Source organism: Furipterus horrens, unplaced genomic scaffold, assembly GCF_987537825.1.
Source record: "Furipterus horrens unplaced genomic scaffold, mFurHor1.1.pri manual_scaffold_3, whole genome shotgun sequence".
In the NCBI taxonomy this organism is placed as follows: domain Eukaryota; kingdom Metazoa; phylum Chordata; class Mammalia; order Chiroptera; family Furipteridae; genus Furipterus; species Furipterus horrens.
Genome location: NW_028327173.1, coordinates 31640701 through 31707952, shown reverse-complemented (window position 1 = coordinate 31707952; position 67252 = coordinate 31640701). Strand labels below are relative to the sequence as shown.

Below are 67252 nucleotides of genomic sequence, written 5' to 3'. Positions count from 1 at the left end.
TGACAGAGAAGAAGGGTAAGGAGGAAGGAGGCAGTGGATGGGGTTGGGGATGAGTTCAGTTTGGGACACATGATTTGAGGAAATGATGAAATACATCCGGCTTCCAGTTGGAAAACTTTTTTAGAAATTTTGGCACGAGGTTACCAGAATTCAGATTTAAACTACATTTTCAGAGCTTTTCCATTGATAAAAGGGGAAGTACACATTCATGTTTTAGAGGAATTCAGAAATCCACTTTGACACATGGTAACTAGAGCCAGGAGATTAAAAATAGCAGTGGACAGACAATGAACTCATAAGATAGAAAACTACCAATAATGATGCATTTGGCATAAAATGTCATTCCTGTTCATGCCATCTGCTACTCTCAGCATCTACTCTACCTTTCTGGCTCTGTGTCTCTTGTCTGTGAGTCTTGGACAACAGAGAAGTATCAGCTTTTACCTTTTACATGAGACTCCTCAGTAAACAAAGGTGCCCAGATTTGTCATCCAGGTCCAGTTATATCTTTTTGGATCTAGAATTCCACAGTGGAAATAGAATATGAAAGCTTTTATTTGGACATTTATTAAATCATCAAATGCTTAATTTGAACATTTTCAAATGTTCAAATGTCTGATTGTAAGGACTGAGGAAATCTGTGATTGCCTTGTGTGTATCTCCTTACTGGTGTAGCAGGTAGGTTTGGGAACACTTAGGTTGATCTTTATCTTCTCTGGTTCTTTAGAAGAAGTCAGCATTTTCATATCCTATTTCTGCTTTTTGAAGATTTGATGAAGCAGAAGCTGACCTGAAGTAGAGGAGAACTGAAGAATGTCTGCCACATACAGAGACCATTGACATACTTCCTGTGGCTGGAAGACATCAACCCTCTGTCCGAAGCATTATTTTTGGAATTTCAAGTTTACAGAGGATTTTCTTTCCAAGAGTTGGGTAAACCTATAGGTAAAACTGGATATACATTTTACTTAGACTTTTAGATTGCTTCAGGTTGAAATAATCTATTTCCAGAGGAAGGCATCAGTCAGAGATTTCAGTATTCAGTTGGGCAGCCAGGATTAGCTGGGCTGCCTGGCATGCATATGACAGTTACTTAATAGGGAGAAGCACATTTCTACCAGAATAAAATGGCAGAGAGGCTCATAAGGAAAACCATGCAGTAAGTAAAACATGTTTATATATTTCTAATTATAAAACAACTGTATCGTAACAAAACAAAATAAAATAAAACAGAAATGTAAAAAGTGAAATCCTGTACCCACCCAATTTTATTCTCTCAGAGAAACCATTGTTAAAATGGCTTGAGATATATTTTTTCCGGTATTTTTTAAACTTATAATATATGTGACATATATGATGATATTTTGAAGTGTTTTATATAACAGTGTAACCTGAGGTTTTATCATGCCTGGCAGGGTATAAATAATGCCCCATTTGTAGATTGGGTCGGATGAGGTCTAGGTGAGAATGGTCTTAGCCTGATCTGTGAGTTTTCATGTTTTGCTCCTGTGTAACCCTTCATCTGAAGACTCCCAGTGGCACACTGTCTTCCATGGCTCCCCATTCCCAACAAGCTTCCCTTCCTGAATTCTCTCTTTCTTTGATGGTCCTACTGCTCTTACGGTTATGTGACTTTGGTTAATAAACATATACTGAGGTCCTCTTCTGTGCCTGGCTCCATACTAGGCAGTGCAGATAGAAGATTAGACACAGAGGGAAATAGTCTTTGATTCCATCTCCAGTCATTTGGCAAGACCAGTTGTGCTTCTTTCTCTTCTTTTCTCTCCCTGCCTTAGTTATAGGCCTTCTTTGTCTTTCTCCAGGTTGTTGCAGCAGCCTCCCTCCATCCTCCAATCCCCCTCCAGCCTCCAGTGTGTTCTGCACATCATGGCCAGTTTGATGGCCCTAAAGTACAATCCAGTTGTACCCAGTCCCTCCCCATGTGGAGAACAGTGGTTCACAAGCATGCTCTGCAAACCTTGGGGGGCTCTAGAAATCCTTTCAGAGTATCTACAAGGTCAAAACTATTTTCATAATAATATCAAGATGCTGTCTGTTGTTACAAAGCAACAGTGGGCAAAACTGCTGGCACCAAACTACTAGCAATCATTGTATTCTTCACTGCTACACAGGCAGAGGTTTTTTTAAAATGCCATTTCACTTAAAGATGTCCTTGATTAAGCATTAAAAATTATTAATTTTATTGAATCTCAACCCTTGAGTATGCATCTTTTTAATATTTTGTGTGACAGAATGGGAATGCTCATATAGCACCTCTGCTGCCTACCAAAGCAAGTAATCACAAGGAAAACCCCGTGTTGGATGTTTGAACTGCAAGCTGAGCTATTCAGTATTTTCATTTTTTCTTGAAAGAATTATTGGCTGTTAGTTAGTGAAGTTGGAAAGTAGATAGGGACCAGATGTTGGAGGGCCTTATAACCATAAGCTTGGGTGATCAAGACTTCAGCCTGCCTTTTTCAGGTTTTTATACTGTCCTTTACTGCTGCTTCTTTCATTTTTTTTAATTGAGGTAAAATCAACATATATTAATTTCAGGTGTACAACATAATGATTCAACATTTGTATATACTATGTAATGATCACAATAAGTCTAGCTAACATCTGTCACCATACAGAGTTACAGAATTAATTTTTCTTGTGATGAGCACTTTTAAGATACTCTCTCAGCAAGTTTCAAATATGCAGTATAGTATTATTAACTATAGACACTCGGCTATACATTACATCCCATGACTTATTTATTTTACAACTGCAAATGTGTACCTTTTGACTCCCTTCACCTATTTTATCCCCTCCTCGCGACTCCCTACCTCTGGCCACCACCAATCTGTTCTCTGTACCTTTGGGCTTAGTTTTGGTTTTGTTTTCATTTTTGTTTTTGTTCCACATGTAAGTGAGATTATACCATATTTGTCTTTTTCTGACTTATTTTACTTAGCACAATGCCCTCAAGGTCCATCCATGTTGTCACAAATGGCAAGGTTTTATTCTTTTTACAGCTGAATAATATTCTATTGTGTATGTACATATATATATATATATATATATAATATATGCATACATACATACATATATATCACATTTTTAAATTCATTCATTCATTGATGGACGTTTAAGTTGTTTCCATATCTTGGCTATTGTAAATAATGTAAGTATTGCATTGAACATGGGGGTACATATACCTTTTCAAGTTAGTGTTTTCATTTTCTTTAGGTAAATACCCAGAAGTGGGATTGCTAGATCATATGGTAATTCTGTTTTCCTGCTTGCTATTTTTAAAACACACACTTTCTTTACCCCTCTCGCCCTTTCTCTTGTATTCCTTCCACCAGGAGATGCAGTGACAGCTCTGAAGGCTGCTTGTGATCCCAGAATCAGAGCAGGGGCAGAAGATGGGCCTGAATCTAGACCTTTTGCCTATGAGAATCTTACTACCCAAGCTCTGTTTAAGGCCTGTTGTGAATCAGGCCACCCTGTTGGCACCTTAGTGGGCCTCAAATTTCTTTTACTGTGGCTGAGTGAGACACTGCAGTCTGCACAATGCTGCCCATCCTTACTACACAAAGGACTCTTGGGGAAAACCTATGAAATACGTTAGCCTCTGGAATCACACTTGTACTATCCTTTGATGGAGCTGATTTCACAGGTGGCTCCTCTCATTCATCATGGGTTAACTTTGACTAACTTCTGTTAGCATGTGCCCTTTCCTTGACCTTGTCCCCTACCTAGTAATCAGCCAACTAATAGGTCTGGCAGAAAAAGAATGTAACCTTTTACCTGATACAAGAACTGCCATGAAATATGTGGTTGGACTGGTTTGTAGCTCTCCTACATTATATTCCAAAACACAAAATACAAAGCTGTCTTAGAGCAATAAGAAACTTCTGATAAATTAGGTTTCAGATTACTATAATAATAAAGTAGTAGAATGCCTTTGCATTTATGTAAACTAGAGCAGAGTTGACCAACCTTTTTGACATCATAGCACACAGAAAATCCAGCCTGTTGAGAAGATCGATATCTCATTCACAGCACATCAGTAGGAAATCTCTGTGTTAAGGTTTCTAAATAAGAGCATTCTTGTTAGTGTCTGGCTAACTCTGACTGGTTACCCACTTCTGCCTTTCAGCATTAATGTTTAAATATAGTGTAATAGTTTCAAGTTTGAACTCTGAGCCAGACTATCTAGATTTAACTCCTAGCTCTGCCACTTACCAGCTATGTGACCATGGGCAAATTACTTAATCTCCTTGTACCTTTGTTTCTTCATCTGTAAAGTGTGAAAATAATGATCCTTACCTCATAGAGTTGTGAAGATTACATAAGTTAGTATATATAAAGTGTGGTATTTGTGAAGTGCTTAGAACATTGCCTGGCATATGGTAAGTGCCATATGAGCGAGTGTGTACTGCAACTACTTGTAGTAATAGTTTTTGCTTTAACTGCTATTACACTGCCTCAGAGAAGTAACGTTCTGGGCTCTGTCTCCCCAGGCCCCTCCTGATACCTTCTCCTCTGCCTCACAATTCTCAGTCTTGGCGTGTTCCTTAAGAGGGTCCATCCCCCTTCCTTTCATTGCCTCAGTTTCCTTTCATTTTCTCAGCATCCATTTGCTTGGGGGCCTTCAGCCAGGTGATGAATGAGAAAAGAGCTGAACTGGTAATTATACTCATCAGCTTGCTCTTACCCGCTACTCCTTCTCTAGAAAGCTCTTGTGACTGAGGGAAATAAGTCTCAGAGAATGGGAAGAGGAGTAAATCATAGACCTTGAAAAGAACTCTAGAGTGGTTGGAAGAGGGACATGAGCTGAGTTAGCCGAACTGTTAGCCAGCAAAGTCTCCTTCTTAGTGGGACAACGATCATCTGATATCACATACTGATGTAGGAGCTGGTTAGTTCTCTATAGGCTCTACCAAAATATGGAGAGCAGAGCTGGTAGCTATGGGGCACTGTGGCTCATAAGACTTCATGGAGAAATGACACAGTTCTTTCAGAAGGTGGGCTTTGGGGTTAGCTCCAGGGGATATCAGTACTTGCATGTCAGGAATATCTGTTGTCTTCGTAGTCCTGCTGGGTGAGACTCCTCATCTGCTCTGTGAGTTCTCTGGGCCTCCCTGTGCAAGAGCAGGTCTGTTGTTGGGTCTGTATCTTTAACAGCTACTACACTAACAGTGCAATTAATACTTGTTGACTAACAGGTTTTACAAGAAAGGAGAACGCACATTCCTACTCTTACTTTAATGGAGAAAACAGGATAAACTTATGCTTAGGACTAGAAACACTTACTATGATTGATGATGATGATAATAGTGTGATGGTGAGATGGCATATGCTCTGCCTCTGCTTACCCCTTCAGCTGACTTGTCGTCACTCCCCGCATACTCTCTGCTCCAGCTGGCCTGAACAATTTACAGTGGTGCTCACCAGCCATTCTGCCTCCCCTTCAGGCCTTAGCACATGCTCTTCCTCTGTCTCTCTCCCTAGCCTCCACCCTGGCCAATTCCCACTCCTCTTTAAGGTACCAACTTAGTTCTCCCTGTAGTTACCAGACTGAGTTAGATGCCTCTCTTCTGCTCCACAGCACCTGATACTCCCCTCTCACAGCACTTGTCCCACTGTATTGAAATTGTTTTACATGTCAGTGGATTTAAATTTCATAACGGCAGAAACTATATCTTCTCTTGTATTCTCATTGTCTAGTACAGAACACTTAGTAGGTGTTCAGTAAATACAGTATGTGTGTAATGAATAAGTCAAGAGTGCTTTCGCTTCTAGGTTCTCTTTTGATACTCACAACAACCCTGTGATATAAGCAGCCCAGGCATTACCGTGACCTCATTTTGTACAAGACACTGATACTCAGAGAAACTAAGCAACTTGTCAAAGCTCATGCAGAGGGCTATGATTTAAACTGGCGTCTCTCAGACTTGAATTTTCAATGCCTTTTTTTTGTTGTTGTTTTTACATTTTTTCTTCTAAAAAAATAGCATTTTAAAAAGGAAAAACTAAAATAGAATTTGTTTTTCAAGATTATAAAAATATCTTCAAGGCACCAATATTCCTGAAACTATTTTTCACTAAATGTTGAACTTCAATCTAAATATGATTTATAAAATATATAGATTTTAATTTCCAATGTGCATTGGAGAAAAATTATGTATTTTATTGAAAAATAAAAAGTGACAATAGTGTAAAAATAATAAATTTTATTGTATAATTTGGGGAATATGGAATAATATAAAGAAGAAAATAAAAATCACCCCAGCAATGCAGAGAAAACTACTATAGATTAGAAATGGCCTGTACTTGAAAGAGCAGCATTGAGTTTGAATCCCAGGTAAATCACTAATTAGATGTTTGGCATTTGGTAGATAACTTAACCTCTGAGCCTCAGTTTTCTCACTTGAAGTATGGTGAAATATTTACTTTGTAGGATCATGGTAAGAGTTAAAGATAATGTCCATAAATGCCTGGCACATAGTAGGCATGCTTTCAAATTATAGTAGTATTAATATTTTTGTGTATTTTTTAACTAAACATATTTTATTGGTTAATTGATTTTGAGAAAGAAACATTGATCTGTTGTTCTACCTATTTATGCTTTCATTGGTTGATTCTTGTATGTGCCCTGACCAGGAATCAAACCCACAGCATTGGCGTATCACAATGCTCTAACCAACTGAGCTACCCTTCTGTATAGTTTTTCTTATTTGTTGTATGTGCCTACGTATGTTTTTTTTTTTTTTTGAAGCACATTGTTAGAAGGTATATCATTGAGTCCTCACAGGGTTGCTGGAAAAGGCAGGTATTATTTTTAAACCACTCTGTAGATGAGAAAACTGAGATTCTAAGAGGTAGAATAATTTGGTCTTGGTGCCGTGTCTGATACTATCTGAACCAGGACTGTCAGTTTGGTCTCCTGATGCCAAGCCCATGTGTCTTCCCTATCATCAGTGTGCTTCCTTTCCAGCTTCACCTCCACCAGTACACAAACGGTGGGCCACGGAACCCTGCCCAAGATGAAGGCAAGGGGAGGAGGCTGTGGAGGAAGTGCTAGGAGCCTCCACACCAGCTGGGTTCAGTCTGAAAAGATAACAGAAGTGCCCACTTCCTTCTCTGAAATAACAGACACATCGCCCAATCCTATAGCATGGACCATGCTTCTTGCTAGAAAGTCAAAAATCTTTTGGGTCACACTGTTCCTTCTAAGAGGAAATTTATCAGGGAATTCATAAAACTGAATAGCTTTACTCTGTTGTCTACAGGACAAAGATGTACCCAAATTTCTTTCAGTGTGCGTACTCAGTATTTAAAGGGCCTGCATGACATGCACTGTACCTAACACCTAGTGTGTGCATCATTTTATATCATTTTCATTTCAGTGCATGTTTTCTGATGGCTGACACATGTCTGACTTATAGGAGATACCGAGATGAACAGGTAACAAACAATCCTGGTCTTTAGGAACCTTGGGGAGATCTCAAGGCTATTTAAAATCAGTGCTCTAATTCAGTTTCCAGCAGGGTGTTTGGGAGCAGAGGATGGAGCCCTAACTCCTAGTTCTATGCAGTAATACCATCTATTTGAATAGTGCCTACCAGTGTTTGCACAAATCTTAACTCAGTCAGAGGGAAGGAGCCTTTTGAGATGGTTTTAATGGATGAGAAGACTTCTTAGGCCAAGAGAAGGAGTTGAGCCAAAGACCTGCTTGAATGTGGAAACTTGTCCTCTAAACAATCTTTTATCAAATGATTGCATGCATAATAAATTAAAGCCCCACAGTCCCTGCAAGTGGATCATCTGTGATAAATTAGAGTATGGACAGGCTCCAGAAAGGAAACTATCAACCCCTTGGTGAGATTATGACGCCTCTCCCTTCTCCCTCCCTTGGTGTAAACAGGGAAGCTAAGCATGTTTTTTCACTTCACTGTCTTCCTACGTTTTTTTCTTCCTAGTTTCAAAAACAACTCTCCTTCAACAAGTTCCGTTTCCAAGGAAAGTCTTAACCATTTGTCCCTTCTGGCATACCCTCTTCCAATGAAATCCATGCAGAATAGACCAGGTACTCTATCATATTTTTGTGTGTGAAGCCATAAAATCTAATATTGAGTGTACAGCAGTGCTCAGAGGTATGCTTCTTCCACAAGAGGCTCCCTCAACCCTGCTGTGGTAAAAACCAAGTATAAATTGCAGCTAACAGGGTTTTCTAGCTAGAGTTGTATGTCTGAGCATCCCCTGTGAATTATGCTGCGAGCCCTCTTGCTGCTCCTTCATTGCCTGCCTGTTGGCTGTTTTGCTTGTCCTTAGGCCTTCCATCAGAGTGTGGGCGGGGGATGGAGAAAGAGAAGTGAAACCAAAATCTGTCCACGCTGCATTTGGCTTACAGTGCTGGTGAGAAAATAGATGAGAACAAGGGTTGACATTGGACTGCATGCAGAGGCAGAGCCAGAGGGACAATGGTCCCTCCTTCTCAGCCTGCTGTCTGACTGGTCAGTGCCCTCTCCCTGAGCTCCTAAAGATGAATGACCCTGTATTTTGTAGCTGTAAAATTTCTATGTTGAGCAGCTTTTTTCCTTTAATATACCTTGAAGAGGGTAGATATTTGGGTGCTGATATTTAATTTTTTGAATTCATAGCATGTTGCACAAGATACATCTTGTGCTTGAAGCTGTTGTCTTGAGCAATATTTTGAGATTCTCTGTGGATTCCTTTTATCCATGTGCTTATCTGTTCTGTAAAGTATAATTGAAAATCTGCTGTCATTAGATCCTAAAAATGGAAGGAAGAATGCACCTAAATTGAGCTGTCAGACACTGGCTGCCTAACCATGCTTTCTAGATTGTGATGTTGTAAAGGGCCATCATTCTGTTTGCTTTCTCCTGATGGCTGTTGTGTACTTGCTTCTGAGAACAGCACAGAAGACGAGCATTGGCTCTAATCAATCTTCCTGAGCAGACTTGCCATTTCTCTGATCGTGTTCAGCTGGGGTCCTCTGAGAAGAGACTGGGCTTTTTCCCTTAGTGGGCAAAGAGCCAGCTTCCATTTCAAAATCTCTTAGAAAAAAAAACCCAACAACCCAGAGCCTGTGTTTATTGAAGGTTGGTCTAAAAGTCTCTCACACTGCATGCCCCATCAGCACTTCAGTGCCTCTATTTTAGAAGGATGTAAAGATTTAATCACCCTGGTGGGGATTTAGACCTCGAGACTTCAGAGAAATCTTATTATTTCTAACTGCAGGCAAAGAGTATTAAGGCTTCACTCTGGATCAGGGGCATGACATGTTCTATAAGTAATTTATCTTTACCAGGATAAGGCCCTGCTAGAGTGTCTTGGAAACAGTACTGTGATTGGGTACTGGTTCATTATTCCTCCTTTTCTCTTTCCCCTTCTCAGTCTTCTGCTTATTCTTTCTGTCCCTGCTTTTTCCTGCCCAACCTGTCTGGTATTCAAATATCTGCCTCCCAAATCTTCCTTTTAACAAGAGGCACGATGTGCTTGCCAGTGAGAGAAAATAATGCTTTTGCAATGAATAACCTCATCCCAAAGCCTGATGTAGACCTGTCAACTGCAGACTTCTGAATAAACCCTACCTGCATCCTCTCAAATAAGGAACAGAGGAGGGAAAAGTAAGCCCTGGCTCCATAGGCACTGATCTGTGCTCTTAGACAGGACATAATCTAACCCTTAAACCCGTCCCCTGCTCTATTGTTCCTTCACAGAGGCAGTCTCCACTGAAGGCCTGTTGAATCCCTGTGCACATCCCCACAGGGATGCTACTAACCATGATTTCATTTGCATGGACCCCTCCCAACCTCACCCTCCTTCCTTTTCTCATGCTGAGGTGGGAGGATGTCACAGGTGGGATTCTGCTTATGGATTCATTGTTCTGTGTGGGGAATATAATTTTCGACTGGTGGTGGATCTAATTTCATGTGCTAATGAGCATGGTTAAAGCAGACTTCTTCTATCCTCTTTTAATCTAGCCTGAGTTTTTCCCATAGTTAATGATCTCCAATGATGGTTTTGCCTTTTGTTTTGCCCCCTGGGTCAAAACAAATCAATATTTCTCACAGATACTTAAAAACCATCAGTGTAAAGCTCCTGGGTCTCCCCTTACCTCCCTGTTTTCCTTCTGGGTGAACTTATAGCTTGATCCGTACAGTGATATTTCCCTTGTATCTCCTCTTTCCCCCGCCAGAGATGGGCAGCAGTGAACCCCTTCCCATTGCAGAAGGCGACACAAGGAAGAAGAAGAAACGGAAGGCCCGGGCTGCTGACTTTCTGCCCGGAAAGTTTGAAGGTTGGTGATACAACTCTCTTAGATCAGGGTCTGTGGCGCCCCAAGCATGGGAGGAGCATCCTGAAAGCCCATCGGTCTAGATCACAGGATCTGTGTCATCTGAGAGCCAGCTCATGGTTATGTGTGTGATAGGAATGAAAGGTTGGAGTGCCAGAGTCTACACAAAGGAGAGAAAGAGAAAGAGAGAGAGAGCAGAGATGGGAGAAGCCCCTGGACGATGCAGCACAGGCCTCCTCTGAATGGTCAAGGGACAGAAAGACCAATCTGTCAGTTGTACATAAAGTGAGATTGCCTGGTGTGTTTCAGCCCCTTTCAGATGGGATCCTTCTCTCAGCTATTCCTGGAAGGGCTGCTGAAAGGTCGAACAACCATGTAAAAGGAAGAGAGGGCCATAGCTGCCAATGAAACTTCCATCTTCTATACGAAGAGAACTTGATGCCAAGAGATTGCAGCTACTTGTGCTGTATGAGTTTGACACCATTTTAAGAGTGAACATTGTGTGAGGCACCAGGCGCAGTGCTGGTCTCTTGTCACTGGGCAGGTGATGGGATGAAGTGGATCGTTGGACACTTCTGCAAAGGACTAAAAGGATCAGTAGTAGCTACTCCCAGGAGTGGCATAGCCCATCATCTATTTTGTTTCTTTTGTGAAACTTGAAACAGCTTCGCCTCATGGTTCCTCCTTCCAATATTGCAGACACACTAATGAATTGATTGTTTTGTAGAGCAGCTCTAGTAACAAGCCATTTTTATGTGCCAGAAATATTAGACTTCCAACCACCAACCTATTCTGACATGTGTAAAAGGCTAAGGCTAAAGTGCCCATTATGAGTAAAGCATATTATTTAAAATACTTACAAACAAAAAATTGTGTTCTTTTAAAAAAAATTTTATTGAATTTGTTAGGGTGACATTGGTTAATAAAATTGTATAGGTTTCAACTATACAATTCTATAGTACATCATCTGTATGTTGTTTTGTGTGTTCACCATCCAAAGTCAAATTTCTTTCTGTCACCATTTATTCCCCCTTTTACCCTCTTCTACCTCCCCCTACCCACCATTCCCTCTGATAATCACCATACTGTTGTGTCTATGAGGTGTATTTTTTTTTTTCTTAATCCCTCCACCTTTTTCACCCAACACCCTAAGCCCCCTAAGCTCCCTCCCCTTGGACAGCTACCATTCTATTTTCTGTATCTATGAGTCTTTTTGTATGTTGTTTATTTTGTTCATTAGATTCCACATATTAGTGAAATCATATGATATTTGCCGTTCTCTGACTGGCTTATTTCACTTAGCATAGTACTCTCCAGGTCCATCCATGCTGTTGCAAAAGGTAAAGTTTCTTTTCTACAGGTGAGTAGTATTCCGTTGTGTAAATGTCCCACAGCTCTTTTATGCACTCATCTACTGATAGGCACTTGGGCTGCTTCCATATCTTGGCGATTATAAATAATGCCGCAGTGCACATAGGGATACAACAGTGTTTATTCTTAAACAGCTGCAAGACCAAACTGGTGAAACCAAGAATGTACTTAATGTGGGGGTTTTGTCTGTTTATTTTTAACTCAAACAGTAGGTGTGTGTCTATGGGGTGGAAGGGGTAAGGAGAGAAGGGACAGACAAAAGCCCCAACGTTTTTAATATAGTTTCCAAATCAACAGGTCTTGCTCTTTCAATGAACATAAGAATATTTCCTGTTATTCAGGGGTGGCTGGTGCAATTATAGGGCTTCTCATGACTCAGAGTGATAAAATACAATTTCATGGTTAAAAAGTATTCTGCTCAGTCTGTGGGTTTAAGTGCTAGGCTGCCTCAGGAGGAAAAAGTTGAGGAATGGAGGTCAAGGGAGAAGGAGGTCAGCTCAACAGAGGCCATGGTGGAGCTGTGGCTGCCTCTATAAGGGGCTCAGTGAGCATATGCTATTTGTGAGCTTGGGTAGGTCACCTGAAAGTTCTTTCAACCGAGGCCTATTATTCTGTTGGAACCACTCTGACCCAGCACCCTAAACCTCGAGGCATCCATTTAATTTATGTCTGCCTCCTTTTTCCTGTGGGTGACTTCTGAAAACTTCTCAAAAACCTCCAATGAGTTTCTTTGTGTGTGGTATAAAATAAAACAGTGCTTTATCCCCCTTTTTATCACCAAGGCCTAGCACAGAGCTGGGCACCTGGTAGGTGTTCAGCAAATGAGTAAATGAATGCTTGGTGTCCATTCATACTCTACCCCTGCTATACGGATCCCCCAGATTCCCTGAACAGATACAACCTTTCCCTTTCCTGGCTTCTGTTTACTGCATCTTGTCTCTCTATGATAGTGCTTCCCACTGTCTGATTTATTCTGGGGTGAACTGTGTACACGTCTGTCTTCCCCATTGGACTGTGACCCTCAAAGCGCAGGGAGTATATTTTATTCCTCGCTCTGCCTCTCTGATGAGTCTAATATGCTATCTGCCACATCATAGGTGCTCAGGAAGTAGGTGTGCCGGACTGAAACCCTTTCACTGACCTCATTTCTAAAGCAGGACAGGATGCCTTCAATGTGGGCTGGTTGTTGAGAAACTAAATCCTGAGACAGCTGGGAGAGCTAATGGTCGTCCTCGTCACTGTGCTGTGGAGCCATCGTGTGCCTGTGTTGTCATACAAAGGAAACTGAGTGACAGAAGCTCTTCCTTCCATCTTAACTTATAAAGGGTAACTCATCTTGTTATTCCTCTCATCCATTTCATCTCTAGATATGTACAAGCTGACCTCTGAATTGCTTGGAGAGGGAGCCTATGCCAAAGTTCAAGGTGCCGTGAGCCTGCAGAATGGCAAAGAGTATGCTGTCAAAGTGAGTCTAATCTGGATACCAGGCTTTACTTTGCAATAGGCAGTCCTAAACCAAATAAATTTTATATTCCCCAATACAGTGGCTCTATAAGAATTGGGGTTCCGAAGCTGTATCTGCTGCATTCAAATGCTGGTTTCTCTACTTGTTGTGTAACATTAGGCAAGTTATTTAACCTCTCTGTTCTCCAGTTTCCTCATCTGTAACATAGATATAATAAACAGAACCTACACAGTATTTTTGTGAGGATTAAATAAGTTAATGTGTGTAAAGTGCTTTAGAACATTACCTAGCTCAGAGTAAGCTACTTCTTATTAATCTGACAAATGAGGTTAGCTTCAGGGAAGACAAACAGATTTGGAGTTAGATGACCTACCTGAATTTCTGTTTTAACAAACTACTATTTGACTTTGGGAAAGTCATTGAACCTCTTTGAGCCTCAGTTCCCAGGTCTCTAAAAAGAAGATAATAATATCTGTCCTTCCTGTCTCATGGATTCGTTATGAAGATGAAAATAAAAATGAACTGCTATTAGTAGAAACATTTTACAAAGTACAAAGTGCTCTAAAGTGATGTACAGCATCACGATGATGAGGACGAAGCATCAGCTGTGGGGCAGGAGAGGTGGCTTCTAGCTGTGTGACCTTGGAGTGGCTTATTTCACCCCTCTGTGCTTCCATTTACTGACTTCTAGTGGGAGAAGAGATGGATCTAGAGCAGTGCTTCTCCAAGTGTGGTCCCTGCACCAGAGTCTTTGTATTTTTACCAAGTTTCCAAGTGATTCTAATACCCACCAAAGTTTGAGAACCACTGATCTAGAAACAAGGTCTTATTAAATCCAAGGGGGCAATTCAAACTTAATTCAAATCATCTGAGCCACCATGTCTAATCACTGCCTCATATGGGCAAACCCAACCAAATTGACTCCTGAATCAAGTGTTTTTTTAACCAACTGGCCATAGTCCTAGCTATGGATTTATAAAGTAGAACACTTCTGCTAAGCCATGTTTCTTTTTGCCTGGTGTATTGCTATATATGGTAACAAAAGCACTACCTCATTTCCTTTTTGGAAACAGATAAGTACAAATTACAAGTAATTTTTTAAAAATATGCCTTAAATGTGGTAAAAACTACAAATATCAATTGGTTTTCAAAGGTCTGACTATAGTTATGGATGATAGACCTATTTCTTCAAAGTTGGATCACAAGAGGAAAACCAGGCCCTTCCTTCATGTCCCCTGGCATCTTTGGGCAAAGATGGACCCAATTCTTGGATTTCAGAAGTTCTGCCGATGTCTCATGTCTCCCCAGTTATTTGAAAACTCCCCAGAGATGGGCTGCTTCTCCCAGCGTGGCTCCACAATACTTGGTTTTATTAGGGCTTTCCCTACTAGCATCCAACTGATAAATACTAGAGTCTCGAGACTTCCAGCCAAGATGGAGGCCTAGACAGACATACTGGGTCTCCCTCCACAACTAAGAAGGAATGCAACTACCTCAAAACTAAAGACAACCAGAAGTTCCAGAAAATCAAGCTGCATGGAAGTTCAACAAACAAAGATATAAAGAAGAAATACTCATCCAGACAGGTAGGAGGGGTGGAGCCAGGGCTGAGAGGACGCAGTGTAGTGCCGGCGGTGCTGGCGGTGGCAGCAGCAGGTCAGCGGAAAGCGTGGTCACATGTTTTAAAAAGTGGGGAGGGACACCTGGGGAGCGTTTCCAGCTCCTGACCAGACCACGCAGCTCACAATCACAGCGCCAGGGAAAATCAAGCCTCATTGCTTCTGACTGTGCAAACCAGTGGGGGTTGCGGTGGAAGAAGAAACTGCCAATCTCTCAGCAGAGTCCACTTGTTTAAAGGGTCCCCACGGTCCTGGAACATCCACAGACCCACCCACTCTGGGAATGACAGCCAGGACAACAGCTAGAGAGGCACCAGTCCCATATGGAAGTGGGAGAAGTGCCTGGAAAAGGGGAAAATGCTGAGCAAGAGGCATTGTTTCCTCTTTGACCCCTCCCCCACATACAGCGCCACAACGTGGTGAAACGGGTTGCCCTGTTCTGACGAATACCTAAAGCTCTGCCCCTTACAACGTAACAGGAGTGACAGCTCTACCTAAGACACAGAGGCAAACAAACACAGAAGCCTGTCAAGATGAGGAGACAGAAAAGTATGGCCCAAAAAAGGGAACAGACCAAGGTTCCAGTGAGAGAACTAAGTGATGAGGAGATAGCCAACCTAACAGACACAGAGTTCAAAACACTTGTGATAAAGATGCTCACAGGTTTGACTGATATGCTTAAGTATGGCAGACACATAAGGGAAGAAGTGAAGGCTATGCTAAGTGAAACAAAGGAAAATTCACACAAAACCAATAGTGAAGGGAAGGAAACCAGGGTTCAAATCAATTATTTGGAACGTAAAGAAGGAAAAAACAGTCAACTAGTACATAATGAGGAAACAAGAATTGAAAAATACGAGGCGAGGCTTAGGAACCTCTGGGACAACTTTAAGTGTGCCAACATCCGAATCATAAGGGTGCCAGAAGGAGAAGAGGAAGAGCAAGAAATCGAAAGTTTATGTGAGAAAATAATGAGGAAAACTACCCAAATTTGGTGAAGGAAATAGACATACAAGTCCAGGAAGCACAGAGAGTCCCAAACAAGCTAGACCCAAAGAGGACCACACCAAAACACATTATAAATAAAATGCCAAAGGTGAAAGATAAAAAGAGAATCTTAAAAGCAGCAAGAGAAAAACAGTTACCTACAAAGGGGTGCCTATAAATCAGCTGATTTCTCAAAAGAAACTTTGCAGGCAAGAAGGGACTGGCAAGAAGTATTCAATGTGATGAAGAGCAAGGACCTACAACCTAGATCACTCTATCCAGCAAAGCTATCATTAAGAATGGAAGGGCAGATAAAGTGCTCCTCAGACAAGGTAAAGCTAAAGAAGTTCATTATCACCAAGCCATTATTATATGAAATGTTAAAGGGATTTATTTAAGAAAAAGAATATTAAAACTATGAACACTAAAATGACAATTGACAACTATCAACAACTGAATCTAAAAAATAAAAACAAAACCCAACTAAGCAAACCAGAATAGGAACAGCATCATAGGTATGGGGATCATTTGGAGGGTTATCAGCTGGGAGAGGGAAGAGGGAGAAATGGGGAAATGGTGCAGGGATTAAGAACCATAATTGGTTGGTAAAAAAACAGACAGGGGGTAGCTAAGAATAATATAGGAAAGGGTGAAGCCAAAGAACTTATATGCACAAGCCATGGACATGAACTAAGGGGAGTGGGATTGCTGGAGGGAAGGGTAGTACTGGGCAGAGGGGAGCAAAGGGAAAAAAATTGGGACTACTATAACAACATAATCAATGAAATATACTTTTAAAAAATACTAGAGTCTCAGGGTGGGAATAGAATTTCAAGATAATCTAGTTGTGAATTTCCTCTATAACTCCTCAAATAGTTGAACCCTGTTCTGCTCCCCTGTTACCTCCTCGGAGAAAATTATACCGTTGCTGGATAGCTTGCCTGCTAGAAAGTTCTTTCTGACTTTGATCTGAAATGTTTGGTGAATGAACAGGTTGAATAGCTTCTGTGCCCCAGCAGAAAATGGGTCCAGAGGTTTACTAACAGACATGGACTTATTTAGAAAATTAGCATTGATCATCAATGTTTGTGCTGCCACATATTGGAGAGGTTTGTAGTACTCTACCCAGCATTTTTGGAATGAAGGAACAGGATGTCATCGTCTGCTGCCCACTCGTCAAGTGGGGCCGTAAAGCAGAGCTGGCTCTGCAGAACGCTTGCCCACAGGCTCTACTTGACACAATTTAGAGCTCTGGATGGGTCCCTAGACACATTCAGTCATCCAGTCCCTGTGTAAACCACCTGCTTATCTGTTGGCTCACCTGTTCCTTCGGTCATTACTTGCCAAGCATCTCCAAATATAGGTGGGGATGGGGAGAAGTCCACGGTATCGGAGGAGAGACAGGCCTCTAGGTTCTCTGAGAGAAGTGGTATAAACTACACACAGGTGTAGGACAGCAAGGGCTTGAGAGGTAGCTCTGGGCTTGAATTCCCGCACTGCTACCCATCATCGCTGTGGGCAAAATGCTTTACCTCTTCCTATCCTTTGGGATTGTGTTGTAAGGGTTAAGAGATTATGTACCTAAATGACTTAATACAGTGCCTGCCAAAGAGTAAATTCTCAGGAGAACCGCAGAGGTGACATCTGGGCTAGGCCTTGGAGCTAGTTCCTGTCCACAGTGCCCTTTATCCCCCTTGCTCTTCCTGTAGCACTAGGAGATCCTTCAGTAGAGCTTGTAAATTCTTAGCCAAAAGGCAGAAGAGAGGCTCTTAGGGTAAGAGCCAGGTAGAGATAGCTCTTTGTCTTGCTGCTGCCTCAGTTTCCCCTGGGCAGCTGGAAACTGCCCTCAGAGGAATCTGTCCTCCGGTGTTATGCTTGGCCAGAGGTGAACAGGCCCAGTGAGGTTGGAAAGCCCTCGGGCCAGTCTGCTGCTTTGCTGACAGAGCCACTGTGCCTGTGTCATCATGCCTGCTCTAGTCTTGTGCTTGAAACTGATTTGGGCCAAATTTGGAATTGGTTCTGTCACAGGGCTCCTGCTGGGCAGTGTTTTGAGGTCAGGTGGGTATATTTGACAGATGTTATTCTTCCCACAGATCATCGAAAAACAAGCAGGGCATAGTCGGAGTAGGGTATTTCAAGAGGTGGAGACGCTCTATCAGTGTCAAGGAAATAAGTGAGTACAATGTTGGGTTACTTGCTCCTTCTCTGGGGGGATGCTTGGCTGCAGAAAAGGAGGTTATTTCTTACCATCACCTGCCCCCAACTCTCACTCCTTCCCCCTCAACTACGTCTAACTCTTTCCATCTTTCAATGTTTAAAAAAAGAGAGGAGAAATAACAGCAGCAAAAAAAGGTATCTCCTGTTTAAGCTGACATAATATAAATATCAGCAATTCAGGCAAATTAGAGGAGTGAGAAATCTGAATTAGTGCCTGTGACACAAATGGGATTTTATTTCTGTCAAGTGCCTGTTGAAACTAGGCTCAGTTGACTGAGTGTTTCCTTGTGGAAACCTTTAGGAACATGCTTTGATTAATAGATGAGAATGATGAGGATTATTAGGAATACTTGCTGCTATTTTCTGTTTCTAGGATAGTCACGTATGTGCAGCTACTACTGAGGGTCCTGAGACCTGGTCTAACCCTCTGTGCTTGATAACTGGGCCAAGGTGCTCTCTAGCCCCATCTTAGTCTGCTCACCACCAGCTCCAAATGAGTGGTTCTCCCACTGTGGCTTTAAATCAGGGTCACCTCTAAGACTCTGCTTTCCCCTCTCCCTCCATGGCAGGGTCAGCAGGGAGCCAGTGGCCTGGTATTGATGGCTTTGTCATTAAGCTTGGAGGATGGGGGCTGCTGTTGATTTAACTCCAGGCACTGCCTCTACAATCTTCTTTCAAATTAGGCCATTTTGGCCATCTTATTTGGACGCCTTCACACTAGTAAAAGCCTGGTATCTCCCAAAGTGGTCAGCATTTTTTTATGAGGGACAGATTTTTATTTTCAGCCTGCAGCTTCTGAGTTCAGCATTAGAGACTCTACTTGGTTTATTTCGTTCTTTAAAAGAAAAAAAGCCCCCAACACCTCCAATATCCAGGCTGGTGGCTTCCCTACTGAGTTACAAGACGACCTTGTTGGCAGAGCACAGTAATGCTCAGGCAGACAGAGAGTGCTCACCGGGGAAGGCCACAAGTGCTATGGTGGCCGGGAACACGGCCGTTTCATTAAGCAGCGCTTAGCAGTTAGGGTCTAGCAGTGCCCACGTTAGGCCCCAAGTCTATTTGACAGATGTTTCCATTTTCTCCAGGCAATGTAAATACTGCCCCGTGATTTATGGGCAAGAGGGAGGGCAAGTAATTATTTGCTGCTTGCCTCCAGGACACACACCTACTATTCAGCGTTATTAGCCGCAATTGCTTCCAGTCGGCTGCAGATTTTATTCAGTTTAATGTGACCGGGACTTTTTTATAACTCTACCTAGTGGGTTTTAGGGTTGGGGTTTGACAGCACAGACTTGGCGAAAACACCAGAGACTAAACATTATGGAAAGATAAGGTGACCTGAATCTTGCTAACACCATTGGCTACTTCTCAAACATGAGTCTTTAATAAGCATTCTGATTTCAAGTTGATTTCTGTCCTCTTACTGGGTATTGTATATTTTTTCATTGTATATTTGTAAATGGGCTTTAATATATAATACCATTTCTCCTTTTTTTGCTTTTCCTCCTATTTTTCTCTATTTCAGGAACATTTTGGAGCTGATTGAATTCTTTGAAGATGACACAAGGTTTTACTTGGTCTTTGAGAAATTACAAGGAGGTACTTAACTGTTGAGTATGTGTTTGGACTTCTGATTAAGACGCGGGGTGGTGATCATTCATCATGAATCCCAGAGACGTCTAAAACGAGTCAAGCTAATAAAAAGGATGAAGGACTTAAAACTGCCCTTGATTTGGGAGAAGGGAGGCCGGAGGGAAGGATGATAATTAGCATTTTGCAGAGCTTAGAATGTCACCTGTGTGGGCATTCTGTAAATGCCTTCTCATTATAATAGGGCTCATATATAGATACATGTAGTCATCAATTTATCAATCCATGTTTTGACATGTTCACTATTTAAATGAATTAATTGTGGGATGTAAGCTCTTAGATATATTGTGAAGTCCAGAAAGGCTCACTAGGGGAGAGGAAGGTCCCATTGTTTAGGACTCAGAACCAAGGTAGAAAGGATGCCTGAGAATGTGACATGCTTCACATAGAAAGATGCCATTCTTGACTGTCACCACTACTGCCATCACCCATACTCATAATCACTGAGATGTATATTGAAGTTCCTTTTCTGACAAAGAGAGGAGATAGAGAAGCCTTGTCCTCCCCATCACTCACCCAACCCTAGGACACATTTGCAAGGTGAATATTAGGGAGGATGTCTGGAGCTGAGTGGAGGGCTACATGGGGAGACTTGATGTTTTAGATGTTTTAGAAACCAACAAAGCTAAGTTTAAGTCTAGCTCCATCACTTACTAGCTGTGTGACCTTGAGCAGGTCACTTAACCTTTCTAAACAGTATTCTCTCATCTGTAAAATAGGGATAATGACAGCAACCACCTCCTTGGAATGCTGCTAGGTTAAATGATATAATTCATGTGACATGATTAGCACAGTGCACGATAGGCACTAGGGTTCAATAATTGCCAGCAGTTAATTTTTTTTAAGGTTTTAATTTAATTTTATTGTTGTTCTATTACCGTTGTCCCATCTTTCCCCCATTTCTCCCCCCAACCCAGCCCACCCCCTCTCCCACAGTCAGTCCCCACCCCGTTGTCCATGTCCATGAGTTATTTATACCAGTTCCTTTACTAGACCCTTCCCCTATTTACCCTTTCTCTCCCCCCATAACTATTTTTCTGTTCCTTGTTCAATTTTGTTCATTTGTTTGTGTTGTTCATTAGTCTCCTGTATTAGGTGATATCATATGGTATTTTTCTTTCATTGCCTGACTTATTTCGCTAAGCATAATTCTCTCTAGTTCCATCCATGTTGTCGCAAAAGGTAGGAGTTCCTTCTTTCTGCTGCATGGTATTCCATTGTGTAAATGTACCACAATTTTATAATACACTCATCTACAGATGGGCACTTAGGCTGCTTCCAGCACTTGGCTATTGTAAACAGTGCTGCTATGAACATAGGGGTGCATAGGTTCTTTTGAATTGGGGTTTCTGGATTCTTCGGGTATAGTCCTGGCAGTGGAATTGCTGGTTCAAAAGGCAGTTCCATTTTTAGTTTTCTGAGGTAATTCTACACTGTTTTCCATAGTGGCTGCACCCGTCTGCATTCCCACCAACAGTGCACAAGAGTTTCTGTTTCTCCACATCCTCACCAGCACTTGTTGTTTGTTGTTGATGATGGCCATTCTGACTGGGGTAAAGTGGTATCTCATTGTGGTTTTTATTCGCATCTCTCTCTAATGGCTAGTGATGTTGAGCATTCTTTCATATGTCTATGGACCCTCTGTATATCCTCCTTGGAGAAGTGTTTGTTCGGGTCCTTTGCCCATATTTTAATTGGGCTGTTTGTCTTCTTGGTGTTGAGATGTGTAAGTTCTTTATATATTTTAGAGATCAATCCCTTGTCTGAGGTATCATTGGCAAATATATTTTTTCATATGGTTGGTTCCCTTTTCATCTTGCTGATGTTTTCTTTTGCTGAGCAGAAACTCTTTAGGTTGTTGTAGTCCCATTTGTTTATTCTTTCCTTTATTTCCCTTGCCTTAGGAGATGTATCAGTGAAAATATTGCTACGTGGGATATCTGAAATTTTCCTGCCTATGTTTTCCTCTAGGACTTTTATGGTGTCACAGCTTACATTTAAGTCTTACATCCACCTCGAGTTTATTCTGGTGTGTGGTGTAAGTTGGTGGTCTAGTTTCATTTTTTTGCATGTCTCTGTCCAGTTCTCCCAGCACCATTTGTTGAAGAGGCTCTTCTCACTTCATTTTATGTTCCTTCCCCCTCTGTCAAATATTAGTTGACCATATAGAACTGGGTTTATTTCAGGGCTCTCTATTCTGTTCCATTGATCTATATGTCTGTTCTTATGCCAGTACCAGGCTGTCTTGATCAAAGTGGCTTTGTAGTATAGTTTGATGTCAGGTATTATGATTCCTCCTGCTGTGTTCTTCTGTCTCAAGATTGCTGTGGCTATTCGGGGTCTTTTTTGGGTCCATATAAATTTTTGAAGTATTTTTTCTAGGTCTGTGAAATATGTCACTGGTATTTTAATAGGAATTGTGTTGAATCTATAAATTGCTTTGGGTAGTATGGACATTTTAATGATGTTGATTCTTCCCATCCATGAACATGATATTTGCTTCCATTTTTTTCTATCTTCTTTAATTTTTTTCTTCAGAGATTTGTAGTTTTCCGAGTACAAGTCTTTTATCTCTTTGGTTAAGTTTCTTCCTAGGTAATTTATTTTTCTTGTTGCTACAGTAAATGGGATTTTTTAAAAATTTTATCTCTGACATTTTATTGTTGATGTACAGAAATGCCTTCGATTTCTTAATATTGACTTTGTACCCTGCTATTTTGGCAAATTCACTTATTATGTCAAGTAGTTTATTAGTGGAGTCTATAGGGTTTTCTATGTACACTATCATGTCATCTGCAAATTATGACAGTTTTGTTTCCTCTTTTTCAATTTGGATGCCTTGTATTTCTTTTCCTTGTCTGATTGCTGTGGTTAGAACCTCCAACACTATGTTGAATAGGAGTGGAGAGAGTGAACATCCTTGTCTTGTTCCTGATCTCAGGGGGAATGCTCTCAGTTTTTGTCCATTGAGTATGATGTTGGCTTCAGGTTTCTCATATATAGCCTTTATTATGTTGAGGTATCCTTCCTCTATTCCCATTGTGCTGAGGGTTTTCATCATAAATGGGTGTTGTACTTTATTGAATGCTTTTTCAGCATCTATGGATATGATCATGTGTTTTTTTTTGTCTTTCAGTTTGTTTATGTGGTGTGTTACATTTATTGATTTGCAAATATTGAACCATCCTTGCATTCCTGGGATGAATCCCACTTGATTGTGGTTTATGATCTTTTTAATGTGCTGCTGGATCCTGCTTGCCAATATTTTGTTGAGGATTTTAGCATCTATGTTCATCAGTGATATTGGCCTGTAGTTTTCTTTCTTTGTTGTGTCATGACCTGGTTTTGGAATTAGGGTAATAATGGCTTCATAGAAAGAGTTTGGGAGTTTTCCCTCTTCTTGGATTTTTGGAATAGTTTGAGAAGGGTAGGCATTAGTTCTTCCCTAAATGTTTTGTAAAATTCACCTATGAAGCCATCCGGTCCAGGTGTTTTGTGTGCTGGGAGTTTTTTGATTACTGCTTCAATTTCAGTCTTTGTTATTTGTCTGTTCAGGTTTTCTACTTCTTCTTGATTCAGTTTTGGAAGTTTATATGTTTCTAGAAATTTGTCAAGTTTCTTGCCATACAGTTGTTTGTAGTAATTTCTTAGCAATCCTTTGTATTTCTTTGATATCGGTCGTGATTTCTCCTCTTTCATTTCTGATTTTGTTTATTTGGGTCTTCTCTCTTTTTTTCTTGATGAGCCTGGCTAAAGGCTTGTCGATTTTGTTTATCTTTTCAAAGAACCAGCTCCTACTTTTGTTGATCTTTTGAATTGTTTGTTTAGTCTCTATGTCATTTAATTCTGCTCTGATCTTGATGATTTCCTTCCTTCTACTCACTCTGGGCTCTGTTTGTTGTTGTTCTAGTTCTTGTAGTGTAGGGTTAGATTTTTTATTTGAGATTCTTCTGTCCTTTTCAGGTATGCCTGTATTGCTATGAACTTTCCTCTCAGGACTGCTTTGCTGTGTCCCACAGGTTTTGGGTTGTTATGTGTTCATTATCATTAGTTTCCAGAAACTTCTTGATTTCCTCCTTGATATCATTGTTAACCCATTCATTATTTAATAGCATGTTATTCATTCTCCATGAGTTTGAATGTCTTTGAGTTTTTTCCTTGAGATTGATTTCTAGTTTTAAGGCATTGTGGTCTGAGAAGATGCTAGCAGTTAATATTTATCAAAACAATTGGTTATGGTGGGGGCTAGCTGAGAAGTATGTAGAATGTTATACTCCACCTCCCTTTTTTACACATTTGGAAACAAGAGACTCATTACAGTAAAGCAAACCTGAGGCCTAACCAGGAGCTGGTTTCATGTTGGGATCCCTTGATTGTTTAATCCGGCAAGTGAAAGATCTTTCATCTTCTATGCATGCCAAAAACCAGAGATAATAAAGTAAATATGTACCATTTTTAGGACACAGGGATGACCCCTTCAGTCCAGAAACACTGGCTTCCAGTAGTGAGCATAGACCACATGGAGCCTAGCCATATGTTCATTGCCTATGCCTGCCCTGCCCCACCCAACAACACTAGGACTGTGAATTACATGTTTGAAATGCTAGATGCAGCTGAAACCATATCACTCAGAGTGCAGCTCTATTGAGACCAAACCCAATGGGTAAAGAGAGTGGGGTTGGCTCAGGGCAACCGCTCCCCCAAGCATTCAGGCTACAGGTCCTCTTGAGGGGAAGTCTGCATAGTCTAACTGGGCTTAAGTCCTGATGCCACCACTTAACTGGTGTATGATCTTGAGCAAGATTGCTTAACCATTCTTGGCTTCAGGTTCCCCATCTATAAAATGTATTTGTGTATTTTGTGAAATTGTGGTGACCCTAAGATAATCTATTTAAAGAGTATTACACAGTGCTTGACACATAATAACTACTCAAAAAAATGTTAGCCAACAAAACTGACTTAGTTTTTGAGAAATTGCAAGGAAGTACTTACTGTGGAGTATTTGTTTGGACTTCTGATTAAGGTCCAGGGTGATGACCATCCATCATGAATACCAGAGGCTTTTCAAAGAAGTTGCCAAGGAAAGTTCGGGGGGAGCAGTTTTTTCTTTTTCCTAGACTTTTATATATCCAGTGAGGGTTTGGCATTTCTGCTTGTAGGCTATGCTCTTGTTTGGATCTGAGATCAGATGCAAAGGAGGAAAAGTTTCTAGAGGGGCCCCCAACCCCAGGTCGAGTCACTTTTACTTCTTTTTGATTCCAGAAACCAAATGGCATTTATATTTTTGTTCATTTAAATAGTTGTTCTCACTTCCTTCTGTACTCATCATAGGCAGGTATGGAAGATAGCACTTCAGTTCCATTCAGTACAATTTTGTGCTGGTACCTCCTCTGTGCCAGGAACCACACTTGGTGCTGGACATTCAGCAATGAATAAGCCTGTATTACTTGGCCTCTGAGAGTTATACTTCATAGAGCCTGAAGAGGCATGCCCCCATATCCCCTCTGCTCCCCAGGCTCCATCCTGGCCCACATTCAGAAGCGGAAGCACTTCAATGAGCGAGAAGCCAGCCGAGTGGTACGGGATGTTGCTACTGCCCTTGACTTCCTGCACACCAAAGGTGAGCCAAGCCTTTCCCTTGCTGGGTAGGTTAGGTTGGGCCAGCCAGCCTCTGGGGACTGAGGGAGAAAGTTAGGCCAGGTGGAGGACTGGGCCAGGAGCTGGTGCAGCTAGCAGGCCCAGCCATGAGTGTGCAGCGGGGAAACCAGGGTGGCTCCCAGACTTCTGATGTGGATGGTGGGTAGATGTGGAGCTGTTAAGAATTATAAGGATTACAGAAGAAAGAGCAGGGAAGAAAATAAATTTCATGTTGAACAAAGCATGTGTAGGTGTGTGGATGTGGATGATTTTCTTTTCCTTTCCTAATGAAGGATGTAAAACATGCATCATACAACAGTTCTAGTATAAATTTTTGAGTGTTACTCTTTCTAGTCTTAAAATACGTCACCTATATACCTGACCAGTATGACTCGGTTGGGTGTCATTCTGCAAATCAAAAGGCCACTGGTTCAATTCCCAGTCAGGCCACATTCCTAGGTTGCAGGTTTCGTCCCCAGTTGGGGTGCAGACAAGAGGCAACCAATCAATGTTTCTGTCTCACATTGATGTTTCTTTCCCTCTCAGTCTCCTTCCCTCCCCCTCTAAAAGTAAATAAATAAGTAAAATCTTTAAAAAAAAAAAAAAACTTTTGTAGTAAATTAAATATTTTTGCAAATTGGCTATTTTTGAATTCCATAAATATGTGTAATTATTACATACATTTTTTAATTTGCCAAACAATGGTGCCATGGAAAAATGAATTCTGGCTTTACCTTTTTACCAGCTCTGTACTCCCTCAGTAATAATGCCTAACCCAGAGAGTTATGGTGAGAATGAATAGAGAATTATATCACCAACAGTAGTTAACATTTAGATAGCACTTATTATGTGCTAGGCACTGTTTTAAGCCTTTCATCTGTACTAACTGGCTTACATAATAGTGTGTGTCCTATGTGTGTGTTGTATATGTATAACATAGCTGGAGCATAGTGCTTAGCATATAGTACAAAGTTCTTCAATAATATTATTTCCTCCAGCCTTGTCCCCCACCAGGCACAAAGCATTTTTATTCCTAATATTAATTCTCTTAGAGCATTCTGCCTGGTGGGGGCAGAGCAAATCATTTGTGACTTAGCTCTGCTCCCTTCACTTTTGCGGATACAGGCCAGCCACCTTGGCTGTGAGTGCTCAGGACCACTTGTAGGCGTCCTGTCTGTGCACCCCACCTTGTGCCAGCAACACCATGCAGATTGGTGTGGCCTGGGTGCAGGAGGTTCAGGTTCATCGATTCTGCCTCGTTTCTTCCAGTGGCTGGGGAGAGATCTGGAAACTGACAGTGCCCAAGTTGGGGGCCTGACTTGTACATGGGGTGAAAATTCCTAGAAGGGGGAGTCTGTACTTCCTACGGCATGATGAATGGCAGTGGTTCTGTTTCTGAAAGCTGGGATGCGTGTAGGTAACACCTGCCTGACAAAGATTTACAACTGCTCCCCAAGCTGCCTCCGTAGATTGCAAAACTGGGTCAGGCTTTTTACAGGATCCATACCTAAGAGGGGGGTAAAGGTGGTTTTATTTTTTATTTATTTATTTTTTACAAGAATGCACTAAAGGGAACAGAGGCTGGTAGTGTCTGAGGAGTTCTGAAGTGCTTGTTAACATCTAGCTGGCCAGCTGCCCATGTGCCTAGAAGTTGGAGGGGATGAAAAACGATTTCCAGCTGAACTTGGCTGTTTTCTAAATAACTTCACACTGGGAAGATGAATTGGGCAAGAATGGGTCAGCCCGGAAACAAGTTCCATACTTTTAAATATTGGACACACTGCAGCTTAACCTCTGGGAAATGAACCAGAGCAGCTCGATGACTGGTGTGCTCACAGGCAGGCCTATTATTACACATGGCTCTCAGTTCTCAGGCTGGGGGACGACTGGGCCATCAGCACCTATTTGGAGAGCAAGGCTCCATGTGTGGCTCATGATCCTTCTGTGGGAGCACTTGCTGTAATGGAAAATATCTTTCACTTTTAGTACGGCAAGCTGTAGCCCGACTCAATTTGTGCAGCCTGGACTGAGTTGCTCTGGGTTCTCATTCAATTAGGTGACTGATGAAGTCACTGAGCCTGCTGGAGCTCAGGTTTGTCCTCTAGTGAAGGGCCTCCAGTGGGCTGGGCCTCTGTCACCTACTAGGGAGTCAGAGGCTGCCTGAGAAATTGATCACCCAGGGAGTTTTAGTAAAGCAGACTGCTTTTCCCTGTTACCCAAGAATCCTCTGCTGCTTTCCAGTCCAAGCAGCAGCTGTTCGGCTTTTGCTCAGCCTTGCAGCCCTCTTGTATCTGCATCATACATTCTGCAGGAGGAAAGAGGAATGGGAGGTTTCTGGGTTGGTTCTTTGCCCCTGTCTTTGGTTAGAAGGTAGTTTTCCTGCAGGTGCCTTCTAGGCCTGGTCAGCAGCTTTTAACCCCTCATGGGGTTAGCCGCTACTGCAGTGTCCTTCAGAAGGGCTGGCCAAAGTGCAGAGGGGCAGGGGACTTACCTTAAAAACAGCACCCCATGGGCCAAAGCAGTCTTTACTGTGCCTCTGGAAGGACTGTCTTGGGCATGCAGAGCAGGAGAGAAGGGAATTGGAAAGCTTTGGGAGATTTGTTCACTAACACTTGATCCTCTGAACATTAAGGAAGTCCCACTGAAGGAACCTTTTTTTTTTTTAAATTGGCCACACAAGAAGAAATGAGGTAGAGCAGTCTCAGCCCCCTGAGATGCTCTTAAACAAGGCACTTATTATTTCTGCATTGCTGTTCCAAGCAGGGCCATTTGCAAAGCTCTTTGCTCTGCTTCCTATCAGGCTTCTTATTCTTGGTTGTCCCTGCAGTGCTAAGCAGTAGGCTGGCCGGGGTTCATTTAGCCCTTCTTATCCCTGCCAGACTTCTAAAGCGTCTGCTTCAAAAGAACTTGCAAATTCAACTATGCTTTTGGTTTGTCTCTGGTTACGTCTGCCTCCTGCAGCTCGTTGACTTTTTAATGTACCATAATTGGGAATTAATCTGCGAACAACAGCATTTGGAAAAAATTAATTGTGTGTGGAATGTTTGATAATTATGTGCATATGTTAACCGTTTCTTTGCTCTTTGTCATTTCAGGCATTGCTCACCGGGATCTGAAGCCAGAAAATATATTGTGTGAATCTTCAGAAAAGGTACTTAGGGCCCAACTTAGGATGTTACAGTTTTTACACTGATGCAGGGAAGCCACCTTGCTTTCCATACAGGTTGTTAGCAGCCTTCTCAGCCTCTGGTACCAACATGAACTGATTATTATGGACATGTGAGAATGTTATACCTAATGTGTAGTGTTTCTATATTGCAAATAGGGTTAATCCTTTTCCTTCTCTGATGTTTTCAGCAGTGTGATTGGCTTAAGCCTGAGAGTTTGTAAAATATATGAGACCCACACAAAATGAATGTTTTCTAGTTTAATGCACCTACCTTTAGAGCAGCTGATGGGAGTCATAATCAACAACTCAATCTTATATGAAGCAAATATTTGCCTATAAATGATGGTTATGTCATGGTATATATGCTACTAGAAGTGATCATTGAAAAGGATTTTTGTTTCTATTTTTATTGCCTATTAAAAAGGAAACATACTTAAGATTGAACAAATTCATCTATTTTAAACTTTCCCTTAACTCAATCTACTAGTAAATGGAAGTGTTTGAATTTCCATAAGCACATATAAATTTGATAAATTCTTTGTTAGGAGGGGTTTAGGCCCTGGTGGTTTTGGTAGCCCACATTCATAGTTATGTTTCTGTATATGTGTATGTATGCATGAACACATGTGTCTTGGTTTGAATTAAGGGACAGCTCTTACATAAGGAACAGCTGTGAGCGAATATTGAGTCAACCTGGTACTTAACAACTCTTTTATTTTTATTTATTGATTTTAGAGAGATAGAGGAAGGGGGAGTGAGGGGGAGAGAGAGAGAGAGAGAGAGAAACATCAACCCATTGCTCCACTCATTTGTGCATTCATTGGTTGATTCTTGTACATGCCCTGACTGGAGATCAAACCCACATTGGCTTATCAGGACAACACTTTTTTTTTTTTTTAATATGCTTTATTGATTATGCTGTTACAGTTGTCCCAATTTCTTTTCCCTTTGTTCTCCTCAACCCAGTGACCCCACCACTCCCTCCAGTTGCCCCCCACCTTAGTCCATGCCCATTGGTTGTGCATATAGTTCTTCTCAACATCTTCCTGTCTACTCCACTCCCTCCTACTATGCTTCTTAATTCCTGTACCATCTCCCTCCCTTTACCCCCTTCCCCCTCCCCATTGTTCCCCATACCTATAATTCTTTTCCTACTCTCGTTGCCTACTTAGTTTATCTTTGTTTCAATTTCCTAGCTTCTGCTGTTGGTTGTTGTGATACAGTTTTTATTTTAATGTTCATAGTTTTGATCCTCTTTCTCCTAAACAAGTCCCTTTCACATTTCATATAACAGTGGTTTGGATCTGATGAACTCCTTCAGTTTTACTTTGTCCTGGAAGCACTTTCTCTGCCCTTCTATTCTGAATGACAGCTTCGCTGGATAGAGTAATCATGGTTGTAGGTTTTTGCTTTTCATTACATTGAATATTTCTTGCCAGTCCCTTCTTGCCTGCAGTTTCTTCTGAGAAATCAGCTGGTAGTCTTATTGGGACCCCTTTGTATGTAATTCTGTTCTCTCTTGTTGCTTTGAAGATTCTCTCTTTATTCTTAATTTTTGACATTTTGATTATAATGTGTCTCGGTGTGGTTCTCCCTGGGTCCAGTTTTTTTGGAACTCTCTGTGCTTCCTGGACTTGTAAGTCTATTTCCTTCCCCAAGTTAAGGAAGTTCTGCTTCATTATTTTTTCACATAATTTTTCAATTTCTCTTTCTTCTTCACCTTCTGGCAACCGTATGATTCAGATGTTGGCCTGCTTATAGCTGTCCCATGGGCTCCTGAGCCTCTCCTCATTTTCCTCACTTTTTGTTTCCTCTTTCTGCACTGGTTGACTGTTTGTTCCTTCCCTATGTTCCAATTTGTTGATTTGACCCCTGGTTTTCTTTCACTCACCGCTTGTCGCGTATGTGTTTTTGTCATTTCAGCAGGACTAGCCTTCATTTCTTCCCCATCTTGTTTAAGATCTGCTGTCTTATCTGTAAGCATTCTTATAATCAAAGCTCTGAACTGTGCCTCAGAAAGATTTCCTATCTGCTGATCCATTAGATCAGATATTTGCTGGCTGGTCAGCTGCGTCACTGGGATCTCTATCATGATATTTGCCATCCTGACAGTTTTGTGTTTACCTTTGCTTCCTGGGCAGGGCTGTCACACCTCCTACGCTATAGGGGGAAGAGCACCGTGCACTCATCACAACCAGGCAACCCTTCTCGCCACACTGTGGCGTTTTGTATGGGGCCAGGGGTCCAAGATGTATCCTTGCCATTTACTCTCCGCCGAGAGACCGGAAGCTTCTTCCTCTATCCCCAACTCCTCCAGCCTTCACAGTCCAAGGCAATGGGGTCTGCCTTCCCTGGCATTGAAATCATGAGCTGACGGGTCTGGTCTGCAGCTGGGGGTGCGCCCAGGTGTTTCTCGCCTCTTTTTAAATATGGGTGTCAGTGCTTACCACCATCCTGCCACTGTCACCGCAGCTACTGCCACCAGCGCAGCTTGACCTCTCCGCCCCGGCTTCACCCCTCCTGTCCATCCGGATGAGCACCACTTCTTTATGACTTCATATGTTGGACTTCCATGTAACTCTATTTTCTGGAACTTCTGTTTATTTCTGGTTTTGCGATAGGTCTATTCCTTCTTAGTTGTGAAGGGAGACGGAGTGTGTCAGTCTAGGCCTCCCTTTTGGCTGGAAGTCTCCAGAACAACACTCTTAACCAACTGAGCTACCAAGCCAGGGTGGTACTTAACAACTCTTGTGAGAAATAGTAATGTATTAGTTCCAATGAGATCTTGTGCCTTCCTGTCAGTGACTCTAACATTAAACTATGATTTATCATTATTATCATTATGATTATTAATTATAGTTAACAGAGCGCACTGCCTCCTGTCCTCCATGAGTGGCACCAGAACTGCTGCCACTTTATGTAAGGTGCAAGCCAGGGCTGGCCAGCACTCAGCTACTGTTTGGAGCCCTCAGAGGGAGAGAAGGCGCCACTGCCAGCCACCACGCCACTAGGCAGGGCCAGACAACACAAGGCGAGGACCACATGAACAGGCAAAAGGACTGCAATGTCAGAAACACAACTGTTGTCACATGCAGATGCTGACATAGGCAAACACAGCTCACCTCTTCACACAACCGCATCAAAATTAAAACTAAACTGTAGAACAACCATCACTCAGAACCATCAGAAATCGAGTTGAATGGAAGTCTGAAACCACATCCATCCAGACTGGGAGGAGGAATGAAGATGCAGAATGGGTTGGTCCCTCACCCATGTGTGGTGGATAAAAATTTGGGAGAGATATCTTGGGAGTGAGGAGTTCCAGCCACCCCATACCAGGCCTCCCAGCCCAGGGTTCCAGTGCCAAGAAGATAAGTACCCACAACTTCTGGCTGCAAAAACCAGTGGGGATTGACTCAGTGGAAGAAACTGCTGGAGCCCCAAGCAGTTCCTCTTAAAGAACCCACAGAGGTATTCACCTACTCAGACTCACTCCCTCTGAGCTCCAGCACTGGGGTAGCAGCTTGAGAGGCACCAGTGGTATATAGGGAGAAATGGAAGTGTCTGGCATCAAGGAAAGCAGAGGCTATTGTCCCTTTTCTAAACCCTCCCTCCACAGAGCCGGCAAGCTGGTGCCATATCTGAGACTCCAACAACCTGGCTAAAACTGTTTGACCCTCCTTGGAGATCCCCAGAGATTCCACCCCAACCAACTTATGGGCCCACCCAAGCTGCCTTTCCATATGAATAGCTGGTCTTGGCTTATGCTTCACAACTTCCTAAGTCCTATCAAATAAGCAGCAGCTGGCCTCAGTGAGCCCCAGGCCCGGCTCTCGCCACAGTCAGCCTGGATTCACAGCTTGGCTTTGCCTGGGAATCTCCAAGCCTACCACAAATAGCAGCCATCCCAGATTGCTTTATATCTCAGGCAGGGTGGCCCTGGGCAAAACACAGGTGGGGGCTGACCTTCGCTTGTACTACCTGGGAAACCCAAGGGCCAGTGTACCCAGTGGACAGCTATAGACCACATCACAGCACCACCACCCTGCACAGCTGATCCTCCATGGAGGGAGGAGGTTGGTGGTCAGTGGTTATAGCCAGTCCTTGAAGCTGACTGGCCTGGGTAAATCCCTCTCATTGATCTGCCAACAGCAACCATGACTCACCTACAAGAGGAGAGTGTACTCAGCCCACACAAAAGGCACATCTTGAGTACCCACCTTGGGTGATAGGGAAGACTATGCCACTGGACCCTACAACACACATACTGCATTAGGCCACACTACCAAGACCTGGAGTCAAAGCAGCTCTACCTAATACATAGAAACAAGCACAAGGAGACTGCCAAAACGAGGAGACAAAGAAATATGACCCAAATGAAAGAACAGATTAAAACTCCAGAAAAAGAGCTAAATGAAATGGAGATAATCTATCAGGTGCGGAGTTCAAAACACTGGTTATAAGAATGCTCAAGGAACTTAGTGAGGACCTCAGCAGCATAAAAAAGATCCAGTCAGAAACGAAGGATACACAAATTTAAATAAAGAACAATTTACAGGGAAACAACAGTAGAGTGGATGGAACTAAGAATCAAATCAATGATATGAAACATAAGGAAACAAAAAAAAAAAAACTAATCATAACAAGAAGAAGAAAAAAGAATCCAGAAAAAAATGAGGATAGTATAAGCAGCGTCTGGGACTTCAAGAGGTCCAACATTTTTTACATCATAGGGGTGCCAGAAGGAGAAGAGAAACAGCAAGAAATTGGAAATCTATTTGAAAAAAAATAACAGAAAACTGCCCTAACTTGGTGAAGGAAATAGACATGCAAATCCAGGAAGCACGGAGTGTCCAAAACAAGATGGATACAAAGAGGCCCACCCCAAGACACATCATAATTAAAATGCCAAAGGTTAAAGATAAAGAGGGAATCTTAAAAGCAGTAAGAGAAAAGAGGTTAGTTATATACAGAGGAGTTTGCATAAGACTGTCATCTGATTTCTCAAAAGAAACTTCGCAGGCTAGAAGGGATTGGCAAGAAGTATTGAAAGTCATGAAAAGCAGGGATCTACAGCCAAAATTACTCTACCCAGCAGAGCTATCATTTAGAATTGAAGGGCAGATAAAGAGCTACCCAGACAAGGAAAAACTAAAGGAGTTCATCATCACCAAACCATTATTATATGAAATGTTAAAGGGACTTATTTAAGAAAAAGAAGATCAAAACTATGAACAATAAAATAGAAAAAAAATTATCAACAACTGAACTTATAAAACAAACTAAGCAAACAAGGAGAACAGAGACAGAATCATGGATACAGATAGCATTTTGATGGTTGCCAGATGGGAAGGAGGTGTGGGGGAATGGGTGAAGAGGTGAGGGGATTAAGAAGTACAAATAGGTAGTTACAGAATAGCCATGGAGATATAAAGTACACTATAGGAAATGGAGTAGCCGAAGAACTTATACATATGACCCGTGGACATGAACAGTGGTAGGAGGATTGCCTGAGGGAATGGGGGATGCTGGGTGAGGGGGGCAAAACAGAAAATCAGGACAACTGTAATAGCATAATCAATAAAATATAATAAATAAAAAATAGAAAAATACATTAATATTTTTGAGTGCTTACAGTGTGCCGTCATTTATTTAGTATTTATAAAATCTCATGAGGTAGGTACTGTATTTATCTTCATTTTATGAAGGGGGAAACTGAAACTTAGATAGATTAAGAAAGTTACCCTAAGTCACTCAGCTAATGAGTAGTAGTAGAATATAGATTAAAACTCAGGTAGCCTGACCAAGAACTCCATGAGCGCTTTGAACTATCCTGTTATATTTGCCTCTGGTTTACAATGTACTTTTATGTTCTTTGTTTCATTTGATGTTCATGGCCCAGATTTGCTGACCCTTTGTTTGTTATGGTTGGAAAAGTAAAATTAAGAGAGACTGGGTGTCAGAAGACATCAAGAAAATAAAAACAGGGTAAAGGAGGATAAATGGTATCAGAAGGAGACTTAGTTTGGGTGGTAAACACACACTACAATATACAGATGATGTATAGTAGAATTGTACACAAGAAAACTATATAATTTTATTAACCAAAATTGCACCAATAAATTCAATTAAATTTTTTTAAAGAAAGAAAATAAAAAGATAACCCACAAAATGAGAAGGAAAAAATTACAAATAATATATTTGATAAGGATTTAATATCTAAAATATGTAAAGAACTTCTAACGTAACAATGACAATCAATTAGAAAATGCGAAAAGGACTTGAATACACATTTCTCCAAAGAAGATATACAAATGGCCAATAAGCACATGAAAAGATTTTCAACACCCGTAATCATTAGGGCAATATAATGCAATACCACCTCACACCTACCAGGATGGTTATAATAAAAAACAATAGAAAATAACAAGTGTTGATAAAGATGTGGAGAAATTGGAACTCTTGTATATTGCTGCTGGGAATGTAAAATGGTATAGCCACTGTGGAAAACAGTTTGGCAGTTCCTCAAAAAGCTAAACATAGGATTACCATACCACTCAGCAATTCTACACCTTTGTGTACACCCAAAAGAATTGAGAACAGAGACTTGAACACCAATGTTCATTGCAGCATTATTCACAATAGCCAAAAGCTGGAAAGAACCCAAGTGTCCATCAACAGATGAATGGATAAACAAAATATGGGTATATACATACAATGGAATATTGATCAGCCATAAAACTGAATAAAGTTCTGATACATGCTACAGAATAGATGGACCTTGATAACACTGTAAGTGGAATAAGCCAAACATAAAAGGACAAATATTGTATGATTCCACTTATATGAAATATCTGGGATAGATAAATTCATATAGATGGAAAGTAGATAAGATGTTACTGGGGCCAAGGAATGGAGAAAATGGAGATTTATTGCTTAATGGGTGTAGAGTTTCTATTTGGGATGATGGAAAAGTTTTGCAAACAGATACAGGTAAAGGTTGCCAATGGTATGAGTGTAATTAATGCCACTGACTCGTATACTTAAATATAGTTTAATGGCATATTTTATGTTGTGTGTGTGTGTATTTTATCACAATTTTTAAAAAGAGAGTCTAGGTGGAAAAAGAAAAGAAGAAAAAATGTAACAGGAAAAAAAGGCAGGGAGCAGAAAAGGGAGAGAGGGAGGAAAGAAGGAAAGAAGGAGCAGCTGAGACTTGTCCAGGCTCCCCCAGCAGGTAAATGTCTGAGCTGAGACAGAACGAGCATTTTTGACTCATTGTGCTGCTTCCTGCACAAAGGCTTTTCTCATGCGTGCACACAAACTGCCCTCCCACCCCACCCCTGGTTGGCTCCAGAGATAACCCTTGCTGTCTGTGGTCTCGGGTGTAGCATCCAATTCTGGTGGGCTTGGCTCCTCTGTTGAGGCTGCATGGAGTAGCCAGCCATCCCAGTTTGCTCTGGCCTGAGGAGTTTACTGAAACACAGGACTTACAGGGCTTAAACCAACAAAGGCCCAAGCAAGCAAAGTCAAGATGATCACACTAAGCCACCTGAGGTGGTCAAGGGTTTACTTATAACTCCTTTGCCCTCCACTGATTGGTCTGCAAGTAGTGTCCCAGGAATACATACTAACTTCTCTAACTTCTGTGTTGCACCCTATGCCTTTGTTTGTTGGCAAGAGTTCTGTAGGTTTGTTAGTTGTTTTATACTGAAGTCATAGTAGTGTGAACCATGTCGTGCACACAATTTCTCTTAGTCAGAAAATAAGGGAAGAGCACAGGAAAGGACACCTTAGGATAAATCCCCAGGTGATTTCTCATTATCCCGTGGAGAGTAAACATGATCTGACAGGTAAAGCTGGACTTCAATGTAGCAGCCACATAACTAGGTACCCACATAGTGACCTCAGCCTCTTCATGCCCTTTGGTTTCTTGTATTTGTGATCTTTGCTCTCTGCTTTCCTTTTCAGGTGTCTCCAGTGAAAATATGTGACTTTGACTTGGGTAGTGGGGTGAAACTGAATAACTCCTGCACCCCCATAACTACGCCAGAGTTGAGCACTCCAGTATGTATGGCTGGACACCCTATGCCACCTTCGTCTGAGCTTCTGTATATTTGGAGTGCTCCTGATCCAAATCTCTGGAGTCTAGAATAGAGGGCTAAAGGAGAAGCGAGCATATCTACACCTCTTCCCTCTGCCTGCATTGTCATTTGGCTCACTGCTTTGTGCTGATAACATCCTCCCTGCCCCAGTGCTTAGCTACTAATGAAACTGACATTAGAGCTTCTAGCTTGGAATGGGTCTTCTGCCAGTGATGAGGCAAATTATATCTGTAAGAACAGGCCAAGCCCTGGATCCTGATCCAGGTAAAGATAAACACCACTCCAGGGCCAACCCTCTGGCATATGAGCACGTGATAGCTCTGAGAGTCCTATTCCCACTGCCGAAGTCGTGGTGCATCACCTTGTGATGGAGGGTGGGGAGTGTGGTCTCTCTGCGGCGAGAACTCAGGTCCTGGGCTCTCTGCACGTGGCTCATGTGGCTAAGTTGTCCCCTTGCTTCTCTCACTTCACACTTCATGCCCAGATGGTGTTGCTGGGAGCCACTTCTTCCTAAGACATCTCTGTACATACTCAATATACTGTAATTATCACTCTTGAGACTTGCTTGCTTTATAAGTGGATTTTCCTAATAACCTTTTTTTAAGACATGCACTTGACTATGCCCATGTCTTATTCTAAGCAACATTATTAGAAATGTTTGTATATTAGCTTTTATGACACTGAGATACCTTGTTCTCAAAGTCATTAACTCTAATTACCAATAACAGAAAATGTCTTATCTCCACTCACCATCTTTCCATCAAATTAGTTGTATGTGTTGGAGGTGGGAGGGGTGTCTCTTGGTGAACCTGAAATAATGAAGAGGGAGCAAAAAGAAATTTAAATTTTTATCAGCAGTTTTCTATGCAAAGATGGGAGGAAGGAATCCTAGATCCTGAGTTTATCACTGATGTGCTTGAACAAATCCCTGTCCCATCTATAAATGGGAGAAGTTGGGAGATTAGATTTGTTCTAAGAGTTCTAGCTTTGATGGTCTCTTAATTCTGAATCCTTATATTTCCTTCCTCTAAGCTAGCAGGGAAGCTGGGCAGGACTTCACTTTAAGAAGTCCTTGTTTTATGGAATCGATCTCCACAGATCTCCATCCCAGAACCGTGCTTCTGAAACACTGACGTACCTGTACATTAATTGACTGTATACAGAGAGCTGAGACAGGGAGATTCCTGAGCTGCTTGACCAAGGGTCTCTGCCTACCTGAAAAGATAAGGTTACCTGAAACTAGTCACATGGGTCATGGAGAGTGACAGGACTCAGTTTCCAAATATTCAGTTGGCCCAGCTTTTCTAAGTGCCTTGGTAGCATGAGGCGGGCTCTCTGGCTGGCTTTCCTGACAGCTTCCTGCTCTGCAACTATCCTCTTGCTCAAGTGCTCTTTGCTATCCCCTCTCCCTGTGACTAAGCCTCTCTCTTCTCTGCCACTTCCCCATCCCCAACCCTGGCCCCACAGTGCGGCTCTGCAGAATACATGGCCCCAGAGGTGGTGGAGGTCTTCACAGATGAGGCCACATTTTACGACAAGCGCTGTGACCTGTGGAGCCTGGGAGTGGTCCTCTACATCATGCTGAGTGGATACCCACCATTTGTAGGTCACTGTGGGGCTGACTGTGGCTGGGACCAGGGAGAAGTCTGCAGGGTGTGCCAGGTGAGCACAGTCCCAGGACCCACTGCAGAGGGCCAGCTGGAGGTCAGCATGGTTGGGGGATGCCAGGCAAAACTGGGTTTGGGTATTGTTCCTGATGTGGAAAGGGGTACATAGTGCCCCTTCCTCATTGTGTCCAAGTGCAGTCACAAGGTGAGATAGAGATAACTGGGCCCTTAGCCGAGCTTGGAGTTCAGGGAGGATTGTTAGGGAAGATCATACCTGAGCTGAGTCCAAAAGGATGAGTCTTGCCTCGGGGGAGAGGGGCAAGAAATATAAGTAAAAGAATAGCACAAGCAGAGACATGAAGGTTTGCAGCAACTAAGGGTGTAGAGGAAAGAAGAGCAGAGTACAAGGCTGATGGTGGTGGGAGATGAGACCTGAGAGGTCACCAGCACCCCATTCCTGGAGGGCCCTGTATGAAGGGCCTGGGAATCCCAGCTTTGTTCTCTAATTGATATTTCCCACGCACCAACACCCAGCCTGCCAAGGGCATTCCGTGTCATTTGATGATTTAGGGGAGTGTGTGGCATACCCCAGCCATGAGCTGTGGCTTCAATGAGGCCAGTTGGACCCAGGGTGACTAGATCAATAACAGGCACATCCTGCCCACCCCTGGCCAGTGTCACCTCAAAACGAATCTTCTTTACCTAGAATAAGCTGTTTGAGAGCATCCAGGAAGGCAAATATGAGTTTCCAGACAAGGACTGGGCACACATCTCCAGTGAGGCCAAAGACCTCATCTCCAAGCTCCTGGTTCGAGATGCAAAGCAGAGACTGAGTGCTGCCCAAGTTCTGCAGCACCCCTGGGTGCAGGGGGTAAGTAACCCAGGGAAGGGTGGCGTTCCACACCCTCAGGCCTGCAGCATGGCCATGAGGAACCTCTCATACCCAGGTGGCTGACCTCAGCTGGAGGGAGATTGTATAGCACTTTCAATTCCTGTGCACATAGAGCGATCTGGCTCCTAACCCAGCCCCAACCTGAGTCCCATGCTGGTTAGTCCTAGACTTGCTGCTAAGCTTGGTCACAGACTAAGGCCCTATCTGGCCCATACTTCTCTGGGGAATTTGGACATATATCCCAATACTGGCAGAGCCACACAGCTCAGGAAGCATCTTGGTGTCATCACTGGGGCCTGTAGTACCATCCCCTTGTACAAAAAGATCATTCGCTGAGAGTGCCCAGGAGCAAGGCCTTGCTGCCCTGCTTGCTGCATGGCTTCATTAGGGGCAGTGTGTTCTTCTGTGGTCCTGGGGTCTGGGTGCAGCCTGCCCAAAAGGCAAATGGTGGCGTTTTCACCAAACTAAGGATCTAAGGCTTCACTAGAAAACATTTTTAATCACCCTCCTTGGTTAGTCATGGGACCTGACTTCTGTCCCTTCGAGGAGTCTGTCAGACCTCATGGGAGTCACTGTGTCTCCTTCATCTGCCAGGTCCTCAACAGCCTCAGTGGCTCCAACAGCCCCATGTTACAGATGGGGACCCAATCCAGTGTCTGAGTGGCTAATTCCCAGCCACTCAAGAGTTGCTGTCTCTGCTGAGTAGCCACCATATCAGACACTGGTAGTAGTAGAATGAGTTTGACCCAGTCCCTGTCTTCATGTTCTAATGGAAAGAGGGAAACAAGGGAATAAGTGACAGGATAGTGTGGCAGATGCTTGGGGCACCAACAGCCCACAACCCACCACTACTTGGGACGGGCAGGGGTTGGGAGGTAACAGGGAACGGGGAATGTCTCACAGGGGAAGGGACCCTAGAGCTGTGTCTAAGAGGATGATTAAGACTTTGCCAGGTAGAGAGGGCTCTCCATGCAGAGGCAGCTGGGTTGAGCGCTGTTCCTTGCTTGTTCTCTACTTAGAAGACCTGACCCTGCAGGCAAGCCTGGCCATGTCCCTGTGCTGGCCCTGAGCCTGTAATAACCCATCCACTCTGCACTGGTGTGGGTGGGGGAAGCTCCTGAAGGAAGGAGCAGCTTACCCACACAACTATCCTTCCCATTCTAGCAGGCTCCAGAAAGGGGACTCCCCACGCCGCAAGTCCTCCAGAGGTAAAGCTTCCACCACACCCAACACCCTTCCTTCCTTGGCTTTGACTTTCAAGCTCTCAGCCACATTGGGATGGAGGTGGGGGATGGGGAGCCCATCTCTAGGCTCAGGGATCCTCTGCCTGAAGTGGCTCCCTGGCCTGCCTTCTCCCCACTTCTCTTCCTCTCTCCCCCATGCAGTAAATTTCTCCCTCTCTTCTCTTCTTCCCCAGCCCTCTAGCATCTTCAGGGCCTCTCCCTGTGCTGTGTGCAGGAGAAAAACCTGCTTTGCATAAACACTTGAATCCTAACTGGAAATCACCATTTGCAGCCCCAAAACAGGCCTTATCTGTGGGTTATTACACCAGGCTTTCCTTCTGCAGCCATGGTTTGGTGAAAGTAGCAGGAATTAGGGGCACTGTAAGACAGTAGGATCAAATGTGATATATATATATATACTACTAGACAAGCAATAATAATAATGACCGCTATATAGTAAATATTTACATGTGCCAGATAAGGTACAAAGGGCTTTACATAGTTTTCTGATAAATTTCAAAGCGAGGCATTCCTATTACCCCATTTTATAGTTTAGAAAACTAAGGCATAGAAGGATGAAGTTAACTTATTCAGGGCCACACAGTAGCCTTGCAAGTTCAACTTTGAACCTGGATCTCTTTGACTTAAGTTTCTTTTAATGCTTACATTCTTAATGAACGCTGCCCTGTTCCCAAAGGGCCAGCGCTAAAGCGTGTGGGAACCCCTCCAGGAACCAACCTCCTGGATAGTTTCTAGGAGCTGCACAGGGAAGTCTTGCACCTTTATAATCTCAATTCAATTGAGCCAGAATGCTCCCGCCCAGCTTGGGCTCCTACCTGATTCTCTAGAGCTGCATCCAGATGCTTTGAGGCTCCAAACCTCAGATCCACCTTAGCAGATTTATTCAGCAAACCACAGTGCCTGTTACATGCCAGCACTGAACTGGCTTTTGGGGACACAGGCACAACAGCACAGCCTCTGCTCTTGGAGCTCCCTCCCAGGATGGGGGAGAGGTATACACATAGGCAGGTTTCATGTGCCAAGGCCCTTTCTCTGACAGAGCTCTGTGCAGAGGAGGGTGCTCTAAGTGAAAGGGGCATTTGTCCTTTTTAAGTCCAAGGACAGTAATTGAGAGTCAAAGCCATTCCCACCTCAGTGAAATCAGGTTGCAAACCCAGGCAGGAACGACTTATGACTTTGGAGAAAGCAGCCCTGTGCAGGCTCAGAAAAGCCTGGCGGGAGTGGAACTGCAGCAGTTGGTGGGCGTGTCAAGAAGCTAGCCTGGCTGAGGCCATTGAGTCCTGCCTCCTCTTTTCTCTGCTTTTCCTTCTGTCCCTGCAGAAATAGCAGCACAGTGGACCTGACACTCTTTGCAGCAGAGGCCATAGCCTTTAACCGCCAGCTGTCTCAGCACGAGGAGAATGAACTGGCAGAGGAGGCAAAGGCACTGGCCGAGGGCCTCTGCTCCATGAAGCTTTCCCCTCCCTCCAAGTCACGCCTGGCCCGCCGGAGGGCCCTGGCCCAGGCTGGCCGCAGCGGAGATGAGGGGTCATGCCCAGCACCCACAGCTCTCTGACAGATTCCAGTCACGCCTTTCAGGCCCTAGACCTGTCCAGGCACTGCCCCCTAGAAACCTGTGAGGCCAAAGGCTTCAGAGAAGGCAAAAGGACCTTCTGTGTGGCTGCAGCAGGGCTTTCTCATCCACCACGGCCCTGAGGTTCCCACCCAACCCCCATTTCCCTAGAGACCTCTAGGAAAAAGCTTTTTCCAAAGGGGTGGAAAGCAATCACTTGTCACTTTGCATAATCGCCTGAGGCAGGGACATCTCTGCTGGGCTCTTGCCCACCTGCTCACCCGCCTGCATATCTGGGATCCAGCCTGCTCTCATGAATGAGGGCAGTGGCGGCTGGGACTGCAGCCTTCAGGGAGGCAACTTGAGAAGCTGTCAGAGGCTCTTCCCTCCCTGCACTGTCACTCCCCCCCACCTTGGTCAGTCCTACCTTCCTCTGTCCTTTGGATGTCCTCCCCCAGGGCTGAGCAAAGCCGTCCCCTCAATTCAGGAAAGGGCAGAGAGACTTTGCATTCTGGAAGCCAGATCAGTCTTCCAGTCTGTAGCACAGAGAAGCACATAATCTTTCTTTGCCGTGACCGAAACGTGTCCCTCATTTATCATCCTCTTCGTTGTTTGGTTGGAATTGCTTCTAAAGTCAGTATTATTTCATTTTTAAAAATGTTTTTTTGACCATGCTCTTCCAGCAAAGATGGTGGGAGTTTCAGTTCCCACTGCAAGCCCATGGACTTGCCAGAGCGTCCAAAGGCTCACTCTTCTTTTGCTGAATGTCCACACTTTAATCGACAGTGTCCTACTTTTCTAACTGGTTTTAAGCTATTTTAAGATGATGAGTGCCTTAGAGACCAAGAGCGCTGCTGCAGCTCTCAGGCCCAGCGTAGAAGGCAGCGCAGGTCTGGGGCAGTTACAGATAGCTCTGTGCCTGATGCACAGCCAGATCCAAGGCAGCCCAGCTGCCCCACTGAGTGGGCTGTGCTTGCTGCCCACTGGAGAGCATGAAGACGAACCTGGCATCAGATAAGTTGAACTGCTGGGTTACCTGAAGAAAATCGACATGCATATGTCAGATGTTTATTCAATACAACGATGCTCTCACACATTGAGCTTGTCTTAATAAAACTTTTAAATTGTAGCTGTGGCCTTCCTAGTAGTCCTTTCTTCACCTACAAACCTGAAGAGGAGACAGGCCTTCTGGAGTGGGCTGATCCCTGCCGGTGCCCTTTGTCTGGACCTCTAAATGTAGCACCTCATTGGATTCATAAAACACGGTGAAGGAGATGTGATTGCTTTTCTTTTTTAGGTGAGGAAACGAAATTCATCATTTGTCAGTCCCCTCGTCTGTTCCAAGACCCAGAGATGAGTAGGAAACAGCGTCTGCCTGTTAGGACCTCCCCATCAACTGAAAGAGGCGGTGTCAACACCCATCACACAAGCTGGTTTCCAAACATGCTTTAACAGGCATGCCCTGTACATGGCCCGGCCCACCTACCCAAGTGGGGACAAAGTTCCCCTCTGTCTAAAACAGCACTAAACCCTTCTTGAGGCTCCATCATGTCCCCGGGACTGTGTTTGTCCTTCCAGAGTTGGCTATAAAGAAAGACGGTGCCTCACATCCACAACCTGCATGTTCACCATACAGGGCGCTTGCATGAGCCTTGCCCCATGTAATCCTCAGAACCAGGCAAGAAGGGACCTTATAAGTTCCCAAGGAGGTGGCAAAAGGGAGGCCTGAGCATCAGGGCTGGGTACCTGGCAGCTCTTCACCCTGGGGCGAGCAGAGTGGGGAGCTGGGGTTAGGGGTTCTTCACTCTGGGGGCCGGTGATGGGCCCAGCTGCCAGCTGTCCTATACTGTGAATGCCTCCATGTTGATGATGATATACTTTCTGTTGGCTGTCTTCCCTTGGCAGCAACACTTACCACCCTCACACCCTGTCTTCATCTGCCTGGAGTGAGATGGGCTAGAAAAAGTGGGTTGGGCAGCATCCCCAAAAGTAAAAGGTCATCAATTTGATTCTCAGTCAGGGTACATGCCTGGGTTTCACGCAAAAGTCAACCAGGTGCAAGAAGCAGCTGATCGATGTTTCCCTCTCTTTCTCCCTCCCTTCCTCTCTCCCTAAAAAATAAATAAGGGAAGAAAGAAAGAAAGAAAAAGAAAAGAAAGAGAAAGAAAAGAGAAAGGAAGGAAGAAAGAAAGGAAGGGAGGGAGGGAGGGAGGGAGGAAATCAGGCTTGCAAAATCTGAGCCTTTTGGCCCCAAGTCTCGCTGGGGACTCAGAACCAGGGTATGGACTCCAGCCTCAACCTGATCAGTCCTTCAGGTTGGTGCAGCAGGGATGTGACTTCCAGGGGTGTCCAGAACCAAACACTCCCCCTCCCCACCGCCACCCAGCCCTGCGAGAAGCTCCAGCTGGTCTCTCCTGCCTCTGTGCTTTTGCTCAGGCCTTGCCCTCTACATCCGGCCTCCTCACTCTAGTCCTCCTGGCCAGGCCCCTTTGATCCTCCACTTCTCTGCTTATGCACTGCTGTGCATTAGTGTGCTTACTAAGTAACATGTTCTTTCTGAGAAGCTTACAGTCAACATCTCATTTAATTCTCACAGCAGTCCTGTGCAGTAAGGTACTATTATTTTACTCTACTTAACATGAGAAACCAAGCAGAAAGAGAAAAAAAATAGCTGACCCCAGGGCTGTACAGCTAAGAAGGTGGAACTGGAACTTTTTCCAGAAACTTGGTACCCAGAGCTGTGCTGCCGGGGTTTAAATCCCAGCTCTGCCATTTACTAGCTTTGAGCCTTGAGCAGGTTACTTAATCTCGGGGGTGGGGGTGGGGGTGAGGGTCGGGGTGGTGATGGGGGGAGCTGTGGGGAGGTCTCTCAGTTTCTTTAACCAAAAATTGGGCAGGCTGTTAATGAAAGTTACAAATTAATGAATGTAAAGTGTTTAGAGCAGCTCTAGGCACACCCAGTAAGTACTCAATAATTGTTACTTATGATAATTCTAGTTATTTTTATTATCTCCTGGATCAGAATTACTCAGCTGAGTCCCAGTGATGGAGATGAGCTTTTCCCCTGTCCTTGGCTTGTGTGGGTGGAGATAGGTCTAGGCTATCCAGATGGGCCTGGCCTCTGACCCTTTGTGGGATCCTTCTGTCGACAGGCTGCTCTGTCCCTCTGGGGCGGGGTCCCTGTCCCCAAGGGGCAGCTGTAGGGGTCAGGGGCCCTGAGTTCTAGTCCCTCCTCTGCCACGGTTCACTAGGCAACCTTGGGAAGTGCCTTGCCCTTTCTGAGGACCAGGCCATGTGCCTGGCTCTGCTGGGCAGAGGCAGAAATGGCAGGCACACTGAGGGAGGCTCTGAGACCTGGAACTGTGGCAGCCGGTTCCCAGCCTCTAGGGTTCACACTTGGGTTGGACATTAGGAGAAAGCTGATCCCAGACAGCAGAATGTTTGAGACCTCAGGCCTCAGCCCCAGCCCATCCTGGTTTAAACAGAACCAGAGGACTCCTGGTATGAACCCTATCTGGGGCCTGGGCACAGGGATCAAGTCTCACCCTTCCGGGTATCCACCTGCCTGAGCTCCAGGGGTCCTCCTCCTTTCTGGCTGACTGCCCTCACCAAACTTAGCTCCATGAGCAGTGCCCGGGTCCTGTGCCAACTGCTCCAGCTACTTAGGTCTAGAGGGGATAGAGGAGCAAGGTTCCTCCATGGCTGGTACTCTTGTTGCTATGGTAGCAGTTGCCTTGGAAGCTGCTTCCCAACTTCAGCTTCCAAACAGCCCCGGAACACCATCCCCCAGGGGATTAATGAATTAATTATGCTCTTTTCCAGGATCCTCACCCCTCCAGGAAAATAAACAACTAAACCAAGCTGAGTCCTCTCGCCCACTCTTCCTCCCCACCCTGATGCTACCTTTGGATCTGGGAAGAAAAGCTCAGAGACAAGTACCCTCTTCAGTCCTGGCCTCAGCAAGAGATGAAGAGAGATGAACTCAGCAGTGACCCATGACCTAGCCACATCCTGAGTCTGTGGCCTGGAGGACCCAAGCTTTAGGGAGGAGGGCTTTGATGCTTGTCATATGGGGAACGGTGAGCGGTCCCGCTCCAGTGCCTTGAGCTTCTGTCTCGTTTACCTGTTATAGTAAGCCCATCACCATCCTTTTTCAGAGATGGTACAACCTACGTAGATGTAAAAACCCACAAGCTTTCCTCACTCCATATGTAGTCAGTGGGGGAGTAGGCATCACAAAAATTCCAAGTAGCCTTTAATGACACTCTCCTGTGATGAGGGAAAAGATGCAGGCCTGGACTGATTCTTTTGAGCCTAGTGTCTCCCTCTGATGGTGAGGTGGCCAATTCCTCCCAACTCAAATAAGATAATTTAGAAATTCAAGGGCAGAGATATGCCAGAGCGCTTCTCAGCTGAGCAGGGCATCTGGCCACTGATGTTCTAGAAGGGACTCTGGGACAATCCTTCCACTCCCATGGCTCAGTTTCCTCATCTGTTCTAGGAAGGAGCTGGCATGGTTCTGGGGTTCTGTGATCTTGTAACTGATACTGGCTTCATGTGTCTCTCCTCCATATCTCCCCCTCTGCTCTGTGTCCTGAGGGATTTACAATGTCAAAGAAAAACTATAATTTGGAATTTGCTTTCCAGCTTTTAGAGGTCAGAGAGTTCTTCTGGAATTCGAAACTTACAATGCACAAGCAACCCTGACTCCGGCCTCTGCTATCCCCATCCCCATTCACAAGTGGAGCAAAGTGGGGCTCAGGATGGCATGGCAGGCCCATAGTGCCAGGAGACAAGCAGGCTGGCCAGAGCCTCTGTCTTGCTGATGGTGTGGGAGCGCCACCTTCAGCCTTATACCATGAAAGGAGCTGGCACAGACCCTGTCCGTGGGGTTATGCAAACACATCATGGGAACAGGCCTCCATGGAGGATGTTCAGATTCCCAAAGCTCAACATCTCAGGAACATATTTCCATGGACAATTATGTTGACTGCTTCTCCTAAAACTAGTCAGTGGGGATCAATTACATGTAACAGAGACATGGTCTGTCATTTGATGCCTAATTAGAGGAATAATCAGACCTCAGCCTGGTGAGAGGCACAGGGGATGTTGGCAGCAGTGCCTGTGGCTGGGGAATGCCCACTTCCAGGGGCTCTTATGAGCCAAGATCACAGCCCAGGAACCCGTCAGTGCTCTGCAGGTACCCCTCCTCTCTACACACCTTTGAGTTCATGCCTGTCCCCACCCAGGCCTGTCTGCAGCCCAGACAGGCTGGGCAGAGAAGCTCTGGCCAGAGGTCAGAAGGCACCGGCCATGTTCTAGTCTCCCCACCCAGGCCACAGACATCCAGCCCCCGCCTAGTCTGATTCTAATTTCAATTCCTTTCCCAGCCCTAGCCCGTAGGTGTTTCCTCCTCCCCCATTGCCCCTACCACTGCTCTTCTCTGTCGGTCCCAGCCAGGGTTCCCAGAAAGCTAGAAGGGGTCACGCTCTCAGCCCAAGGAAAAATAAAGGGGAGTGGATGCCAAGTCTAACTAAGGAGAAAGAGGGATCTCAAACTAGGACTCCTCAGCTCTGCCTAGGAGCTAGAGGTTATGGGATGAGGGGCAAGGGCAGGAGGGGCAGGGGTACAGAGTAGATCTGAAGGGACAACTCTCCTTCTACTCCTATCCTAGTCACTGTTCCTATCTCTTGAGTGTCCTCCAGGTCTCTTTCCATCGCTGTCTCCCAGTCCCCAAGCAGAGGCCCCAGGGATACCTGCAAGCCAAAGGGACAGCAGAGTGGGCCCTGAGCATGTGGCCAGGGCACCTCCTCACATCCCTGGCTGCTGAACCTCACGTGAAGCCAGTAGCTCAGTGGAACCTGGGCTGCCTGCCCTAGTGGGCCTCTGGGACCCAGGCAGTCGCTCACATTGCAACCTCATGAATAACTCAGCACCTCTCTGCTGCCTGCGTCTCAGAGGAGCCTGGCCCCTGGGCCAGCCTCCCCCACAGCTTTAAACTTTAATAGCCCAAGGCTCAGTGGCAGCTGAGCAGGCTCCAGGGAGCTGGGGCAGGATGTCCCAGGCAGGGGAGCTTAGGCTGAGCTCTCCCAAGAGGAGGCTGGCAGTAGAGGACCCTATGGGGCAGGCCTAGCTCTCCAGAACTCTGGCAGCCACTGCCAGATGTGACCAGAAAGGAGTCCCAGAAGTGGTCCCCAGCTTCAGGGGCCTTTAGGGGAGGAATAGTGAGGTGGGGTGACTTGAAAGAGATCTTAGGTCAAGGTGGTAGGAGTTGGGGCAACCGAGGAAAGTTGTGGGGTAGAGTTGCAGATTAATCTAAGGGTTATAAGCCCAGAATCTTACTGCCCAGGAACTCCCACCCTGAACGTGAAACTCCAACAAGGGACAACCAAGAGACCAAGAGACCAAGACCTTCAGGACTTTTCCGGGGACAGGACCCACTGGCAGGACACGGCACCCTGGGTAGGCCTGCATGGACGTCCCCATCAGAGACTTCAACTGCCTGCAGCTGGCCTGTGTGGCCCTGGGCCTGTTGGCCGGCATCATCATCATCGGCGTCTCCGTGTCCAAAGCTGCAGCTGCTCTGGGCGGTATCTTTATTGGCGCCGCTGGTCTGGGTGAGCAGGTGCTGGGCTCAGTCAGGGAGCAGGGACATGGTCAGGTGAACAGGAGATGGAGGGAAGGACTGAGACAACAGGATCTGGTTGGGAAGTGTGGAAGCTAGAGGTGTGAGCAAGGGAGAGTTGTGGGGTACAGGGAGGGAGAGGAAGGCTGGGGTGAGGTTCCCTCCATGGAGTGTCAGAGCAAGGAGATGGGAAAGAGGGAACCGGCTGCCATACTCCCCTCTGGCTGCTCCCCCGATGGCTCTCCAGTCTCAGGCCTGGACTCTCGGGTTTGTGTGGGGATTCATAAGCCTGTTGGGGGTGGGTTGATAGGAACAGGTAAAAGGGGACAGGCTTTCCAGTGGACCTTCCTTGAGCCAAGACAGGATGCAGATCAGACTAAGGACATGTCTCAGCAACAGATCTGTTTCTCCAGGCATCTGTCCATCTGCCTATCTGGGCCAGTCCACTGATGTCCCCACAGTGATGCTGAGTAGCATCCCTCACCCCACTCCACCACCCTGGGCTGAAAACAGAACCAGAAGCACTGGGCTTGTAGGCTCTGGGCATCCGTAGCTGCAAACACCAGCCACAGGCCACAGACACTTGATCTGGGGAGGAAGTGGGAATGGGCAAGACATGGAGAGGATCATGCTAAGGACCACCCCCACCCCATCCCAGTTCTACCCTGGAGGCCCTGGAAGAGGGTTGGGCAGGGAAGAGTTGGTGGTGGTGGTGGCAGCTGGGCCCGTTTCCAGCTGGCTGTGTGGAGCCTGTAGCCTCTTCCCCAGAGAGGCACTGCTCTCTGCCCCTCCCTGGTGCACACACTCACAGGTTCACATTTGCACACCCACAGTCCCAGCCTGCACACTGGTGCTCCTCCATGCATGTTCAACATCATCCTCATAAATCACCCCCAGGCTCAGCCCCCCCCCCCCCAGCTTCATGCAGCTTGCACCCACCGGGAACCTCTGCATCACAGAGCCCCTCTGTGTCTCTCACCCCAGGGCTTCTCCTCTTGGCCTACCCCTACCTGAAGGCTCGGTTCAACCTGGACCGCATCCTGCCTAATATAGGTGAGTCTTCTCCCTGCCCCCTGCAGTGTCTGCCGAAGACCATGTGAGACCCTTTGTGTATAAATCTGGGGCCCACTGTGTGGGGGAGCAGTGCCCACATATGTGTCTGCTCCTGGCTGTGTGTGTTGGAGTTGCTGTGTGTGTGTGTGTGTGTGTGTGTGTGTGTGTGTTTGGGTATGTGGTGCAGGCATTGCTATGACTACAGTACAGCAGACTCTAGCCTGCCACAAAAGTGCCTGAACCAGCTCAGAGCACTTAAAACTCCCATCTCCCCTGACAGATTTTCCATCTCCCCCAAACCTCCAAGGTCTCCAGATCACCCTACTGCGTCTCTGAGCCACCAGAAACCTATCTCCCTCAAGATGTTAGGGCCCTTGTATAGCTCCCTGCTTCCTCTCACCTCCCACACACATGCTCCCATGTCCATCAATTGCATGGAGCTTTGCATATCCCCAGTTCTCCCCAGGACCCCCATCTCCTTAAAAAAATTGCCATCTTCTCTGTCAAGGGCCCGTTTATTTCCACCCCTTCCTGCCCCTCCCCCAACACATACACCACCCAGATCATGTGGGAGACCTGAACAAATGCAGTGGAGCAAAGCCAGCAGCAGGAATGAAGATTAGACTGCAAGAAGGACTTGACTTAAGAGTGGTTTAGTGACCAGTTGGGGTAATCTCATCTTGCAGGGAGCCTGAGAGTCCACCCCCATCCAGGGCCAGATGCTGGGGAGGGAAGATCCAACGCCAATGGGAATAAAGAGGGTAAGTTCCAGAAATTCCAGAATCCATCTTCCCCCTTCCTTCTCTGGCTGAACAGCTTTGTGTATCCCAGTTGCAGAAGGGACCACCCCAGTCTCAGAGAGCTTGCAGAGTTGGGTAGTTCTTCCATGTGTTCAGTCAAAACCCTTCTTGCTGCAAGCTGTGCTGACCTCTTCTGACCTCTTGTGTGTCCTCAGGGCCTCTTTGTCCTGCCCAGCATGGACACCTGGGCAGAAGGCACCTACCTGCTCTTTCCCTACCCCTCCATCCTATATCCCAGTTTATTTCTCACTCTTCTCTCCCACTGTGGAATCCAACTCTCTGAGCTGGTACCTGAAACTGGGCACCTTCTTCTTGCCGCATCCCCACACACCGGAAGATTCGAGGGCAGGAGTTTCTCAAAGACGGCCCCAGTGCAGTGTCTGCTGCCAGCAGTGGGATGCCTAATCTCAGCAAAAGGTCCCATGCCAGACCATGTTCCAAGCACTTTACACAACTAATCCATCCCATTCTCAGAACAACCATATGAGAAAGGCACTATAATCAGCCCCACTTCATATATGGAGCACAGAGAAATGAAGTGACGCAGCTTGGAAATAGTGGGGCCAGAACTGAGACCAGGGAGTCAGCCCCAGAGTGCTGCCTCTAACCCTCCTACCAGGCTGCTGTCCTCTTGAAGGGCCATTCTGACCATCCATACCTCTGGAAACAGGGCCCAAACTGCCTCTTGGGACTCTCCTCTCTCACTAGTCTATTTCACTCAGCTCCAGGGTTCTTCTAGGTTGCTCTGACCCAGAAATCCATCTACTCAGGCAGCCCTGTCCTGGTCTCTTCCCCAGGAATCCGCAGCAGCCTGTCCACCGTGAGCAGAACCTTGGAGAAGCTGAAGCCAGGGGGCCGGGGGACTGGGGAGGGCTGAGGCAGGGGCTGAGGGGCTGCCTCCTGCCCTGCCCTTCTTTCCTGCCCGCCATCCTGATCTCAAAGCCCTCCTGGGTCCAAACCAGAGATGAACGAAGCCCTGGAGACGCCAGACCTGCATTCACCTGGCAAACGCTCTTGGCAACAGAATCCACAGAGTGGGGGGTTGGGGGTCTAAAGCAAGGTGTCACTGGAAGCCCTAAGTGGCAGGGGGGCTTGTTTCAGGCTCTTGACCTGGATTTGCTCTCTGGACTGCAGCTCAGTTTCCTTCCCCTTTTGATCTACTGATTGGCTTCTCTGGAATTTAGGGCCCAAGGATACCCCACCCCAGTCTCTTGCTCCAGCCTGGCCACAGAAGTGAACCCCAGGCCCACAGGAACCACAGACAGGGTCCTGGTTCAGCCCCCAAGGTCTGGCCCTGGTCCCCTAGGGCTCACCAGCTTGATAGAAGGGCTGGTTCAGATTCTTCTGGGGATATCAAAACTCAGGGACCTTAGCAGCAGCGAACCAGTTGGGAGGAAATCCTAAACAAAGTGGTCACTGCCATGACAGGAGGCTTCCTAGAGGAGGTGGCTCCTGAGCTGAGTCATCCCCTGAGGCTCTTGGTATTTGACTCCAGACAAGATCTCCAGCCTTCCTTCTTCTCCCCCACCCTCTCCCTGCTCCTGAAAAATATAAACACATTCCAGTCTCCAAGCCTTGGTTTATGTTCTCCTGGAGATCCCCCTGGTCCTCTCTGTCTATCAAAACCTCCACCTTTAAAGGCCTAGTTCCAAGAATCCCCTTAACGATAGTATCTTCCTGCTCCTCTTCCACCAGCCTGTGTCTCCTTCTCTCAACAGTCTCCAGGCAGGTTGAAGTCTTCTTTTTCACAAAACAATTATTAATCCTATTTAAACCTACTTTATGTTGCCCTTTTCCAGTCACCATCAGGGCACACAGTAGGTACTTAAAAAATGTTAATGGCTTAAATTTAATGGAAAAAAATTCCCCAGGTTATCTCTAGAGAACCACCTCAAGGCCCCATGTACCCATGGGTTTGGGCTGAGGCAGACCTGGCCCAGGTGTGTGTGGCTCTACAGAGAACATCAGTCCTCCCTCCACACCACTCTTCATACACCTGTATATTTGTGATCTCTAGAGACATCTGCTCCTTGTGGCCTTTGTCCTAGTTTGGTGAGAAGAAGACAAAGCTAGGAAGAGTCTCATTCTCGAATGATCAGTGCAGGTGGCCCCTCCTCCCTGAAGCGTCCCCTGATTTCACTGTGCTCCCGCTGCCCCAGGGCTCCATCCATCACAGCCCACATCACTCTGAGTGGCCCTTGTCTATTTCCCCCTCTTGAGAGTAGGGGCAGAGGGCTGGGCATACAGAAGATATACCCGTGGATGTTGGAAAACCCAACCAAAAGAGGGAGACACCATCTCACTGTGCAGGTGGGAAAGCTGTGACCCTGCAGGAAAAGGACTCAAGACCCACGGTGAGAGATTGTGGAGCCATGTCTTGCACCCAAGTCTTCTCTCTCTCCCCATCCAAGGCCCTACCCTCTGTGATTCTCTGCACAGACCCCAGGGATCAACTCCCTGACTGTGGAGGGACAGACTTCCATAAAGGGGCTCAATTTCGCTTATTCTGGCTGGTTGTGGAGCATTTGGTTCTTCAAGCCTGATGGGAGTCAGCTCCTGTCCTTGCACTTTCCCCTCCTCCTCCTTCCTGCCTGCTCCTAGCCCTTCTCCTTCCCTTCATCCTTTCCTTCAACCTCATTATCATCAACAATAACCAGGCCTGGTGGCCCTTTCTTGATCATAAGTAACCCTTCCTCCTGTCTATCTTCAATCCTTACCTGCATCACCCCCAAAAAGATGACCAAGGGTGGAGAGGGTGAAAGTGGGGCAAGGGGAGTCTGAGCTGTCGGGAAGGTGGTCTCCCACCCTGGCCCAGCATCAATCAGTCTTTCTCAGCCTTGCTCTCCCCAAGGCAGGTCTATGGGAGCCCCGAAGGCTGACAGGGCAAGGCACAGAGCGGTGTTGGGGATCAGAGTGGAATAAATGAAGGAATGAGCACATACAAAGGCAAGAGCTATCTCCACAGAGAGGAGCTGGGTGGGCTTCAAAGGACCCATGAAACTGGGTGGAAGCTCTTGAACCCTGCCTCTGGTTCCTCTCTCTTCCCTCCTGCCATGGGCTCCTTGGGAACTCCTTCCCTTCAGTGCAGATGAATGTCCAGATACCCCCTCCCCAAGTGTATCTCCACTCTGGGTACCCTACCCCCTCAACCTGGTCACAGGAGCTGTCCGTGAGGAGACATGTGCCTTCTCCACATCCATGCTTTGGGAAAAGGTGAGGTTGGGCCAAGGAGTCAGTGGTGGTGTGGTGGGTAGCATTAAGGAGAAATGCCCCCTCACCTCTGGGCAGCTCCTGAACACTCCAATATTTAAGCACAGGGGTGGGTGTTGTGAACAGGCTCAGGTCATGGGACCCTGCCCTGCCAGCAGTCTGTACAGTAAACGAAATCTGTTCTATCCACTAGCCTGTTCTTTCTTTTCTTAGTTTTAAAAGATTTTATTTGTTTATTTCTAAAGAGAGGGGAAAGGAGGGAAAAAGAGAGGGAGAGAAACATTGATGTGCGAAGCATTAATCGACAGTCTCTAGCACACGCTGAACTGGGGACCCACTGCAACCCAGGCCTTGGCCCTGACCAGAATCGAACAGGTGACCCCAGATTCGCAGGCTAGTGCTCAATCCACTGAGCCACTCCTGCCAGGGCCAATATCCTGTTCTGACCTGAACTGTGGTGTGCCCTGCAGGCCTCTGGCTGGCTGAAGAGAACACAGCCAAAGCCGGAGAGTGCTCGGTCCCGGCAGCCCACATCCCTGTTGGGCCACCCTGAGTCACTGACTGGGCTTCGGATGAAGTCAGGGGAGGAGATTCACATCCTGGTTCTGCCCCCAGGGGCCCTCTGCCTCAGTTTTCCCATCTGCAGATGGAGGATAAGAACAGCACCACCCTCACAGGGCCTCTGTCAGGATAGAGGGTGCCTGGCACCTGTCCACGTCAGAGACGGTTTATGAATGGGTGGGTGAAAGAATGAAGGGGGAGGTTGGCAGGCTCTTCCAGCTGGAAAGTCGTCACCTCTGACGCCCACCCAGTCCTCTCTAACACAGCCCCGGCGGGTGGGCCTTGAGCCCGGCACTGCCTCCCCATCCTTCAACCCCAAGGGGTCCTTCCCAATCCCACCAGGAGACAGCGCTCCTTAAGGGGCTCGTGGCCACGCCCCTTTCCAGGGGCCGGATTGGTGGAGGGTGATTGGGGTAGGGTGAGAACAAGCACCATCCCTGGAAAAATCTCCGGTTCCCACAGCTCCGACCCCACCCCCTCCAGGAAAGGTCGGGAATCCGTCTGAGGCTGAAGACAGGGCGACCTGCACCCCTCGCTGGAGAGTGAGTGGCAGGGTGTCTACCGCGGACTCGGAAAAGTCCAGACCCCAGCACGTGGGCAAGCTGGGGGTTCTCCACAGGGGGCTTGAAACGCGCCAAATCGAAGAGGGAGGGGACCAGGGCGACGCAGAGCGGGGAATCAGGACACTCCGAGAGATCAGATCGCCGCTCCTCCTGGGGTCAGAGGGGAGCCGAAGGACACGCTGGAATCCGCAGGACCGGCCGCCGCCCACCGCTCGCGCGCGGTCCTCCCGGCCTGTGGCCACCAGGGACTGCTCCCAGGGGTCCCCAGCGCTCCTGCCAACCCGCCGAGCCCCGGATCTCCGAGCAGCCAGGCAGGTGAGTGAGGGAGACCAACCTGCTAACCCACCCCATCCCAAGTCTGCGCTGCCCGCCGCCTCCCGGGTCTCGGGATCCCTCCATCCTGCTGGCCCTGGGTGCTCAGCGGGCCACCCACCAGCTCAGGCAAGTGAAAGCCACGAGTTGGAGGAGGCTGGAGGAGGGCAAGGAGATGAGAGGAGCGAGGAGAAGGAGAGGACAGTGAGGAGGGGATGCTTTAAGAAACGGAGGAGATACTCCATCCAGCCCAAAATCCCAGGGTAACCGAGTAGTACCTAGACAAGCGGTCAGGAACCTGTAGCCTTGAGACAGAGTCTTGGAAAAGAGATGAAAAAAAAATTTTTTTAAGCCCTGGCTGGTGTGGCTCGGTGGATTGAGCGCTGGCCTGGGAACCCGGGTTGCTGGTTCGGTTCCTGGTGGAGGCGCATGCCTGGGTTGCAGGCTGGATCCCCGGTTGGGGGCGTGTGGGAGGCGACCATGCATTGATGTTTCTCTCCTTCTCTTTCTCCCTCCCTTCCTCTCTCTCTGAAAATAAGTAAAATCTTTTTTTTTTATTTAAATTTTTTTAAGAAGAAAGGAAAAATATACAAGGAAACAGAAAGGGAGACACACAGCACAGAATGGCTGCCTTGGGCCCCCTCTGCTCTACCTTGATCTCCCCCTTTTTAGTTCAGTAAGAATCTGCCCTAGAATCCACCTTCAGTCCCCACCCAGCTGCCAACTACACCATCCCGGGCCCGAAGTGAGGAGGGAATGAGAGAGAAGTTGGAACAGAGTGACTTCAAAAACCATGAGAAAGGTGAAGCCAGAAGGATGGGAGCCGCATCAGAGGCCCCTCTGACCAATCAGTCCCTTCACCATTTGTTAAGGCAACATTCCCTGGACCCCCGGGAGACTCAGGCACTGCACTGAGGATGCAGCTGCCAGGTGAACATGACCCTAGTCCTCAAGGAAGACCATTGTGGGATGCAGACCCGGACCCAGGGTCACCAGTTGCATGCTGTCTTGGGGAATTAAGGAAGGTTTTCTGAAGGGAGCTGCACTCTGGTGGCTGAGCTGGAGTTAGCCAGGCGAAGGTCAAGTAAGTCAACACATAATTCAGACCCAAGGAGCAGCATGCTCACCTGCTGAGTTCAGCCCTCCTCCAACACAATCACCACGAGGTCCACCTGGAGGGAGCCTCAACTGGGATTTTAACCAGTAGAGAGAAATGGAGAAGGAAACAGTGAAGGGGGAGCAGTGAGACTAGACAGGAAGAACTGGATTCTAGAGACACCTGGAGGGAAGGATCTGCAGAGCAAGGTGGCAGGTTGGATCGGAGACTGGACTGGAAATGCTCAGAAGAAAGCCTGAGGGAGAAAGAGAAGCAAAGATGAAACCTAGGTTTCTGGCTGGGAGTCTGGGATTAGTGGGAGAAGATGAAATTTAAGGAGCCTGTTTCTAAGAGGAAGAGAATGTTTCCAGGAGGGAGCATTCAGTGGGGCCAAAGCTATGGAGAGGTCAAGTTAGCTGAGAACTGAACAGTGCTCATTGAATTCAGCCACAAGGAAGCAGCTGGTGGCCTTGGAGAGAGCTGAGTGATGGCATAGAAGTTGGGGTGAACTGATTCTTGAGAAGGGGGTAAAGTAGGGAGTGTAGACAGCATTTTTAAGAAGGGGAGAGGCAAATATGAGATTGCAGGAGGGTTGGGGTTTTTTTAAATATTTTATTTATTTTTAGAAAAGGAGAAGGGAGGGAAAAAGAGAGGGAGAGAAACATCAATAGGCACCAAACCCACAATCCAGTAATGTGCCCCCACCAGGAATCAGACAAGCAACCTTTCATCTTGCAGGACTACGCCAACCAGCTGAGCCACACTGGTCATGGCAGGTTTTGTCTTAAGAGGGAGAGGCTTAAGTGCCTTCAGGAGGAGGTCCAGGTGAAGTAAGAGGGGCTGATGAGCACTGACCAGGAAGGGGAGGTTTCCTGGGAGCCCTGAGGGCCCAACACATGCCAGAGACGTGGATGCACAGAGGGCCTGTACTGCTCAGCACCTACGAAGCTTAGCGGTTTGGGCACAAACTTGGAGGAGACAGGAAGCTGGACTGATGCAGGGTTGAGACCTTGCTGGGGAACAAGTTAAGTTGCAAGACAAGGTAAACTGCAAGAAAGTAACTGAAGTAAGATGTGCAGGTTCTTGGTGGATGCAGAAAGAAGTGGAGAAAAGAGGCTCCCGGAGAAAATGCAGAGACTTCCAGGATTGCATCAGCTCAGAGAACAGTTGCAGCAAGAGGACTGTGGAGCCATGGTGAAGAACACAGGCTTAGAAGACACTCAACCTAGGTTTGAATCCCAGCTCTCCCAACATGTTATCACCATATCAGTCAACCTCTCTGAGCCTCTTTGTCCTCATCCGAAAACAGAGATGGCAATAGCATCTACCTATATTATTGTCACAAGGTTCAAATGAGGTAATAGTATAAAGGGCTTAGAACAGTGTTTGACAATAGTAGGTGCTGTAAATGTGTTTCTGTAGCGGTAGCAATGGGGTTATAGTCAAAAGAAGGATGTCTGGGCTTCCCGGAGGTGGAATGGTTCAGAGTGATGACAAGGGTGATGAGGTCACCGGGTGGTGAGGGGGAGGTAGCTAAGTGGAATGGAGGATTGGGCATTGGAGATGAGGAGACAAGGAACTAGAGGGCACAGGGTCAGTCAGTTGTGCAAAGAATACTGAATTCCCTCAGTGGGCAGGTAGGACTTGGGCTGGAGGGGGAAGAGCTGGTCCAAAAGCCTCAGAAGGAGGTAGGCAGGAACGCAGTTCCACTCCAGCCAGTCTGTGGTCCCCTCCCTCCACCCCTCCCACTGGGTCCAGGCAGCTGAGTTTCATGGAGTTGTAAGCTTAGGCCCATGCTGAGGCTGGGATCCAAGTCTGGCCACAGACATGGCCGTTGCTGGGTTTGTGGCCCAAGGACTCTGGTGGGCAAGTCTGAGTGCACCAGAGAGGACCAGGAGAGGGCAGCAGGCCCAGGGTAGCCAGGGCCACCTCACCTTGCTCGGTGCAGAATTGGTTTAATGAACACAGTGCTTGATTGCTGCAGAGTCCCGTGTCACTGGGACCTCTCAGCTGGACAAGGAGCAGAAGCCAGGGCCAGCAGAGTCCCTCTAGACCAAATTCAGCAAAACTATGCCCCGGGAAGAGGAATTGTGAGCACATGCCTGATGCAGGCAGGAACCCACTGGAAATGCAAGGGCACCATCAGAGCAGCTAGAATGGTCCCTATCCCTTCATCATCTCTCCCAGGGTGCCCGGTCTCCTCACTACCAAAGTAGCTCCCCTCCACCCCCACACTCCTGGGCAAAGAGAGAAGTCTCCAGAGGTACCTCTCCTGGGCAGCAGCTCATTGCCACTGGATAGGCAGGCAACGGAGAGAGCATCTGTCTACCTGTTGGTTGGCCTGTGTCTGTAATTCTCAGTGTATAATGCATCTGTGTTTGTATTTCTGGGCATGTCTGTCACTGAGTGCTCACGGGTGATGTGTCATGTGTCATGTGTCATGTGTGGGTATTTGTGTGTTTATGCACACACATGCACTCAGGGATGAACATGATGGGACCCAGGAGTCAGATGCAGGAGCTGGAAAGTGACCCCTTCAGATTCATCTTCAAGCCTTGTTTCCAGCACACATGTGTGTTTGAGTGTGTGTATGCACCTGCCTGTGCCTGTGCCTGTCACTTGAGGTGGGGAGGGACCTGTGAAATTGGCTTTGGTAGGGATGGTGGCCGTTCTTTGAGCTCTGGGGAGGCAGAATTCAGCTGGCAGAAGCTGAGAGCTTCCTAAGATGGTGAATAAGCCAGCAATGAGTAATGGTGATGTGGGAGGTACCCTGAGGCCAGGGTGCAGTGGGAAGGGGAAGGTACTGGGGACCGAGAAAGTGCTGGGGCTGTGGGGAAGGGAACATGGGGGGCTGGCTCAGACTTTCAGGAACCAAGAGGGAACAAATGGGCTAAGATTAAGGGGAACAGAAGGGTTCACAGCTCCAGCACTGTGAAGTTCAGACTGAGCAAACAAGTTCCTCGAACATATTTAAGAGGACAGGAGACTGGGATGGACCAGGAGCTGATGTCTGATGTCACCCAGAGGCTCCTGGGCCCTTAGAGCAGGAACTTGGGACCAGGAGGCCTGGCTGCTGCCCCTGGTCAAGCAACTGCTTTGTGCAACATAGACATCCCGGAGCCATGGGCTGGGACAGGCTGAGGGAGGGAGGTTGACCTCACGGGTCTTCAGACAGAGACCCCTCCGCTGGAGCTCTTGCCACCACCCACAGAGGACCACCCTTCTTGGGTCCCAAACTTGTTGATAATTTGCTGAATAATAATCAATTACTAAATATTTTAAATAATCAAACATCTCTATACCTTGCAGTAAGCAGAAATTATGGTGTGGCAGAAGCAACATGGGCTCTTCAATCTGACGGAACCAGGTTTGAATCCCAGGTTTACTATTTATTACAGCTGAGGAAACTGGGGAAAGTTCCTTCACTTGTCGGAGCCTTGGTTTCATATCTGTGAACTGAGTTCAGGCCTGCACAACTCACAGGGTTGTAGTGAAGATGAACTGTGTTAATGCAGGGAAAGTGCTGCACCCCTGGGAGGCAGGTTACTTCTCAGGGAAATGACTTAATCCTAGCCAAAGCAAAGACCAGCTGTATCACAGATACATGTACCATTTTTATGAGCACTTTTGATACACTGGCAGTAATATCTGAACAGGTTCCCATTTCCACCTTCACAAACCACAGGGAGTTGAGGGTTGGGCAGCAGGATGACAAGTTTGGAGACAATCACTTGGCTAAATCTTTCCCTTTAGATTCAGACAGCTGAGTCCCAGAAAGGGACCCACAGACCAAAATCAAGAGCCCTGGTCAACTGAGGCCCAGCCTTGAGTGTCTGCCTCTGCCCCAAACTGCTTCTGGCATGGACTCCCAAATAGAGACCACAAGGCCTCCCTTGCCAGAGGCAGGGCAGTAGGGAGGGTGACTGCTTGAACGGGGTCATGGACAGCTTAAAGGTAGTGGCGAGAGCCCTGGCTGGGTCTGGTTTGGCTTGGCCACAGACTGCTTCCATGACTTTCCCTACTCCAAGCCTCAGTTTACCCCCATCCATAGATGAAGGGATTGAACTAGGCAATCTCTACAGCCTCAGCAGCTTGGAGTGCTCACTGAAGCTGTGAGTGTTTGAGTTCCCATCCTAACAACTCTAGATTCGGAGCAATGACCTTCTCTCCTGCTCAAGCAATGTGATTGAGGGCTGGGCTTGGGGTGACGTACAAAGAGCTTGAAGGATCTGGGATAGCAATTGCACCAACTGGGAGGGTCCTGCTTCCAAACTTAAATACTCCAGCTTGGAAGTCACACAGGTAACAATTCATTGGACAGAACTAGTCACATGGCCCACCTAATCACAAATTATTCAGGAAATGAGATCTTAACATGTGTTCAGAAGGGGAGGGAAGCAGAAGGAGTTAGTGAACAGCACCCGTGACACAAAGGAGCTGGCCCAGGAACCCACAGCAAAGGAGCATCCAGCACTGCAAGAGCCTGATTGGAGGGGCATGGAGGCGCACTAGCAGTGCAAATTGAATTGCAACAGCTAAGCAACTTTAATACCTCACCCCTGTGCACCCCAGATCCCAATTAACCAGGGTGGTGGCAGAAAGGGCCCTTAGCCCTTTGTCTGCCTGGGGTGGAAACTCTGGAAGTAGTTTTGTCTTCCAGAGGCAGCTCTGCCAACCAGGAGTAGATAAGAATCACTCATTGGCAATTAGCACTTGGAAGCTCAGCCCCTGGGCAGGTATTCCTTTTGTTGAACTTAGTGTGCTAAGCCAAGGAGTTTACCTTCTAGAAAGACACACAATGCACACCCTGCCTCCTCCTGTGCTGTTGACAGTTGATGGAGCAAGTGCTGATTACAGAAGTTTATCTAAAGGACCCTGAGGAGAATCTATGCTCTGAGCTTCTTCAAGATTATCTGAACTTCTTCCAGATTCTAGCCCTCGCTTGGAGCTTGGTTAACAAGCATTTAGCAAATCTAGCACCTTGCTAAGGTGAGAGCTCAGGCTTCAGGTTTAGGACACCAGGTTTCAAGTCCTGGCACCACCCCTGCTACTCAGTGGTCTTGGGTGAGTTTAGTCTTTCTGTGCCTCAATATCCTTGTCTGTTAAATAGGGATATAGCCCTGGCTGGTGTGGCTCAGTGAACTGAGTGCTGGCTTGCAAACCAGAAGATCTCTGGTTCAATTACAAATCAGGGCCCATGCCTGGGCTGTAGGCCAGGTTCCCAGTTGGGGGCATGCAAGAGGCAACCAATAGATGTGTCTCTCACAGACTGATGTTTCTCTCCCTCTCTGAAAATAAATAAGACCCTTTTTAAAATAAAATAAAAATAAATGGGTATATAACAGTAATACTTGATCTCATGTTATTGAAAGTGCTCAGCATAGCACCATTAAATGAACAATCTGAAAGTATTCATTTCAGATTTTTACTTAGACTTGCTTCTGGCTAAGATAGACTAGCTTGTATCAAACCAGCTCACTGACTAAGGATAACTAAAAATGCTGGATTAAACACTTAAGAACTCTGTTTTAGGACATGGGAGAGCTACCAAGGCAGTAAGAACTTGAGGGGTCAAAATCTTGGAGAGAAAAGAAATAATATTTGGCTTCATTTGTTCTTTTAAGGCATCATGCAGTTTGTAGGGGGCAGTAGCCATGGAGCCAGGAAGTTAAAATCAGAAATTAGGGCTTACAAAGAAGAGAAGCCTTGTTTAAAAAAACTCAGCTTTTAGTTGGGGAGCCCAAAGAGCTAGCCCCTGAGAGTACTTGTTAACCATATATAAACCAGACTCAGAAAGACAAGCACAGCTCCCAGACTGGGTTAAGGTGGCCTGTCCCTTCTTTAACTGCCTGTCAGGAGCAAAAGTAAATCTTCTTTTGAGAAAGATGACATTGTCTAGAGCCTCATGCTATCCTACAATGTTGGACATTTAATAAAAAATTATCTGGCATTCCAAGAGATAAAACTAAATAACCGAAAACCAAGAGCAATAAAACAAGCAATAGAAACAAGAGATTCAGATGTTAGAGTTTTCAAACATGGACTTTAAAGGGTTTAGTACATTCAAGAAAATAGATAAGAAGAGAGAGTCTTTCAACAAAAAACTGGAATCGTTGAAAAATAACGTGGCAATTCTAGAACTGAAAAGTTAACAACTGAAATTAAAAACTGAACAGATGAATTTCATAGCAGAGGAGACACAAGTAAAGAGAGGATTAGTGAACCATATGATAAATTAGTAGAAAAAAACCAGGCAGAAACAAAGAGAGGATAAAAAGTCTAGAAAATACAGACTAGAGTGTAAGAGACACGTAGGATGATGTCAAATGGTTGAACATGTGTACAGTTAGGGTCCCAGAAGGACAGGAGGGAAAGAATGAGGAAAATATAATGGCTGAAAATATTCCAAAACTGGAGTGGTGGGGAGAATCAAGCCACAGATGGTAGAAGCACCAGGAAACCTAAAAAAGGATAACTACAAAGAAAAAGCTCACTTTGGCACATCATAGTAAAACTGCTGAAACTCAAAGAGAGTCTTCCCTATAAGGGAATAAAGAAAGGAGAGCCTTGGATCCTCCAGCCACCTGGTGCCTCCCTGTCCCTTGCCCAGTGTCAGCTTTCAGGGGTCTGTTGTGAGGCGAGATGAAGGGCCAGACTCCATCCCCTCTACCAGGGGCCCCATCAGCCTCAGACTGAGCCTTCCCCACAGGAGGGAAGACCTGCCTTTATCAGATAGTGTTGGATACTCATGGCGTGGGGAGGAGCTTGAAAGGGGGAGTGATTTGGGAATCTCACAGCCGCTCCTGAGGGCAACAGGCAGGTGTTAGGGTTTACATCCACATCGACCCCAAGAGGATCAAATCTTTCTCCTTAAGATGAAGCATGATTGCCTACAGTGCGAGCTAGATTTTGTGTTCTCTGACTCTGGTCTCAGAATGTCTTGTCTTCTAGTCCAGCCCTGGGAGCCCAGCTCCACTTCCCTCTCTGAGCCTCCATTTCCTCAGTTGGAAAATGTGGCTGCTAGTAAGTACTGTATTAAGCAGGTGTACCACTCAGTGATGTCATGAACGTGAAGTGCTCTGCAAACTGGAAATTGCTGCGCCCCGTTAGTGGTCACTATTTCTGCCTGGCAGAACCAACAGCTGCAGGTTAAAGAGAGCAGATGGTTCATGTAAATGTGGAGCTTCCTGAGGGATCTGTGGTCTGTAAATACCCGCAAGGGTCAACGCATCCATTCTTTGCCAGGATTTGGGGATTTCTGAATTCCTGCCAGCTTAGTGTGACAGCCAGGAGCTTTGGGCTGGAGTCCCTGTAGAATTGCCACCTCTCACTATGGAGCCAGGGAAGGGAGCCCTGGAGTCATCGAATCTTGGCGGATGTGGTGGTGCCCTCCCCCCTACTCCCCAACTCTCTGACCTGCTAATTCAAACTTGTGCCCAGAGTGAGGACCTGAGCTGTCCCTCTCTGGCACCTGCCCTCATTTTCACTCACAAGTCATTAAATTCTCTGCAACTCCACTACGTGCAGGCTTTGGACACCCACAAGGGCAACTCAGGGCCTGTTCCTAGGGCACTTCCTCCTGAGAGACAGACCAACTGTTGTCTTTGCAAGCTAGACAAGATGGACCTCCCAGATCTAAGACCTTATAGCCGCCTTCACTATCAACTACCACAACAACAGTGTGGCTAACATTAATTAAACTCTCACTGTGTTCCAGGCTCTGTGCTAAGCACTTGATTTAGCTTAAAGCATTTACTACTACACCCTATGAGTAAGTTCTCTTATTAGTCCCATATGACAGGTGTTAATACTGCAGCCCGGACAGTTAGGCCCCTTGTCCTGGTCATGCTCTGTTATTTATCCTGCATGCTCTGCTCCCACCTGTGGTACCATCTGATTATTTGCCTCCCATCTTCACTGAGGGCCCTTTTTGGACATTTTTTCACAATTCTAACAGCTCTATAGTTATGATCTCATCCTAATTTCATGTTATAGAACAGAATTCTCTATTCCTAGACTGATTACCTTACCCTTGCTTCTGCATACATTCCCATGATTCTAGAATCCAGTGATAGATCCCAGATACAACTAGAGAATCCTAGAAAGGAATTCTAGTATCCAGTGATCACACTTGTGAGTCCAGGTTCAACAGTACAATCCAGGGGGAAAGGGGGAAGAGGGGCGGCAGGATGGACATAGGATTGGAATCTAATAGAATTCCTAATCTAGAAAGAACCTGAGGCCTTGAGTCTGCTCCAGCCAAAGCCAGCCTATGGAGGGTCTGTCCATTCTCACTGGCATCTGGAATACTAGGAGCTCCTCACTCTTGCTCAGTCACTCACTCCAGGGCCTCTTCTGATGTCAGGAAAGTTAATGTCGATGCTATGCCTAGCAGTGCCTAAGATAGGGAAATGCAGGCCAGGAGGCAGGTCATTAGGTTCTGGTCCTGGATCTTGGGTAAATTGTTAGACCTCTTTATGTGGATAAGGAGGGGCTATACAAGATGATTTATAAAGGCTCTCTGTCACTGGGGGTGGGGCATCTAGATCCCAAGAATGGTCACCTTGCCCTCTATTAAGACAACTGATAGTGATTATCATTTCAACACTTTAAAGCCAATCATTCCATTTAATTAGCCCAAGAAGGCTTCCCAGAGGAGAGGAGGTGGAGGGGCTGTGTCTGTCTGGATGAGGGAGGGTAGGAGGATGGCAAGAGTAGCCAGAGGGACTCCAGGGACTGGGTAGGAAAACAATGGGCAGACTTTTGCCCTGTGGGGCGGGCTGTTGCTTCTCAGAGGCAGAGGCAGAGGTAGAGGCACAGGGCTGGCCAAAATGACCTCTGCACTCCCAGGCAGTGAATGTAGCCCCAGAACTGAGAGTGGGGTTGGAAGCTGAAATACCCTGCTAACCCCTCCCTCTCGTTCTGTGCTCACAGGACCACTGGGAGCTCGACTGCTGACATGGGGCCTGGTCCGGACTGGCGGCAGGAGGGAGCCTGATGAGTGCCCTGCATCCCCAGACCGATGCCGCCCAAAGGAAAGAGTCAGGGACCCGCTTCACCGGCGCCTGGGGTGCGCGCCCAGGCCTGGCTGTCCGGCTTGCCGTCGCCCGCGCTATGCTGCGCCTGCGGTTTGTGCGTGCTGCTGGCGGGCATCAACGTGACCCTGGTGGGCACCTTCGCCCCCTTCCTGCCTAGGCACAACGTGCCACTGGTCGTGGGGCCGGTGCTGCTGGTGGTGGCATTCGGCCTCTTCGCGGCCTGCTGCGTGTGTAGCCGCCGGGTCCCCACGTCCGGCCCGCGCCCGCGGTCGGCAGCAGCCAAGCGCCCTGGCCAGGGAGGCGGCGGCACCGGGACGGTGGCGCTGGAGATGGAGAGCAGCGAGCGCACGGCGCAGGACACCACAGCCGTGCAGCTCAGCCCGGCCGCCTCAGCCGCGTCCTCTGGCCGCTCCAGTCCAGGCTCCGGCCCCTTCGCTTTGGACATTTCCGCAGCCGTTGCTGCCTATGCGCCGCGCACGGACGGTGTCCGGCTCAACCTGCCCCAGGAGCGCGCTGCCCCCTAGCGGCGCGGGCCTTCCCGGACTCCCCGGGCCGGGGTTCTTCCGTTCAGTGCCATATAAGAAAAAGGAGGAGGTGGAGAAGGAAAAACAGAAGACAAGAAAAAATAAATTTTCATGGGGGTCGGGTGCTAGTCACCGGTGGCCTCACCTGCCCCATCTCTGGAACTTCTGGAGGGGAGAATGGGTCCAGGCATGTCCCCACCGCCAGGAGGGAGCAGTTCCTTGGCCCTTCAGGGGAGTTCTGCTGGGACCTACATTATTTCACTCCCCAGACTTGATGAAATTGGGCCCCTAGACCTTTAGTCCCTAATGTCACCACCGCCCAAGGCATTTGAGCACTGTGAATGGAGCCACTCTGAGAGGGATTAACTACCAGCGAGGCCCACACCCCCAAGAGCTAGGATGAAGCAGGGAGAAGGGGAGGAGTATCAGCCCAGGGTGTCTCCTGTCCTTGCACACTGTGAAAGGTAACCAGCCCTCTCCTTCTGCTCCTGCCCGCCCTCCTCATCTCCCCCCACCCCACCTTTTGGGACTAGTTGGGCAAGGAGCGGGGGTGGAGGGGGTTCTGATTTGAGCCAGGACAGTCCCTAAGGTACCGCTGGGTTGAGCACATGCCACCATTTCTGCCTGAGTACATAGGGGTGGGGCTGAGGCTGGGGTGAGTGGTGAGGGCCTCCTCACTGTGCATTCCCTCTGTGCCTCGTTCCTCAATAAAGCACCTTTGGAGTCAAGTCCTCTGCAGTGTGCAGCCCTGAAGAGCGTGCCTGACTGCAGGGCCCTGGATTCTGCGGTCCTCCCACCTCTTGGAGACCTAGAAGGAGGCCCTTGGGAGAGGAGGGTGTGACTGTGAACTAAAGACTGAGCCTGGGGGTGCCTTGAATATCTGTGGGAACAGGTGTGCCAGGCTGGGGGGCTGGATGAATATATAAGTGTGTCTGGGGGGGAGTCACCTGGTTACATGTATGAGATGGGGAGTGTGAGTGACAGTAACATCACACATGCCTGTGTGAGTGTGTGTGTATGTGTGTGTATGTGGTGGTCCTGGTGGTTGATGGCTGGATCACCCAGCAGGGATGGTGAGGAGAGAAGGGCTCCCCAGGGCTATGCAAATCCCAAACCTTTCTCCTGGCCTGGCTGGACTTGCAGAGTCTGGGCTCAGCCTGTGTTCCATCCAGGTGGGTGAGGGCATCTGGTAGAGGGATGGAGGCTGCCTTACAAGAAGAAACAAGGGAGCTGGGGCCTGGGGTGAAGACCCTGCAGCCCTGGGCCAGCCCCTCCTCTCACTGCAGGGACCCAGGCCAGCACTGCCCAGTGATGGTGACACACACTGGACCACCACCCCTTGTTGACCATGACTACCTGCTTCATCAGCCTCCCTTTCTCTTTCCTGCTCTGCTTGGGCCCAGGCCCTTCCCATTAGCCCTGCGGCTCTGTCTTCCTTCCTCTGGCCCCCTCTCCCACTCTGCTTCTCCTGCTATCTCCCCCTCTCATTGACCTGGAGAAGGATGACTCTATCTCAGTAGGTGCTGAGCAGGACATCTCTATTAATTCACATGGGTCGATGGGCCCTAACCTTTGAAGCATCCAGCCCCTGGAGCTGATGACCTCTTCTCAGAGAACTTCCCCACCCCCACTGTGTA

At 46.5% G+C, this 67252-nt stretch overlaps 3 protein-coding genes across 3 annotated transcripts; all 3 read left to right on the top strand.

Annotated features, from left to right (window-relative positions):
* Positions 1-7976: 7976 nt before the first annotated feature.
* On the top strand, positions 7977-42031 carry MKNK1 (MAPK interacting serine/threonine kinase 1). Its single transcript, XM_090269394.1, has 12 exons — positions 7977-8083; positions 10220-10321; positions 13057-13154; positions 17854-17933; positions 19503-19576; positions 25143-25247; positions 28360-28415; positions 36405-36500; positions 38006-38200; positions 38852-39016; positions 40202-40245; positions 41602-42031. Exons 1-12 carry the CDS (start codon positions 8059-8061, stop codon positions 41834-41836), a joined length of 1275 nt encoding a protein of 424 aa, XP_090125520.1. The 5' UTR covers positions 7977-8058; the 3' UTR covers positions 41837-42031.
* A 6274-nt stretch (positions 42032-48305) lies between these two features.
* KNCN (kinocilin) lies at positions 48306-51188 on the top strand. Its single transcript, XM_090271609.1, has 4 exons — positions 48306-48450; positions 49443-49511; positions 50198-50272; positions 51109-51188. The coding sequence occupies exons 1-4, from the start codon at positions 48306-48308 to the stop codon at positions 51186-51188; spliced, it is 369 nt and encodes a 122-aa protein (XP_090127735.1).
* A 13811-nt stretch (positions 51189-64999) lies between these two features.
* On the top strand, positions 65000-66330 carry TMEM275 (transmembrane protein 275). The gene is given in 2 exon segments (XM_090271608.1): positions 65000-65115; positions 65117-66330. Coding segments are annotated over 2 exon segments (564 nt in total). The 5' UTR covers positions 65000-65050; the 3' UTR covers positions 65616-66330.
* The last annotated feature ends 922 nt before the right edge of the window (positions 66331-67252 follow it).

Bases quoted from the DNA above. Each gene is read 5' to 3' on its own strand.
- MKNK1 (XM_090269394.1), top strand. From the start codon at position 8,059: ATGAAATCCATGCAGAATAGACCAG. The intron at 28,416-36,404 runs GTACTTAGGGCC...TTTCCTTTTCAG, and splicing joins TGTGTGAATCTTCAGAAAAG to GTGTCTCCAGTGAAAATATG. The intron at 36,501-38,005 runs GTATGTATGGCT...CTGGCCCCACAG, and splicing joins CGCCAGAGTTGAGCACTCCA to TGCGGCTCTGCAGAATACAT.
- KNCN (XM_090271609.1), top strand. From the start codon at position 48,306: ATGGACGTCCCCATCAGAGACTTCAACTGCCTGCAGCTGGCCTGTGTG. The intron at 49,512-50,197 runs GTGAGTCTTCTC...CTCATCTTGCAG, and splicing joins CCGCATCCTGCCTAATATAG to GGAGCCTGAGAGTCCACCCC. The intron at 50,273-51,108 runs GTAAGTTCCAGA...TCTCTTCCCCAG, and splicing joins CGCCAATGGGAATAAAGAGG to GAATCCGCAGCAGCCTGTCC.